Source organism: Spermophilus citellus (assembly GCF_964194105.1).
Source record: "Spermophilus citellus genome assembly, chromosome: 4".
NCBI lineage: Eukaryota > Metazoa > Chordata > Mammalia > Rodentia > Sciuridae > Spermophilus > Spermophilus citellus.
The window spans coordinates 53,326,724-53,398,812 of record NC_138185.1 but is presented as its reverse complement, the minus strand read 5'-3'; the positions used below and the strand labels follow the sequence as shown (position 1 = coordinate 53,398,812).

The following is a 72,089-nucleotide window of genomic DNA, read 5'->3' as shown; positions in this document are numbered from 1 at the left end:
TCTCTCTCTCTCCTCTCTCACTCTCTCTTTAAAAAAAAAAGGAAAAAAAAGAACAGAAAAAAATAATAACAACACTAGATAAAAGATAAGAAAATTAGAGAGGGGGCTGGAATTATAACTCAGTGGTAGATTGCATGCTTAGCATGCATGAGGCCCCCTGTGTTCAAACCCTAGCAACATCAGAAATTTTTTTAAATAGAAAAACATATGATTGTACTAGGAAATTTTATATCCAACTATAAAGAGTTAGTTCTAGAAAGAGTCAAGAGACATAAGAACACAGAAGAAAATATCAAAAAACTAATACAAGAAAATTCCCTAAAACTCAAGAGTTACCCTTTTTTTTCTCAATGAATGGGTTTACAGTAACTGAACAAAGTCCCACTCCATAAAATATTGTTATGAAATGTTAAAGGAGAGGGATTAAGAGAAGATCCAGAATTTTCCAAAGACTGGAAAAATCAAACAAGACAACAACGTACTCAAAACACAGAATGCAGTGTATTTCTCATCAGTAACACTGGAACCTAGAAAACATTGCATCAATGAGTCAAAATGTTAAGTAAAATTATTTACAGTCTGGAATTCTATATCCAGTCAAACAATGGATTAAGATGATGATAATGGCATGACTTTTCATATATGTGGTGTCTCAAAATACCTAACTCATGTACTTTTCATCAGGAAATTACTAGAAGAGGTTATCTATCCATCAAAACAAGGAAGTAAATCAAGAAAGAAGATATTAAATCCAGAATCCTGGGGACTCAACATAGAAATGAGATTAAAGAGCATTCCCAGGACAACAGCAGGGCATAAACCCAGAGGGCTAATCTGTACAGATTTGAACAATAAGATGGATGGCTTTAGAAGGAAGGCGTCCAGAAGAAATGAAACTGATAGACTATGTTCTAAGTTTATGGAAAATCGTATTGCATTTCACATGAGTGTCACTAATGTTAGAACACTTAGCCGTAGATTCCTTAGAAAAACTAAAGTTGAAAACAAGCCAATTACTAACTTCAGGAAAAAATAAAACATTGCATTAGGAGGAAAATCTAATCACGGTATAATACTAGGTTCAGTACTAAACAGTGTTTAAATAGTCACAATGAAGAAATATGTGGGCTTAACCCCAAATGTTGATGATTTGCAGGAAGGAATATATAAATCTCTTGCCTGAGGTTGCCAGCATTCTAGAGAAGGGAGCTCAGTATCTCATTGCTCAATGTACAAATTTCCTATAACTCTCTATTTCAATCTGGTAGCCTACTCTGTTATAACTGATGCCAGTCCCTACCTTTTCTTTTGATAACATAACCTCATTTTTGCTGGAGAGAGATGATACCAAGGAGACTAAAGGGTTCCTATTCCAGCTTTCAAAGTAACCCCATTTATTTATTTTGGGATTTGTTATAATATATTCATACATTCATCAAATATAATTTGATCAATCTCATTCCCCAGTACCTTCCCTTTTCCACCCCCCTCATTCTCTTCTTCTATTCTACTGGTCTCCCTTCTATTTTCTTTTCTTTTTTAAAAATTTGTCCTAATTAGTTATACATGTCAGTAGAAAGCATTTTAATACATTGCACACAAATGAAGCACAACTTCTCATTCCTCTGGCTGCACGTGGTGCAGAGTCACACCGATAGTGGAATCATATATGTATATGGGTAATAATGTCTGTCTCATTCTACTGTCATTCCCATCCCCACAGCCCCACCCCTCCCTTCACTCCCCTCTGTACAAACCAAAATTCCTTCATTCTTTCCTAACCTCCACTATGGATCAGCATCTGCTTATCAGAGAAAACATTCAGCCTTTAGTTTTTTGGGACTGGCTTATTTCACTTAGCATGATATTCTCTAGTTGCATTCATTTACCTGCAAATGTCATGATTTCATTTTTCTTTAAGGCTGAGTAATATTCCATTGTGTATATGTACCACATTTTCTTCATCCATTTATCTGTTGAGGGGCATCTAGGTTAGTTCCACAGTTTCAGTGTTTTTATGTCCCACCATATACATCTGTCTTTCATGGAACTTGGTGTTTATATTTTACAGTTCATTCCTTTGCATTTCTGTGGTTCCACAATGCTAATGAACTTGCTTCTCCCTAGCTTTACCCTAGAGAGCCACTTAGGTTGGTCCTCTCTCTTCTGTTAAGTCATTTACTGTATTACCCCTGTTTTCCAACTTCTGAAATGGAGTTTCAGATTTCTACATATTTCGATGATGATGGAATTTTATTTTTCCCTTCCTTGTTCTTTTGAGCTGATTTTTAAAGAAGGGAAATGTTTTTATTACTGTATCTTTAAACTGGAAGCCCATATTGTTGCCAATATTTAAAATTTGAGAGAAGGACCATGAAAATATGTATTTGCATGAATTTGAAGATTTAGAAATATTACCTAACATTTCCACATGATGAAACTTGACTGGAATTGAGTAATGTCACTCCTTTCTAAAAAGGACCTGCAGGACTAAGCAGGAAGGTCACAGCTTCTTCTCTACTAACACCTAATGTTTTGCTCATTAGCAGTAAGTTCTTTTCCCTACTGGCATTTGAGTTTGTGAGCCTGGGTCTAAGGTATCTCCCCTGCTACAGCCCACAGGAATAAGTGGCTGCAGTAGAGTAAGAAAAGGTCGTTGGAGGAGATGAAGACAAGGAACTGAGAGCAAGGCTGTTGGATGGTTCATTCATGTAGCTATTGAAGTCTTTAAGAATTATGCTAGAAATAGAAGTGGAGAGGAAGTCAGTAAATGATCATGGAGAAGAGGACAAGGAGGTATAGTCTGGCTTCCTTGAGGACTGTGGAGAGATTGTTGAGGTATGCAAGATATAAAATGTGAAGTCTCATTGAAGGATACAGAAGATAGCATTGAATCAGAGCACAGTTCAGCTTCAAGTGAGAACAGGACCCGAAGAAAAAGTTTAAATGAAACGCTAAAAATGTAGGGTGGCTTCATCTTTACAAAAATGGCAACCCAGAGGGCACAGAGATCAGTTTGGATCACCCTAATTGGAGATGAACAGAGTGATGAGTCTGGATGCTTCTTGCTGATGGAAGGGCTTAGAGCAAGAGAAGCCATTGAGGCATTAAACAAGGATGTGACAGATGATGGCATTAGTCACAGGCATCTCTTAGAGCCATGCTATATAAGCTATAGTTATGATCTGTTAAAAAGTAAAAATTAATTTGGTGGGTTGTGATTAACATGTAAAACATTGAATAAAAGAGAAAAGAAAAGTTCACCCGAGGTAGTTACAATATTGTCTGCAGGAGTGGGTGTATGTGTGCATGTTTGTACACACGCATGTGCCTCCGTGTGTCTGTATGTACTAGTATACTGGGCCACTATTTAAAACATCTTTGTGTAGTAGGCTGCTATTTTCAATGTGCTTCTTGGGGCTGGATTCCCATCCCATCACTGCAAAAACAAGACAAAATATGAAAATGAAATATTAAATGTAATTCTCTGGCTGGGGTTGTGGTTCAGAGGTAGAGCGCTCGCCTAGCATCAGTGAGGTTCCATCCTCAGCACTACATAAAAATAAATAAATAAAAATAAAGTCATTGTGTCAACCTACAACTAAAAATCTTTTTAAAAAATTAAATGTAATTCTTGCTGGGGGAGGTAATCAAAAGAATTTGGAGGAAAAAAAAAACCAAAAACCCTGTCTTGGAGAAAGGCAAAAAGTTCAGCTGCTCTGATCCTGGACACTTGCTTGTTGGGAGGCAGATTGAGAGGACTTCCCCTTGTGCTTCACTCCCTCATTTTCCTTTGAGGAACTGACTGTCCTGTGAGAACTAACAGCAAATTTTTATTTCTTGGATTTCAAAATTTGATATCAACTTTGTAGCTGTAATATTTATACCACCTGCAAAACTATATAGGTAGCATACCTTATTCTTTAGAAAAATGATATGTTTACGTAAAGTCCTGAAACCTTTCACTTTGCTTTCATGCTTTCACTCAAGTTCAACAAATTCTTACTGGCTGCTTACTGTATACCATGGTATCTTCTAAGCTCCAACTCTATTTTATTCTATTCTTTATTTCATTTATTTCCATTCTGATTTTTAATATTTCCTTCCCTTTCTTTGCTTTAGGTTTAGTATGCTCTTCTTTCTAGTTGCTTAAGGCAGAAAGTTAGGTTATAAATTTGAGATTGTTCATCTTTGTCAATATTATGTTAACAACAATACATTTTTCCATTAAGTACTTAAATTCAACAAATATTTATTGGGTGTCATAGCTACATCATGTTTTATATTATGCTTTCATTTTCATTCATCTTTTTTCACATTTTTCTTATCATTTCTTTTTGGTTCTATTGGCTATTTAGGGATGTTTTGTTTAATTTCTACATATTTATGAATTTCCCCAAATTTCCTTCTATTATTGATTTCTAGTTTCATTCCATTTCAATTAGAGAATATACTTTGTATGATTCCAATAATTTTAAATTTATTGGGAACATGTTTCATGACCTAATCTGCTCCATCTTTCTCCATTTGAGAACAATATGTATTCTGCTGTTATTGGGTAGCATGTTCTAGAGGCATGCTGGATCTAGTTGGTTTACAATGTTGTTCACACCTTTTGTTTCCCTGTTGGTGCTCTGCCTTGATCTATCCAAAGTGAAAAGTGGATTGTTGAAATTTCCAGTTATTATTATTGAAATATCTATTTTTCTCTTCAATTTTGTAAAGGTTTTTTTTTCCATGTGTTTTTGGGCTCAGTTGTCATGTGCATATCTTTTTCTAGTTGTTATATTTTTTTGATGGATTGACCTTCCTGTCATTATGAAAGGTTCCTTCTGTCTAGTAACATTTTTTTCTGAAAGTCTAGTTTGCCTATTAGTATATCTACTCCAGCTCTCCTTTATTACACTTTGCATAGAGAAAGTCTGTCCATCATTTTACTTTCAACCCATTTGAGGCTTTAGAGTGTTTTTAGGGGCAGTATATTATAGGGTACTGAGTTTTACCAGTCTCTGTTTTTTTCATTGGAATGTTCAATAAATTTACACTTAATTATATGTAATTATTGACAAATTAGAATTTATGTCTACCATTTTGCTATTTGTTTTTTTTATTTTTTATTTGTTCTTTTTAGATACACATGACAGTAGATGTATTTTGACAAATTACACATACATGGAGTATAACTTCCCATTCTTGTGGTATATATGATGTGGAGTTATACTGGTCATGTATTCATATATGAACATAGGAAAATTATGTCCAGTTCATTGTACTATCTTTTCTGTTCCCATCTCCCCTCCATTCCTTTCTTTCCCCTTTGCCTAATCCAATGAATTTTTATTCTTCTCTTTCCCCCTTTATTGTGTGTTAGCATCTGCAGACCAGAGAGAATGTTCAGCCTTTGGTTTTTTGGGATTATCACTTAGTATGATAGTCTCCAGTTTCATCCATTTACTGGTAAATGCCATAATTTAATTCTTCATTATGGCTGAGTAATATTCCATTGTGTGCGTGAAAAAAAATATATATATATATCACATTATCTTTATCCATTCATCTGTTGGAGGGCACCTAGGTTGGTTCCATAGTTTAGCTATTGTGAATTGAACTACTATAAACACTGATATTGATGTGTCGCTGTAGTTATGAAGATTTTTTAAGTCCTTTGAGTATAAAATGAGGAATGAGATAGCTGGGTCAAATGGTGGTACCATTCCATGTTTTCTGAGGAATCTCCAAACTGCTTTCCAGAGTGGTTGCACCAATTTGCAGTCCCACCAACAATGTATGCTGTACCTTTTTCCACACATCCTCACCAACATTTATTGTTACTTGTATTCTTGATAATTGCCATTCTGACTAGAGTGAGATGGAATCTTTCAGTGTAGTTTTAATTCGCATTCCTCTAATTGCTAGAGATGTTGAAACTTTTTTCATATATTTGTTGACTAATTGTATTTCTTCTTCTGTGACATGCCTATTCAGTTCCTTTGCCCATTTATTGATTGGGGTTTTTGTTGTTGTTGTTGTTGTTTTGTTTTGTTTTGTTTTGGTGTTGTTTTTGGCTGGCATCCATTTTCTTTCAGAGCTTGGTTTATATTATTCCAAGACCTCCTAGGTTTGAGTGTCTGGATTGAGAAATCAGCTGAGATCTGTATTAGTTTTCCTCTAAATGTAATCTGATCTTTTTCTCTGGCATTCTTTAAAATTCTATCCTTATTCTGTATGTTAAGCATTTTCATAATAATATGCCTTGATGTGGGTCTATTGTAATTTTGCATACTTGGGGTCCTATAAGCCTCCTATATTTGATTTTCATTTCATTCTTTAGGTTTGGGAAATTTTCTGATATTTCATTGAAAAGATTGTATATTCCTTTGGTTCATATCTCTGAGCCTTCATCTATCCTGATAAATCTTTTTATGTAATTATATAGTTATCTTTATCAGTGCTTTTAATTTCTACACATATATTCAAATTTCTGTCTAATGTCCTTTCATTTCATCCTGAAGAACCCCCTTTGGTATTTCTGGTAGTTTATGTCTGGTAGTGAGAAACTCTTTGTTTTTGTTTATCTGAGAAGCCTCACCTTTTTTCATATTTGAAGGGTATTTCTGCTAGCTATGTAATTCTTGGTTGACAATCTTTTTCTTTCAGGTCTTTAAATATGTCTTCCCATTGTCTTCTAACCTTCATGACTTCTGAAGAGAATTCAGCTATTAGTCTTATTGAGGACCTTTGCATGTGATGGGTTGTTTTTCTTTTGATAGTTTCTCTCATTGTCTTTGGCTTTCAACACTTAGACTATTGTGTATCTGTGAGGGCATCTTTCAGTTTCTCCTACTTAGAATTTTTGTTGGGTGCAGTTCATGATTCTTCATAGATCTTATGAGACTGTGTTCATTTTTCTTCATTCATTTTTCTCTCTCCATCAAACTGTATAACTTCAACTTACCTATTTTCAAGTTAACTGTCTTCACTCACTTCAAATGTGTTGTTATGGAGCCCACTAGTGAATTTTTAATTTAAATTTGTATACTTTTCAAATCTAGAGTTTTTTTTTTTTTTAAGTTTCTGTTTGTTAGAGGATCCAAGATGGCAGGCTAGAGGGAGGCTGCATTCTGTGTTGCTCTGTGACCTGGGATTCAAGTAGAGGGAACACTGTTTCTCTGTGAGTGGTTAGAAGACACCCAACAGCTGCTCCTGCACAGGAATGATGGCCACCATACCCAGGCAGGTCTCCAGGCCTCATTGTCAGTGCAGGACTCCCAGCCACTCATCCACACAGGACCTCTGGGTGCCCGAGCAGGAACACCAGCATCAGCACCTGCGCAGGACTCCTGGCTGCCCACCCACTCAGGAATCCTGGCTACTGCTCTCACGCAGGATACCTGACCACTGCCCATGCACAGGAACTCTGGCTGACACTCCTGTGTGGACCCCCATCTACCAGTGGGGCTCTCCCAGTTGCCTCCATCTTGGGACACTGCAACCATTGCCATAGTCCCCTACATGTGGTAGCCTGCACCTGGGGACACCACACAGGGTCTAGAGACAGCTGCCAGCCACAACACAGCATGCCACAGAGCTGCATCTCTGAACATGATGCCCACTGCCACTGCTTGGCCCCAACCAACCCAACAACTCATCACTGAAAGCAGCTACCTCCATCTTGGCACACCTTCCTCACCATCTTTAGTTGGGGCAACCCCCAGCTTGGAACTCTAGCTGGGTCTTAGAAGCAATATCAAGGTAGCTTTAGCCCCCAAACCCCCCCCTCCCTGGTAGCTGCTAACCCAGCACAGTGCTTGTGGCTACCCAGCCAGTCTATAGCTCACAAAACCTGGCCCTGAACTGCCCAATACAAAACAGCTTTCCGGGGCAGGTGCACAGCCCCCAGAGCCCAGCCCACAAGACCTCCAGAGAGAAAGGTTCCTGATTGGGAAGTAGAAAGGGAGGGAGGCAGTGAGATATAGTTTGGAGACTAAATTAGAGACCAGGAATTGTGGTGTTTACAAGCGATATAAGGAGATAAGACCAGGCGACCACATCACATGAATAGGCCCCAAAGAAGATCCTTGGGGTGCAGTCTCCTATAGAGGACCACCTCCAGGAGCCACACTCCCAAGACCAACCCTCCCACCCTAGTAACCTTCACCATGCTGAGGATGGAGATACTAGCAAACAACAGACCACCCCACCTATTGGATGAGAATCGAAGTAGGAAAGATACTGATCTACAAAAACAATCCTTGTATCTTCCTTTGAGATTCCCCCTCTTTCTCCCATTCTCACATCCCCAACATTTGTGAAACCAAGTACTTTTCATGAATTAGCAAACAACAGACCACCCCACCTATTGGATGAGAATCGAAGTAGGAAAGATACTGATCTACAAAAACAATCCTTGTATCTTCCTTTGAGATTCCCCCTCTTTCTCCCATTCTCACATCCCCAACATTTGTGAAACCAAGTACTTTTCATGAATTAGGCTACTGAGGATGGGGGTGTCTGCATAGTATATTACAGTTGTGTTGTATATTCTTTTATCTCCTATTTTTACATTTTTAATTTTTCTTAATATTTATGTTTGTTAGTTGTACACAATTGTCTTCCCACTTACTTGTCTCCCCAAAATAATTTCTCTCTCTTCTCCTGCTGCTAACCAATTTCTTTAGATTTTCTTTCATGCTTCCTAAGATTTAATAACTCTTTATCCTCACCCCTTACCCCCTCAGCATCTCATCTTACACCTCACCTCCAGTTCTTTGTCCACCATTAGAAACTGTAGACCATTTTTGCAAACTTACTGTTTATATTGTAGATAATAATTGAACTTACCATTTCTGTATATTGTGACAAAACTGTAAACATCTTAATAGCAGCTATTTGGTTTAAGGTTGTATATTGTTTGTATTGGGATCTGTTCACATTGTTTTCCCCCGTAAAGAACAGGTATTAGAACCCTGCAGAGGGCTGGGGATGTGGTTCAAGCGGTAGCGCACTCGCCTGGCATGCATGCGGCCTGGGTTCGATCCTCAGCACCACATACAAACAAAGATGTTGTGTCCACCGAAAACTAAAAAAAGAATAAATATTTTTTAAAAAAAGAACCCTGCAGAGACACCATAGGCCTATAAGGTAAAAACTGTAGTGCATTTTGTAGTGCTAGAAGGAAAGACACATGAACAACAAGAAAAAAAAAAGGAAGAAAGTGCCCCAGACAAACCAAGATACTACAATATTAGTATCCATGGCCAGCACAACAGAAGAAATGACAGAGGAATTCAGGATGTACATAATTAAAATGTTCTGTGAATTAAAGGATGATATAAGAGAGCAAATACGGGCATCAAAAGATCATTTCAGTAAAAGCTACATAAGCAAATACAGGAAGCAAAAGATTATTTCAATAATGAGATAGAAGTTCTGGAGAAAAACCAAACAGAAATCCTTGAAATGAAAGAAACAATAAAACAAATTAAAAACTCAATAGAAACCACCACCAACAGATTACTTGGAAGACAGAACCTCAGACAATGAAGACAAAATATATAATCTTGAAAATAATGTTGACCACACAGTGGAGATGGTAAGAAACCATGAGCAGAACATTCAAGAATTAATTATGTGATTACATAAAAAGACCAAATTTTAAAGTTATTGGGATACAGGAAGACATATATTTCCGAACCAAAGGAATGTGCGATTTATTCAATGAAATAATATCAGAAAATTTCCCAAACATAAAGAATGAATTGGAAAATCAAATACAAGAAACTTACAGGACACCAAATGAACTAAATCACAACAGATTACACCAAGGCACATTATAATTAAAATGCCTAGCATACAGAATACGGAGAGAATTTCAAAGGCAACAAGATCAGATTACATATAGGGAGAAGCCAATTAGAATATCTGCAGATTTTTCAACCTAGACCCTGAAAGCTAGAAGATTCTGGAAGAACATATACCAAGCTCTGAAAGAAGAGGGATGCCAATAAAGAATCTTATATCCAGCAAAATTAAGCTTTAGATTTAATGATGAAATAAAAATCTTCCATTATAAACAAAAGTTAAAAGAATTTACAACTAGAAAGCCTGAGCTACACAACATCCTCTGCAAAATATTCTATGAGGAGGAAACGAAAAACAACAGTGAAAATCAGCAAAGGGAGGTATTACACTAAAGGAAAAACCAATCAAAGGAGAAACTAAATAAAATTAAATACCAAAAATAAACAAAAATTACCAGGAAAACAAATCATGTCTCAATAATAACCCTTAATGTTAATGGCCTAAACTCACCAATCAAAAGACATAGACTAGCAGTTTGGATTTAATGAAAAGACCCTACAGGGGCTGGGATCATGCTCAGTGGTAGAGTGCTTGTCTCACATGTGTGAGGCACTGGGTTCAATTCTCAACACTGCAGAAAAATCAATGAATAAAACAAAGGTCCATCAAAAACTAAAAAAAAAAAATATATATATATATATATATATATATACACATACATATATATATATATATATATGAAAAAAAGACCCAACAATATGCTGCCTTCAAGAGACTCATCTCATAGGAAAAAACAGCCACAGACTGAAGGTGAAGGGTTGGGAAAAAACATTTCACTCACATGGACTGTAGAAACCAGCAGAGGTGTCATCCTCATATCAAATAAAGTAGACTTCAAGCCAAAGTTAATAAAAAGGGATAAAGAAAGACATTTAATACTGCTTAAGGGAACCATACATCAACAAAACATGACAATTATAAACATATATGCCTCAAACAACGGAGCATCTACATTCATCAAACAAATTCTTCTCAAATTCAAGAGTCAAACAGACCACAGACCACAATACAATAATTTTGGGTGACTTTAACACACCTCTTACACCACTGGATAGATCTTCCAAACAAAATCTAAACAAAGAAACTATAGAACTCAATAATACAATCAATAACTTAGACTTTATATATATATTAAGTCTAAGTTTTATATATATATATATATATATATATATATATATATATAGTCAAAGTTATTGATGGATGAATTATTTTATATATATATAAAATAAAAAATAAAAAATATATATATATATATATAAAATAATTCATCCATCAACAAGTGAATACACTTTTTTCTCAGCAGCACATGGGTTCTTCTCTAAAATAGACCATATATTATGCCACAAAGCAACTCTTAGCAAATACAAAAAAGTAGAGATAATACCCTGCATTCTATCAGATCATAAGGGAATGAAATTAGAAATCAATGCCAAATAAAAAATAGAAGCTACTCCAACACCTGGAGACTAAATAATATGCTATTGAAGAATTTTTTATCTCCTCTTTGATGTCTTTTGCAACCCATTCTTAGAGGTAAATGAGAACACTGATACTACATATCAAAATCTCTGGGACACTATGAAGGCAGTACTAAGAGGAAAGTTCATTGCATGGAGTTTATTCCTGAAAAAAAAGAAAAAGTCAACAAATAAGTGACCTAGTAATAAAAACAGCATGGTATTGGCACCGAAATAGAAATTACATCTCAAAGCCCTAGAAAAAGAAGAATAATCAACATCAAAAGCAGTAGAAAATAGGAAATAATTAAAATCAGAGATGAAATTGAAACAAAAGAAACAATTGAAAACATTGACAAAGCAAAAAGTTGGTTCTTTGAAAAATAAATAAAATTGATAAGCCCTTAGCCCTGCTAACAAAGAGGAGAGAGAAAACTTAAATTACTAACCTTTGTGATGAAAAAGGAAATATCATAACTGACACAGAAGATAACTAAAAATTATTTTGAAAATTTGTACTCCAATAAAATAGAAAATATCAAAGCCATTGACAAACTTCTAAAGTCATATGATTTGCCCAAACAGAATCAGGATAATATACACAAGTTAAACAGATCAATTTCAAGCAATGAAATAGAACACATCATCAGAAGCCTACAAAACAAGAAAAGCCCAGGAACAGATGGATACACAGATGAGTTCTACAAGACCTTCAAAGAAGAACTAATACCAATACTCCTCAAATTATTTCATGAAATAGCAAAACAGGGAATCCTTCCTAACTCATTCGATGAGGCATCAATAAAATTCTGGCAAATCAAATTAAAAAAATATCAAAAAGATCGTGCACCACAACCAAATGGGGTTCATCCCAGGGATGCAAGGTTGGTTCAATATACAGAAATCAATAAATGTAATTTGTCACATCAATAGACTTAATTAAGAATCATACGATCATCTCAATAGATGCAGAAAAAGCATTTGACAAAATACAGCACCCCTTCATGTACAAAGCACTAGAAAAACTAGGGATATCTCAACATTGTAAAAGCTATCTATGCTAAGCTCCAGGCCAAAATCATTCTAAATGGATAAAAATTGAAAGCATTCCCTCTAAAAACTGTAACAAGGGCTGGGGACGTGGCTCAAGCGGTAGCGCGCTCGCCTGGCATGCATGCGGCCCGGGTTCGATCCTCAGCACCACATACAAAGATGTTGTGTCCGCCGAAAACTAAAAAATAAATATTAAAAACTTCTCTCTCTCTCTCTCTCTCTCTCTCTCTCTCTCTCTCTCTCTCTCTCTTTCCCTTTAAAAAAATAAAAAATAAAAACTGTAACAAGACAGGGATGCTTTCTTTCACCACTTCTATTTAACGTAGCTCTTGAATCTCTAGCCAGAGCAATTAGACAGATGAAAGAAATTAAAGGGATACAGATAGGAAAAGAAGAACTCAAACTATCACTATTTTCCTACAAAATTATTCTATACCTAGAAAATCCAAAAAAATTCCACCAGAAAACTTCTAGAACTAATAAATAAATTCTTCAAAGTAGCAGGTTATAAAATCAACACCCATAAATCAAAGACATTTCTGTTCATCAGTGACAAATCCTCTGAAAGAGAAATTAGGAAAAGTACCCCATTTACAATAGCCTCAAAGAAAAAATAAACTACTTGGTAATCAACTTAACAAAAGAAATGAAAGACCTCTACAATGAAAACTACAGAATGCTAAAGAAAGAAATTAGAGGAGACCTTAGAAGATGGAAAGATCTCCCTTGTTCTTGGATAGGCAGAATTAATGCTGTCAAAATGATCATATTACCAAAAGCATTATACAGATTTAACACAATTCCAATCAAAATACCAATGACATTCCTCATAGAAATAGAAAAAGCAGTTATGAAATTCATCTGGAAAAATAAAAGATCCAGAATAGCTCAAGCAATCCTTAGCAAGAAGAGTGAAGCAGGTGGCATCACTATATCAGACCTTAAACTATACTACAGAGCAATAGTAACAAAAACAGCATGGTATTGGCACCAAAATAGACATGTAGACCAGTGGTACAGAATAGAGGATGCAGAGACAAACCAACATAAATAAAGTTATCTCATACTAAACAAAGGCACCAAAAACATACATTGGAGATAAGATAGCCTCTTCAACAAATGGTCCTTGGAAAACTGGAAAGCCATATGCAGCAAAATGAAGTTAAGCCCCTATCTCTCACCATGCACAAAACTCAACTGACAGTGGATCAAGGACCTAGGAATTAAACCAGATACCCTGCACCTAATAGAAGAAAAAATAGGCCCAAATTTTCATCATGTTGGATTAGGCCCCAATTTCCTTATATAGCACAGGAAATAAAACCAAGAATCAATAAATGGGATGGATTCAAACTAAAAAGTTTCTTCTCAGTGAGAGAAACAATCAGTGAGGTGAAGAGAGAGCCTACAGAATGGGAGCAAATTTTTTATCACACATAGAACACTAATCTCTAGGATATTTAAAGCACTCAAAATTCCTGGGGCTGGGGCTGTGGTTCAGCAGTAGAAGCTTGCCTAACATGTGCAAGGTCCTGGGGTCAATCCTCAGCACCACAAAAATAAATAAATAAAATAAAGGTATTGTGTCCAACTACAACTAAAAATAAATATTTTTTAAAAAACTCAAAAATCTTAACACCAAAAACCGAATAACCCAATCAATAAATAGGCCAAGGAAATGCACAGACACTTTTCAGAAGATGATATACAATCAATCATCAAATATATGAAAAAATATTCAACATCTCTAGCAATCAGAAAAATGCAAATCATAACTACTCTAAGATTTCATCTCACTCCAGTCAGAATGGCAGCTATTAAGAATACAAACAACAATAAGTGTTGGCAAGGATGTGGGGGAAAAGGCAAACTCATACATTGCTGGTGGGACTGCAAATTGGTGCAACCAATATGGAAAACAGTATGGAGATTCTTTGGAAAACTTGGAAAGGACCCATCATTTATCCCACTCCTTGGTTTACACCCAAAGGACTTAAAAACAGCATAATACAGTGACACAGCCACATCAATGTTTATAGTAACACAATTCACAAAAGCTGTTGTGGAACCAACCTAGATGTCCTTTAGTAGATGAATGAATAAAGAAAATGTGGTATATATACACAATGGAATAATATTCAGCATTAAGAGAGAGTAAAATTATGGTATTTTCAGGTAAATAGATGGAGTTGGAGAATATTATCCTAGGTCAAGAAAGCCAATCCCAGGAAAACCAAATGCCGAATGTTTTCTCTGATATGTGGACACTGGTCCATAACGGGTAGGGAGGGGAGAGCATGGGAAGAACTTTAGATAACGCAAAGGGGAGGGAGGGAGAGGGAAGGGGCATGGGTGTAAGAAAGATGGTGGAATAAAATGGACATCATTATCCTAAGTACACTCATGAAGACGCTAATGATGTGACTTTACTTTGTGTACAACCAGAGACATGAAAAATTGAGTTCTATATGTGTACTATGAATTGAAATGCATTCTGCTGTCATGTATAACTAATTAGAATAAATAAATAATTTTTTAAAAAGCTTCTGTTTGTTGATCTTATCTATTGGTGAGTCATTATTTTTAACTTTCCTTTAGTTCTTTGGATATGCTTTTTTTCATCCTCTATGAACATATTTATAATACTTGATTTAAATCAAGTCTTTGTTCAGTTAAGCCCAATGTTCACACTTTTGTAGGGACAGTGTATGTAAACTACTTTTTCCCTTATTTATAAATCATATTTTTCTGTTTCTTTGCATTTTGTGTGACTTTTTGTTTAAGTCTTGACACTTTGAATAACATAATATGGCAACTCTAGAAATCATATTCCCCTCTCCACCATGATTTGTTGTTCATTTAGTTCCTTTATAGGACCACTTCTGTAAAGTCTGTATTCTTAGTTGTGGGTAATCAGTAAAGTTTCTCCTTGCGTAATTTGTGTTTAGCTAATAATTAGAGATTTTCTTAAATGCTTTGAACCGATAAGTCTCCAAGCCTTTGCTGAGAGGCTGGGTGTATTAGCCTTCAATATCCCAAATATCCCAGTTGGTGGTTTGCTACTCTTGTTTAACCTGTACTTTCTGCTTGAATTGAACCTCAAGGTCAACTGGAAGTGGGAGATTAGGCCTTTTCAGATGTTTCCTGAATATGTACAGTCCTGCATGTATGCATAGCATTCTGGAGTCCTAGGAATAGGTCAGAAATTTTTGAGAAAACTTATGTACTTACATTTCCCATTATCCTATTTATTTACTTACTTGGTGAGCTTCTTTTTTTAGGGGGAGAAGGGGTTTACCAAGATTAAACTCAGAGATGCTTGACCACTGAGCCACATCCCCAATCCTATTTTATATATTATTTAGAGACAGGGTCTCACTGACTTGCTTAGTGCCTTGCTTTTGCTGAGGCTGGCTTTGAACTCACAATCCTCCTTCCTCAGCCTCCTGAACTGTTGGAATTACAGGCAAGCCCCACTGTGCCCAGTTTGGTTAGCTTCTTGATAGTCCCCACTGATTTCACCACTTCAGGAAGCTGTGATGCTAAGCAATTGCAATGGATTGTTTTCAACAAATGCCCTGGCAATAGGGCTACTTCACAGCAAGATCTGAGCCAGGTCAAATAAAGGCAAGCACTGAGAATGGAACTTTTCAAGGTGCTGTTAGGTCAAATGATGACTGTTTTCTGAGGATGGGGCTTTTGAGGGGACCTACATCCATTCTTTTTTCTCCAGTAGCTGCTAGTCTGCTGGTTTTCAAAGAAAACTGCCATAGTTTTAAGGCCACAGTGAGCCTACAGTTTTCAACAAGATGCAGTACTTTTTCTTGAATAAAAACTTCTTGTATTGTTGCAAGCCTTTGGTTTATTCAGTTTAGGCACTGACAGCAAAGTGTACAGTTGTGTTGCTTCCTTTTCTCCCAGTGGTAACCAGCACAGCACTGTATAAAAATTAGTAATTGAAAGAGAGAATCTGTCAACAAAGATGAAAGTGCAGCAAAAACAAAAACAAAAACAAACAAACAAAAAGGTTAAGGATAGAATTGAAGTGAAATTCGAATGGAATATAAAGGAAATATAAAAGAAATGGACAACTCAGAGATTGTGACTTTCTGGATATGAAGCCAGCAGAATATACTAAATAAGAAACTGAAATGAAGAGGACAAAAAGGATGAGGATGTCCCTGAGGACATCAACAAAAACAAAGCAAAATAAATAACATTAAAGGAACTCTTTGAGATATTGCATGACATTAGTAGCACAAAGAATAACGTGCTGAGAGTAATCCAAATATGATGCTTTGCCAAGGCACAGAAATTTGGGGTATATGAGTTACACTGGAAGACAAGCACTGTTTAACTTAACTCTTGATTTTTTATTTTTTATTTTTATTTTTTAGGTATAGATGAACACAACACAATACCTTTATTTATTTATTTATTTTTATGTGGTGGTGAGGATCGAACCAGAGTCCCGCCTGTGCTAGGCAAGCGCTCTACCACTGAGCTACAATCCCAGCCCCAACTCTTGATATGCTTTAACAACAAAAAAATACTTTAATTCTCAATGTTTGTATTGTTTTAAATTGCATTAACTCAATAAATTGTATTAACTCAATAGTTTTCCATTTTTTAAATTTCCGTATACATTTCTAACTACCATTTACAAAGATTCAAGTTTTTTTTTAACGTATTTGCGAAATTTAAAAGGTCATGTAACAATCTTTTAACTTTTTCCCATTGATTCTTGAGGAAGTCTGGAATGGTTTAGTATTTCCACCATCCAGAACTACCATGCAAATGAGGACTGCATATCTTTGGATGTATAATATATAAGTAATATGCATGCAATATATATTAAATGTAAATGCAAAATCGTCAGTTTAGGGTAGACAACATATGATGACAACAAACCATTTAGTAGTAATTCTAAAATAAAATTTTTTTTCACTCTGAGATTCTTTTTGGGTATAAACGACTGGAAATGAGCTCCTGGGGGCCGATGAAGAAACTGAGGCACGCGGAGATCAGGCCTCGCCCGCAGCTCCAGGAGCGCGCACCATGCACGCCCCGCTGTCTGCAAAACCCGCAGGGTGCGCACCGGAGCCCGGCTTCCCGAGTGGAGGAGGCGGTGCGGGCGGCGGCTGGAGCGGCGGGCCACGCACGGCGGCGGCGGGAGCGGCCGGGCACGCACGGCGACGGCGGCGGCGGGAGCCCTGGCCACGCACGGCGGTGGGATCGGGATCCCGGCCACGCAGGGCCACGGCGGCGGGAGCAGGAGCCGGGCGCACACTGCGGCGGCGGCGGCGGCGGGAGCGGCGGGAGCTGTGGCGACGGCGGATGGCCCAGAGCTGATCTATGCGGCGCTTGGAAGGGCTGTGTCTGCGGCGGCGGCGGCGGCGGCGGGGCCCTGCCCGCGAGCGGAGCGGGGACAAGATGAAGTACCAGAAATACCTGACGGTGCTGCAGATGGCCATCGGTGTCACCCCCTCCAACCGCGGCAGCCTCCTGCCGCTCAAGAGGAAGCTGTGGTGAGGGAGGGCGCGGCGCGCGCGGGCGCAGAGCCCCAGCGGGACCGGGCGCGGGGCGCGGGGCGCGGGGCGTGGGGCGGGAGCCGGGCCGGGGCAGGGGCGGGCCAGTGGCCAGGCCGCGGTGACCCGGCCGACGGTGCTCGGAGAGCGCGGGGTGCAGCAGCGGTTTCAATCTCCCAGGGCCGAGCGCCGCCACGACCCTCACGGTGCCCAACGACACGTAGAGCTGCGCGCTGCAGCGAGCTAGCTGCAGGGACCTGCCGGTTGCTGGCACTGGACCGGGCCTCCCTCCCTGTCTGTCCTTTTAGCTCCATACCGGCGAGTTGTGACTCCAAATTTCAAGCCAGGCTTTCTTGGCATACAGACACCAATTTATTATCTTTGTGTATACGTTCTCTGTTTTTTTCCCCAAATCCATCTGCTCTTGAGTACATAGTAAAAATGAATTGTTCCCACGGTAGGGGAAATAAATTGTGAGATTAGAATTGCATTGTCAGAGACTATTATTTTATTTGCATGTTTTCTGGTTCCTTCGACCTGGAAATTGTTATTGAGGTAACAGAAAAAGAACGCCCTTAATGAAAATATCTGGAAGTTAACCAGACCTGGTTTATATAGTTGATTATCTCTGATTGCATGTCGCATTTTGTTAGTTTTTAAATTGCCATATCGCAGCCCCAGTGGCCACCTAGGCATTCTAGTGGCTTGAGATGTAGATTTAAGGTTTTATCACAGAAGAAATAAGTAAAGGGAAGGTGATTACAAAAAAAAAAAAAAGAGGCCAATAATTGTGATAGTTATTGATGGTTACTAATTAAAATTACTGGTCAGTGCTATTCATAAAGGTTTTGTTTTATTCCATTGAACATAGTTAATTCGATCCTAAGGTTGTAGAGAAAGGAAGGGAGGCTGCTTTTTAGGTATTTGGGAAAATTAATTTCTGCTGTATCAAAAATTAATGATCCAAGATCTTTAAAGGTTGATCAGTGAGAAAAAGATGGGTTAAAAAAAAAAAAGAAGCCTAATAGTAGTCACTTTTGGAGGGAAGGCAACAAATGTGAGCACCAAAGTTCAAATTTCATCTCTGTCACGTGCTGTGTGACACTAAGCAAGTTACCAGAGTATCTGTTTCTTCCCCTGTAAAATGAGAATCTTGTTATCTCCCTCAGGTATAATACACAGATCAATTCTGATAATGAATATAACATGTCTACTCCTGTGCCTGGCTGAATAATAGATGCTTAGTAAACATTAGTATCTTCCTCCTTGCCCTACCACCATTTTTTTTATTCTAAAGAAGATATTTTAATTTGATGAATAGAAAGGAATAACACATAGAAGACTAGCGTAGTAAAAACTGAATAAAATGTCTATGAGGGTTGGTTATATAGCTCAGTGGTAGAGTGCTCACCTAGCCTGTACAAGGCCTTGGGTTTAATCCCAGCACCACAATAAACAAATGAACAAACAAACAAGTATAGGTCACTCCTGTGAAGGAACGCAAAGTAATATTTAAAGATGATTTATCAGATTGATGGTGAACACCAGCAGTCTTACCCATACCCTGCATTTCTCCTGATACCTAACACACTATTTATTTATTTATTTATTTATTTTTATTGGTTGTTCAAAACATTACAAAGCTCATGACATATCATCTTTCATACATTTGATTCAAGTGGGTCACACTATTTATTTTTTACTTATTTTTCATGTATGTTGTTTCTTTCTCTCCATCAAAATGTAACTTGCATGAGGGAGGACTTTTGTCTATTTGGTCCATGACGAAATCCCCTACAATTGATATTTGGCACAAAATAGCATCTCAATAAATATTTGTTGAGTAAATGGAGAAGTGAATTCTTACTTAAAAATGAATTCTTAATAATGTGTGGCTGAGAATGACCATTAAAGAAATCAGTTTTCTTTATGCTCACTTTAAAGAGATACAAGAATAATATTTAAGAAGCTCCTAGCCATGAATATTAGCAACATTAAATCACAAAGTTAAGAAACTAAATTTACTCTTTCTCATCATTTGGAGCACTGTTTCTTTTAATACATTTCCCAAACACAGAATTTGTGAAGAGAGGCTCTAAGGAAATAAAATTCAGGTAATATTTGTACTGTAATGATTTCACATGGAAGCAGACAATAAATTTGGACCAGGGATAAAAACCATCCTATTAAGAGATGGTCTGCAAAAATCTGGTGGATTTTGTGTAACCTTTTTCATAATCTTAGATGAGTGTTTCAGAGTTTCCACTGAATGCTAATTTGCAAAGCTTAATCTAGTTTTTGCAGAGGAAAAAATGAAGAGCATACTCTACAAAAACTCTGTTATGGGTAGTACTTCTCAACACAATTGGAGAGTACTTTTCTTTTAAATTGGTCCACTTATCTCTTATTTCCTCTGGAATTTTTTTCTAGATAGCATTTTAATTTTGTCAATATCATCATAATTGCACATGGAGAATTTGAGATATAAAGCACTGTTACATGGTTAGAAGATAAGAAGATGTAGGTTCCAACTCCAGAGTGGTGGGGACCTGTAGCAGACACCAGCAACTTGTGTCAAACCTTGGAATGCACCAGCATCTGCCCATTTATAAAATATGAGGTCATACTATGAAAATTGTGATATATATGAAGATTTGTATGGATATGTTTATGAAAATTTGAATTCTCTCTCTGTTTCTCTCTTTAAATTATTGTAGTCTGCACTAAAAGACGTGGGCTTGCAAAGCTTATACCAGTATAAAAGATGGGACGGGATGATCTAGTGCTTTGTTCCCACACTTCATCTAGTTTGGGCATTGGTGACCATCAACTTTCTTTTGTGCAGTGTTCCCTGTTTTTCTACTGGACTCCTGAAATCCCTTAAGAAGTATCATATTTTACAGACCAATTTATGTGGAAACTGAAATAAACAGACCCATGTGCGTTGGTGGAGCCTATAAGAACCCTCTTCTGCTTGTCCTCTCTTTTCCTTGTCTCCTAGAGACAGAAGTAGGAGTGCATGCAGTGTTTGGTTCTGAATCATCACTGTTTAGGAACCCAGAGGAAGGCCTGCTACCTCTACCCCAGATGGGTAGAAGTTGCTTCAGCCTACTGTCTTCCTTTGGGGGTTTCCTGTGATTACCAATTATGAAAAGCAGTAGGATATTGTATTTGCTAGGGTTGCTGGAACAGATGACCACAGATTTGGTGGCCTTAAACAACAGAAATTTTTCATTTCACAGTTCTGGAGGCCAGAGGCCCAAAGTCAAGGTGTCAGTAGGGCCACACTCCCTTGAGGGCTCTAGGGGAGATCCTTCCTTGCCTCTTCCTGCTCCTGGTAGCTCTTTGTGGCCACATTCCTCCAGTCTCTGCCTCCATCTTTACATGTCCTTTTCTTCTGCATCTGTCTTCTCTTCTGTCTCTTATAAGGATATTTGTCATTGGATTCAGGACCACCTGAATAATCTAGGATGATCTCATCTCAAGATCTTTAACTTAATTACATCTGCAAAGTCTCTTTTTCTAAATAAGGTGACATTCTAAATAAGGTGACAGTCACCCTGCTCTTCAGCAGGTTTGGTAAGAGTCATATAATAATCCTATCTATTCTGAAACATGAAAAAAAATTTAATAATAATGGTATGGTTGTCAACTGTCTTTTAATTTTTGCACCAAGTGTTTTTAGGAGTGTTTACACTGACCTGAGGTAGAAGAGAAGGGGTTGTCATTTGATTTTTTTCATCTTATAAAAAGATTTTTTGTGGTTATTTGAGTCAGTGATTACTGAAAGCCATGCAGCATCAATGTACTGATTCAAGTAGCCATCCAATAATCAGATTTTGAAAGTGTTCAAAGCTACTGTTCATTAAGCTATTATTAGCAACCTATAGAAGTGCTTTGCAAGCATCCTGTCATTTAACTTATAGCATCCCTGTGAGGTAGGTGCTGTATTTTCCCAGTCTACAAATAAGGTTATTGACTTGCCCAGAGTCAGCAGGTTTTATGCTGGTTATTGGATTAAAAGACAATGGAGGAGGAGGATGATAGTGTAGGAGGAGAGAATAGCTGAAAATAGGTGTAAGGACCCAGTAGTATTAGTTTCTTCATGGGTGTTATATGGACCACTCATGTGTCACACAGGTCTGCCTGCTGGGATGTGAAGGGCTCTAATATCCAAGTCCTTTTGTAGTTTCATAATGAGCAAATTATAGATGATTACACACATTATTATTTACAAGTGCAACTAAAGACTATTTGCTATTAATCTAATAAGTGAATCATTAAGGTTTCTAAAGTCTGATACTTAAAAACAGAAGTTAGCATTTTGCTATCTTCTATGAAAGTGTCCTTAGAAGGAGTCAGTGTCTTTTTAAAGTCAGCTGCACTTCTGTTCTTAGCAGTATGCCAATGCTCTTGTTCTTACACTGTTGTTTGGGATTCCCCTCTTTGGGGAAGGATGCTTTGCTGTCACTCATTAGCATTGTCTTGACTCTTGGTGGTGTCTGTCAACTGCTGATAATTTAAACTTCATATCTTATAGAAGCATTGCCACTTTATGAATAGTTTGGTTCTTGCATAACTGCTTCATTTTTACCATCTTGCTGATTTATTTTTGCCCCATTCTTTGTTGTTATTGAATTATTTTCTACTGGAAATTTGAAATGGAATAGAAGGAATACACAAATACAAGGATATCTAATACTCCCCTTGGGCATCAGCTTTGCAAGGATGGGGAGCAGGAGGGCATTCCAGCAGAGGGAGAGTCTGGGAGGGATGGTTGCAGAATGTAAGGAGTTGTGTGCTGTGTATTTTGGATGAGTGAATTTTTTAGATTTCTGTTGGGTTTCAAGGACTTTGCAATGCTGTATTGAAGGTTTAGCAGTCTGTACCTGGATGGCAGCCAGCAACAGGCCAGACGTTTGCAAGTGTAGGTGTGACATGATTGATAGGGTTGGATTGGTGTTTACCTTTCCCCTTGTGTCCTCGAAATGGGGAATGTACACACAAGGAACAAGAACTAAGTGGTAAACAATTTACTGGGTTGTTAATATCTGGGCAGGTGCCAGTTATCACCCACATGAGGACCTTCCAGGAAGCCATGCTGAAGCAGATTGGCCTTCAAGCCCAAGAGGGGATGGTCCTCTCTTTTCTCAGAAGCTAAGAGGGTGGACCCTGGCCTAATAATGTCAGGCAAAGAGAATGGAAATGAACAAAAGGAGACCTGACTCCTGGGGTGAGCCTTACCAGGACATGTTTATTCTGTGGAAGCAGGAAGTGAGATGAGAGGCTGGACCCTGGATTTTTACCTTATGGGCACATTGGCCTGGCCCACCAGTAAAACATGGTCCCCTGAGAAACATAGGAAGAGATTGGAGAGAGAGAGAGAGAGAGAGAGAGAGAGAGAGAGAGAGAGATTGATTTTCTCCCCAACGTCCCTTTATGGATGATAAAATGAAATGAAGAATTTAGAAAACTTCACTGTAAGCTAAATATTGATTTCCCCTTAATTCAAGAGAAAACACAAGGTGCTTATAACTCAGTTCCTAAACATATTTCCCTGACATTAAAGGTCATTCCCTGAAATATTTGGGGAACTATTCCCAAAGTCTGTTATTCAGTTCAGATTCATACCATCAGGGGTGGGGGAGGGTGATCCCTTGGGATTAGAAAACTCCTACTGTACATCTGGGGGAACTGTCCTTGGTGGCTTTCTGTAACCAAGTACAGTTCTTCTTACCTGAGTTGTAGATATGCCCCTGTATTCCGTGAGTGTCCAACAGAAACCTGTTGTATAATGTCAAATCGAAGTAAACATGTTGATCTCCCCAGAACCCCTCTTTTCTTTTTTTTTTTTTTAAAGAGAGAGTGAGAGAGGAGAGAGAGAGAGAGAGAAAATTTTTTTTAATATTTATTTTTTAGTTCTCGGCGGACACAACATCTTTGTTGGTGTGTGGTGCTGAGGATCGAACCCAGGCCGCACGCATGCGAGGCGAGCGCGCTACCACTTGAGCCACAGCCCCAGCCCCCAGGACCCCTCTTTTCAAAGACAATAATCAACAAAGGAGAAGCAAAACCTTAAATTCTACCTATAAGACCATTTCTTAAACTGGAGTTAACATTCTCCACAGTTATCTGGATCAATGTTTATTCTTTTCTTTATTCCCCACCAAGGAAAGGGAGCTGGTCATTATTGAACCATGCTTTTTAACAATTGGCCTCTCACCTTCAAAGAGACTTGGTTAAAGCTTATAAATGAATGACACTACCGTGGAGGAGCCTTAACCAATTCCATCCTCTTTGGGGGACCATAAGCAGGTGGGTCCAGAGGATCTTCACCTGGTATTTATCTATTCTGCTCATCTGGTTATTAAATACTTTTATTATGATCCTGGTGGGAAAGGGTTTGGTCCATTCTTCTAGTTATATTTATGATTTTTTAGCCTTGTCATTGGATTTAGTATTATATTGAGTTTATTCTGATAAATGTCTTGGCTGCCTGCCATTTGTAAAATTTGGTGTAAGCTCTAGGTTTTAAGCTTATAGGTTTGAAGAAAAGGGAAAATAGTGATGCCTATTAAAGTCAGATGAGAGAAAATCTTATGAAAAATATTAGCCAGATGATTTCATCAAAAGAGTGAACATTATGTTTACATTCACTTCCTAAAATATGACCATATGATTTAACCAGTGCCATCAAAATAAAGTGAGAGAGAAGAAATAAAAGAAAAAAATTGACATGTGTATTGTTTTATAATTCTTTCCAATATGTCCTCTTTTGAATAAGTTCATTTAAAAACTTAAGTTTATTTTAATTTATCTATAAAAACTTAAAATTGTACATATTTATGAAGTATCATATGATGTTCTGTTACATGTATATGTTGTATAATGTCAAATCAAATTAAACATGTTGATCTCCTCATTTATTATTTATTTATGGTGAAAACATTCAAAATCCTTTCTTCTAGCTTTTTTTTGAAATATTCAGTACATGGTTGTTACCTGTAGTCACTCTGCTGTGCACATTAGGACTTGTGAACCTTAGTGCCTGTTGATCAACCTTTCCCCATTGCTCCTTGTTCAACTCTCCTCACCCTCTGGTAACGACCATTCTGTTCTCAATTTCTATGAGATCAACATTTTATATTGCAGTGTGAGATCATGTGGAACTTATCTTTCTGTGTCTGGCTTACTTTACTTAATGATCTCTGCTTGTATCTATGTTGTTTTCGATAACAAGCTTTTATTCTTTTTTATGGCTGAATGGTATTCCATTATGTGCCTTACACATTTCCTTTGTCCATGGGTTGGTGAACATTAGATAGTTTCCCTTCCCTGACTATTGTGAATAGTGCTGCCATGAGCATGGGAGGGCAGCTGTCTCTTCAACATACTGATTTCATTTCTTTTGGATATATACCCAGGAGTGGGATTGCTGGATCATATGGTAGTTGTATTTAAAAATTTTTTAAAGAAGCTCCATAGTGTTTTCCATAATGGCTGTATTAATTTGCATTCCCACCAAGAACGTGCAGGGGCTCCCTGTTCTCCACATCATTGCCAGCGCTTGTTATCTTCAGTCATTTTGGTCACAGCCTTTCTTACTGGGATGAGGTCATGATTGCATTTCTCTGACAAACAAAATGTTGAACATTTTTTTCATGTATCTGTTGGCCATTTGGTATGTTTTTTTTTCCAGAAAATTTTCTATTTAGGTCTATTGTCCATTCTATTTTGTTTGTGTTTTTTGAGGAGGGGTCTCATTGCACTGCCCAAGCTGATCTTGAACTTGTTGGCTTAAGCAATCTCCTGCCTCAGCCTCCCCAGTAGTTGGCATTACAGGTGTACAATACCACACCCATCTTTTTAATTGGGCCATTTATTTGTTTGTTTTTTTGCTCTTGAGTTTTGGGAATTCTCTATATATTCTAGATATTAACTCCTTGTCAGATGTATGCTGTATAGATATTTTCTCCCATCTGTGGGTAGTCTCTTTACTCCTTGATCGTTTCTTTTCCTGTACAGAAAGTTTTTAGTTTGATGTATCCCATTTGTTTATTTTTTCATTTTGTTTCCTGTACTTTTGGAGTCTTGTCCAAAAATTCTTTGCCCATTCCAACGTGCTGAAACATTTCCCTTTGAATAAAGTTCTTTATTGTTTTTGTGGAAGCTTTTAACTCTGCAGAAAGGAAAATAGGGTTGTAAAGTGTGCTTCTTTTTATATTGAGAATCATGAAAAAGGTAGCATTAAATTTATACTTTGGGATCTGAATCAAAGTGAGAAAATTCAATTAAATAAAAAAAAGTTAATTAAAAAGCTTCAGTAAAATTAATGATGTCTAAATGAAGGTAAAGAATGCTTCTGTGGGCCTGCATTTTTTTGGGGGGGGGGACGGGGGTTACTGGGGATTGAACTCAGGGGCACTCGACCACTGAGCCACATCCCCAGCCCTATTTTATATTCTATTTAGAGACAGGGTCTCACTGAGTTGCTTAGCACCTTACTTTTGCTGAGGCTGGCTTTGAACTCACAATCCTGTCTCAGCCCCCCAGGCTGCTGGGATTAGGGTGTGCGCCACTATTCCGGGTGGACCTGCATTTTTGAGAATTCTGAAATGTAGCTAGTAGATAGAGGTAGGTGGACTGAGAGAAAACCTTACAGAATCACTGTCCAGAGCATGCGCAGGAGACCCTTGCAAAGGTGGGGTGGATAGATTGAAAAAGCATCAACAGACAGCAGATGGGGACACTTGGGAAATGAATTACATGTGATATGCTGGGTTGGCTCAGCCCCTGATCCTCACTGTTTGTGCCAAGTAGAGCATAGTGGTGCTGCTTTCTCACCTCCTTAAATATTGACTGTGGGCACCAGGCCAGAGCCAGGGCTGTTCCCAAGGAGCTACTGAATCCTGCTAACCCAAAGAAGTTTCCTCACAGACCCCCAGTACCCCATGCTATCTCTCTGCCAGAGTCACTGAAGGCAGGTACAGTAGATGCCACAGGAGGAAAATAGATGTTCTCCAGGACAAATATAAGTGGACAGTATAAGTCACCAAACAGTGGGAGAAACCAGCACCTTGAGAATTACCAAACTGAAAGAACAGAGGAACTAATCCCTGAGAAAATAGAAGAGCATCAGATTAACAGTTATTTTCAGAAAGTTGCAAAAGAACATTCAATCATGAAGTCTAGGCACTTTGAAACTTTAATTTTCTCACTGATGGAAAGGAGACTAGTTGAATTGTCAAAACTGATAATCCAGTCAGCAATTTGGAGGAGTAAGCTAAAGAATCCAAGAAGAGCAAAGGTAAATTGGTAGAGTAAATGAGAAGTTAGGAACGTGGAAACTTTCCAAGGGGAAGGCTGGCTTTAGTAGGAGTGTGGTGGTGCTGTGAGAGAAGGGCCATGAAGATGCATTAATGCCGTTTATTATTTAGAAGAGGTGACAATATTGATGAACCTAGGTGTTGACAGGAAAATATGCTCTCCATGTCCTTACACATCACCTCAGTACTGAAAACACACACACTTTTCTCCTTGTCATTGTTCCCTAAACAATTTAGTGTTACAAGTATTTACATATCATTTATGTTGGGTATTATAAAGCACGAAGAGATAATTTAAAGTATGAGACGGTCTACATAGGTCATATGCAAATACTTCACCTTTTATCTACTTTTTCCTGATACTGAGGATAGAACCCAGGGATTCTACACCCCCAACCCTTTCTGTTTTTAATTTTGTGACAGGGTCTCGCTAAGCTGTCCAGGCTGACCTCAAATTTACAATCCTCAGCTTCCTGAGTAGCTGGGATTATAGCCCCGAACCACTGCGTCTGGCATAGCCATGTTATATAAAGGAGTTGCATATCCACAGATTTGATATCCAAAGGGGATTCTGGAGCCAATCCCCCATGGATACCAAGTGACAACTCTGTGTGTGTGTGTGTGTGTGTGTGTATTAGCTAGTGTGTGTGCCCTAATAATATGTGTAACTTTCAAACTACTAACTGGAGAGGGAAATCAGTCATAGAGCAGTTGGGGACAAGAAAACTCCATCATATTAATAAGGCAGAAAAATAAGAAAGCATTTATAATGGGAATAAAACATAGAAAAAGATGATAGTAATAAATCTAAACATATAAATAAGCATAATTTGAATGGATTAAGTGCATCTCCAAAGATATTTACTCTCAGATTGGGTGAAGAAAAAAAACCACTCTAGCTACATGCCAAGACGTAAAGGTACAACTTAAGGAAAAAAAAAAAAAAAGACAGACTTGGAAAGGTTGAAAACATAGGCACACAAAAAGATAAACTAGATAAACCTAGAAATGTAAATGGGGGCCATGCACTGTAGTGCAGACTTGCAATCCCAGCAAGGGGGCTGGGATTGAGAGGCTGAGGCAGATTGAGAGGCTGAGGCAGGAGGATCATGAGTTCAAAGCCAGCCTCAGCAATTTAGCAAGGTCCTGAGCAACTTAGTGAAACCTGTCTCAAAACATAAAAAGGGCTGGGAATGTGATTCAGTGGGTAAGGACCCCTGGGTTCAATCTCTGGTACCAAAAAAAAAATGTAGATGGGGGAAATTATCAATAGATAAAATAGCATAAAATTATCACCACATAAAATAGCTCTAAAATAGCATAAAATGAAGGTAAAATTGATCATTGGCACAAGAACTTTCTATATGATAAAACATTAAATCCCTACGAAAATTTGAATAATAAACATTAAGGCATCTAATCAGAAAGATTTGAAATGTAGAAAGCAAACACCTAACAGACTGACAAAGATTAATTGACAAATCCCTCTTTTTCATGGGAAACTCCACAATAGTCCTTTTTATACAAATCATCAGTTCAGCAAGACAAAAGTATAATGAAGAACACAGAAAAGTTGAGTTATAAAATAATTAAAAGATAGAGTTGCCCTTGTATTTAATGATTAACCCAGTGCACATTCTCATACACTGTTGGTAGAAGTATAAATTGGCAAATTTTGGAAGTCAGTGCCTGTTAACATTTAGAAATCTTCTACCCCTACCCCTGCATTTCCACTTAGGATTCTTTCCTAAGTAAGTATTGAATTTGTCTACAAATATTGTCATGGGTATTTGTTGCTTTAAGACTTAATAGCAGGGGCTGGGGTTATAGCTCAGCAGTAGAGTGCTTGCCTCGCACATGTAAGGCACTGGGTTCGATCCTCAGCACCACATAAAAATAAATAAAGTAAATATATTTAAAAAAAAGATTTAATAGCAAACATTTGAAAGCAAAATAAATGCTCCTCAGCAGGGAAGTGATTGATAAATGATGTTACATCTGTATCATAAAATACTGTTTAGTCATTAAAAAGAAATTGTTCTACATGGGTTATTGTGGTTATTATGGTTATTGTGGTTATTATGCAAGTCATATTAGGTGAAAAAAATATGGTGTGGGAAAATATGAATAATTTGGTCATCTTACTTAAAAATTCCAAAAGGAAATAAGCACATACATAAATAACATAAGCATTTGTCTGGGAGGTAGTAAAAGGAACTGGTAATGGTAGTTGTCTGGAAAATGGACTGAGGTTTAGGATGAGGGGGAAGGAGGCCCATTTTACTTTCCATTTTCATATCTTTCTGTACTCTTTAAATATTCTAAATATATATATATATATATATATATATATATATATATATATATTCATTCTAAATTACAGGCATACATAAACTTGTTATTTTATAATAGTCCCTCTTTTTTTTTTTTGTACTGGGGTTTGAACCTAGGGGTAATTAACTACTGAGCCACATCTTAGCCCTTTTTATTTTTCTTTTTGACACAGGGTCTCACAAAGTTGCTTAAAGCCTCGTTAAAGTTACTGAGACAGGTCTTGAACTTTCCATCCTCCTGCCTCAGCCTCTGAACTGCTAGGATTATAGGTGCTCACTACCATACCTCGCAAATATTTACTCTTATTCATATATGAATCAAGTTTATTTTGCTAGTAGTCCATTCTGTGCATCTTTTAAAAAGCAATTAGAGGCCAGTGTGGTGGCTTACACCTGTAATCCTAGCAGCTCCAGAGACTGAGACAGGAGGATTGCAAGTTCAAAGCCAGCCTCAGCAACTTAGCGGGACCCTAAACAACTTAGAGAGAACCTGTCTTAAAATTTGAAAATAAATAAACAAATAAATAAAAAGGAATGAGGATGTGACTCAGTGGTCGAGTGCCCCTGAGTTCAATCCCGGGTACCCCCTACCCCCCAAAAAAAAAGGGAAAAAGAAAAAGGAGTTAGAGCTTACAGGCTATGTCTTATGTTATCCCATCTGGTCAACACTTGAAGTATAAAAAAATTAAGAAGTAACAAGGGTTGAAAATTATATGAACATGGACTGCATTATGAATAGGAAATTCCATTACTATATGAAGAAATTGACTTTCATAAACCGTATTTAGAAATCATTCCCATTGCTTTATACATTTTGTCATCTCTAAGAAAATAATTGACAGAACAGTTTCCTTGCAGGTGCCCAGAGCATCTTCTCTCTGACTAGTTTGTTCTAACGCTGCCACCCAGTAGTGACGCAGCAATAAGAGAGCATGTGTCAGTTCTGTGTTTTTATGTATGAACATGTATCCCAGTGTACACTCCATAGATAGATAGCTTAGATTATTTGCTATTTCTTCTTATCTGTGGTTTTTTATTCCAAAATCATGGTGAATTATTGACTGTCATGTTTAAATTTGGAGGAGTTATTTTCATGCTTAACAAAAGCATGCTGAACAGTATCTGTCGATCTCTCCAGTGACAGCTGACTTCTACTGGGTGTACCACGCTGAGTGCTGCTGGTTAGACCACTGTCCCAAGGGAAGCCAATGCCTGTGAGTTACCTAGGAAACCTCAGTCTAGTTGTAATTGCTTCTTTGATGGTGGCAGAGTTGACTTTTAGTGAATTTTAATGTTGGAATATTTGAACTCTTTCAGGAAGATTCCTACACTACCAGCTGCTAAGAAATATTTAGAAAGAGTATCCGATAGAATGTTTGGTGGCTCTTGGTTTTTTGGTTGAAAAAAGGAGTGTGTGTGACATTTCCAAAGCTACCCTCAAGTAAATAATGCTTACCACTAATTTTAGAAATAGGCTCACGTGTAAATCTGCCTTTCTAAGCAATTTTCCCCCTTCTTCCAGGGTTACTCCATCCTCTGAAAATCCCAATGGTGCTACTTCTAGTGTCAGCCAAGGAAAACCTTCTTTAAGACGAATTAAAGGGAGACTGCACAGAAGCAAAAGTCTTGATAGCTTCGATTTCTGTGAACTCACTGTAAGTGGACTGGTTGATACTTTTCTCATTTTTTAAGGAATGCAAAACTTTTGATTTTTTTTCCTAAAAATATAATAGTCTCATTTGGTGGTCAGCATTTTTTTTTAACTAAAAAATGGTTTAACTAACAGGTTACCAACCAGAATATTTTCTTAACTGGCATGCACAGGATATATTTATAATAAATGGTTCATAACAAAGATTCTGTTGGAAAGATGAAGATAAAGAAATTTTTCCTGAATTCTATGAGAACATGTTGAATTGAGTAGACTATCCATGTAAATTTCTTTGAATATCACAAATTCATGTTAATATGAACAGAGACTTAAGTATCTGATTAACTCCAAACACTCAGCTTTCTGGTAGTACTTGAAAGTAGTTACGCCAAAAATTATTAGGATGGATCCCAATTCAGTTAATGATTGCACTTTCTCTCTGTTCTAAGTGATTAACTCTAACAGTCATGTTTTTTTGTTCCAGGCCATGTGACATGTTTTTCCTATGGGTGTATGGTAATAAATCAATTCATGTTTCTGAAAGAACACTAACACTGTCAGGCTCCTCTCTACTAAAAGATACACTGTAATGCCGTGAAGTACATACTAGAATGCTGTCTGCTTTGAAAAAAGTTTTATTCAGATTTATGTATCATTGTTCCTTGGCAGATTAATGGATGTTTAGGATCTTTAGGAGAATGTGTGCATTTCTGCCTTTTGAGTTCTGAAAAATTCTGAATTATAAAAGTACCACTGACAAGTGTTGTTTCAAAAAATGATACCAAATTGCTATCTTTAGTATATGAAACTAAATCCTATCTGCTTTTGAGAATATGACATTTGCATCTCTTACCTATAATTGATAAAAACAAAAGCTCAGTAAATGTGAATGCTCGTTTTTCATTTGTTAAGATTTATTCTTTTTAGCAATTATTTTTACTAAAATAATTGTATTCAATTATTTTGCTTTAAAGTGTTCTTGAACACTTTTATGATACAAGACATAAGAAAGTGAAATGTGATCTATAGGAAAACACTTAACCAATAACTGAGTAAAGGAGTCAGTTTTTGCTAAGTCAACCTAACAGTGAAAGTGACTATTAGAAAACATACAATCAAGTGAATTGTTTTCAAAAGTAAAGCAATAAATTCACTGAGAAACAAATTTGAATTATGTTTTAAAAATATAAAAATGGAGGCCAGGCGAGGTGGTACACACCTATAATCCTCGTGATTCAGACGTCTGAGGCAGGAGGAACAGGAGTTCAAAGCCAGCCTCAGCAACTTAGTGAGGCCCTAAGCAACTCAGTGAGACCCTGTCTCTAATAAAATATAAAAAAGGGCCGGGGATGTGGCTCCATGGTTAAGTGCCCTGGGTTCAATCTCTGGTACCAAAAAAAACCTCAAAAGAATATAAAATTGGAAATTGAAATTTTATCAGGTTCTTTTCTCTGATGTTTGATATTATCATTACTGATACATAATCAGGTAATTAATATGACATGTTGTAAAATACATTTATTTGCTTAACCAGAATCATTCTGGTTGGAGAAAAAGTTAAAATTTGTCTAGAACATGACGAAGAAATGTCTGGGATCAGGCATGTTTTGGATTTTGAATTTTGTCATTTTTACATCTCCATAATGAGATATGTTAGGTCTTAGGTCATTTGTATTTCATTTACACTTTATATACATAGATTGAAGATAAATGTGTACAGTATTTTTAGGGTACCTGTGCTTTGACTACAACCTGTTATGTGAGGGCAAGTGTGGAATTTGCCATGTGTGGCAACGTGTTGGTGCTCTAAAAGGGATATTCAACGGTACTTTGTGTAAGGTTGCCTCCAGTTTCCCACAAATAGAAATGAATATTTAAATGATCAGAAGTTATCTTTTTATTATAATCAATATGCTTAAAAGTGATTGATAATTTATTCTTTGCCTTGTTCCATAAGACACTTTATCTGGCTAAAGTCTAAGCAAGAAAAAAAAATAGCACTATCCAGTGGATTTACCATCTACAGAATTCATTTTTTTTCTTTTTGATATTCTTTATTTTGGGGTGTTATCTCAAAAGTAAAGTCTTAGCATGAAGGAAAGGCATTTGTCATTGAGGTTAAAAAAGAGGAAAAGGGGCTGGGGATGTGGCTCAAGCGGTAGCGCGCTCCCTTGGCATGCGTGAGGCCCGGGTTCGATCCTCAGCACCACATACCAACAAAGATGTTGTGTCCGCCGAAAACTAAAAAATAAATATTAAAAATTCTAAAAAAAAAAAAAAAGAGGAAAAGTTCACAGAAGGTGGATTGCAGGCATGGTCTGTGGTTCTTGTGTGGTGGTATGTGCAGTTGTCTTCATGGACTATGTTGTTGCTTTCTATTTTGGTTTTCTACTTCTGAAGGGTGGATCAAAAGGCTGGGGACTTTGGCATGTGGTACTCCATTTCTCTTTCATTAAGGGGAATGTACTAATGAAATCTAATTATTGCAAAACTCAAGTTTTTCACTATTTGAATTCATTTTCTTAGGTTTTCACAGTAATGGTGAGGCAGCAATTTATTTTACCCTTTCAACACTTGTAGACCGTTAGACATTTTTACAATGAGTATATTCCATTTCTAGAAAAGCTATAAAATTATTTTCCAAACAATAAAAAATATTAATAAAAGAGGAGCTTAAAAGCTTGACTACTCTCACTTCCTACCAAAGTTTGTGACAGCACTAAAATATCTAAGATACTTAGGGGAATATAACATCTTGGTGTGGGACTAAAAAGATGATTTTTCCCTATATTTTAAAATTCTATCTTTTTTTTTTAAAGAAGGAAGTGCTGTGCTTTTGTATTTTTGAGAAGAAACATGGATTACACAAGGGTTTTATGGGAGGTGAAAGGTGTTTGGGAATAGAGCTCAGTGACAGAGCATTAACCTAGCAAGTACTAGGCCATTGGTTTTTATCCCAGCATCACACAAAAATCAAAAAGAATTGGCTCTCTAATGTAATTAACTTTGTAAATATAATTATGGAAAACCAAGTTTTAAAACCTAAGTCACAACAGTCTTAAGAGAAGGTACTTGGTAAAGGATCTGAAATGGCTTTCAATTATATAGGAGTAATCTTTGTTCCCTTTAGGAAATAGCTTAGGCACTATAGATCTCTTTGTAAATGTTCATCTCATTGAAAAAAGACTGAAAATTTTGTCATTTTTATACACTATTCTTACAATTAAAAAATACTAATTTAATGCATGTCTTCCTATGACTGTTGAAGTAAATAGAGATCCTTAAAATGGACAGACAGTTCATAATCTCCTCTCACGGTACATATCAAATCTGTGTCACCAACAGGATAACACATTCTTATTTTACTTTTAACTTTCCTAAATTTTCCAATATTAAAAACAACTTTTCTTGCCTTTGGAAAGGCATAGCAAGTGGGAGCAAGAGATCTACTTGCTATAGTTTCAAGGTCCCAGTTTCTGGCCGAGAACCCTCAGGTTCCAGCTGAGACTGTTGGCTTTGGTCCCAGGCATCAGATTGATGCCATTTCGCTCCTGGGTAGAAGCAATTGTTTCAGCTTTCTCTGTGGGGATTAAATGGGATGGGCATTCTAGTTCATTTTGTAAACCCTACCGCATAATTGATTGGTATCCTAGTTCACTGAGGGAGACTGGCATCTCTCCAATCTCCCTAGTTCCTTGAGACAGTGTCCGGAGATACTTGGCAAAATTTTCTTAGGCAAGTTCTGAACTGGACCAGTCTATTTCTGTAGATGTGTTTTGCCTAAAAGACCCAAGCTTTTCTTTTTGGTGGGCAAAATGCTATAGAAGTCAAGTGATAGGTTCTTTTTTCTCTGAGGTGGAAAAGTGATATACAATTCTCTATTTGTGAGGGTTTTTTTTTTTTTTTTTTTTGTACTGGGGATTGAACTCAGAGGCTCTCAACCACTGAGCCACACCCCCCAGCCCTATTTTGTACTTTATTTGGAGACAAGATCTCACTGCATTGCCTAGTGCCTCGCTTATGCTGAGTCTGGCTTTGAACTCAGGATCCTCCTACCTCGGCCTCCTGAGCTTCTGGGATTACAGGCATGTGCCATTGCGCCCAGCTCCTGTCTGCCCTGAACTTGTATATGACTTTTTTTCTTGTTATTAGTCCTTAAACAATGGAGCACAATAATCATTTACATTGCCTTAGGTATTATAAGGCTTCTAGAGATGATTTAAAATATTGAGGAGGATGTGGGAGGATATACATAGGTTATAGGCAAATAGTGTGTCATTTTATATAAGGGGTGTGAACATCACAGACATTCGTGTCCATAGAGTCCTAGAATCAAAAATCATCGGATATGATTTGGAGATGACTATATTGACAATCAATCTGAAGAAGAAATGGGATCCTTTGTCTTTAGATGTAGTTAGTGATGTTTACATTTTCAGCTACTTCCTCTGACTCTGGTGTCATTGCCTGTTGATAGAGTGATCAGGTTACATTTTTACATCTGTCCCCTCCCTTCCTTGGATTCTAAGTGTGTAGTTAAAGAATTTTAAGGGATAATTTAAAAATTTAATAGATTGCTTGAAATTTTACAGCTTTTCCTAATCAAATTTCCTCCCTAAACTAGGGGAATGAAGTCAGCTGAGTTAAGTTCATTCTATTTGAACTCTAGAATATAAACGTAAGCAATTTATTTCTTTATGTGTATAAGCCTCCATTACTGCTTGTCTTTGAAGACAGATACTACATAAAGTTTTATGCACAATAAGTAAAAATGATGATCCAGTAACAGTTTATGGGGATATTCCTTAACCTTTTGTGAAAGAAGGATTCAGTCATGATTAAGAAGCTTTTTTTTTGGGGGGGGGGGAGCAGGGCCGGGGTTGTGGTTCAGCAGTAAAGTGCTTACCCAGCACGTGCAAAGCACTGGGTTTGATCCTCAGCACCACATAAAAATAACTAAATAAAATAAAGGTATTGGGTCCAACTACAACTAAAAAAATATATTTTAAATATATTTGGCAAAAAGGATACATACTTCAAAACTTTAGAGCACTATTTGTCATAAGAGGGGAGGATGGATGATAAGGAATTACTTGGAGTGTTACTTTGAGTATACTTTTTGGCCTAATAAGTCGTAATTTGCTGCTGCCTGAATAATAGCTCTCTGGTTTTTTTGGTGATCAGTGGATTTTCATATTTGAAAAGATACTTCTTTCTCCTGACAAAGAGGAATCTCCATGAAGACTAATAGAAAACGTATGTAAGTCTATGAAGTTATCAACGATGAAAAATTTCTCCATCTCCCTCTACCTCCAAGGCCTCCAGTTGTAAGATCTGTGGGATCTAGAGGGCTGTTTTAAAACTCAGTTGCCTCTTCACTTCAACACACACTTCTTCACCTGACTTGGGTTCCTGGTTGGTGAATAAGGAGCTGGGCATTAAAAGCAAGAAAATGATGTAGGAAAGCCTGTGAAGGGATGCTGAAGGCCTGTGTGCCCAGCCTCCCAGTTCTGTGGGAGGGGCTGGCCTCTTCTGTCTGTCTCACTCTCACTGAAGTCACTCGCTCCCTCCCACCTCACCAGTAGGAGAGCTAGGAAGGAAAAGCACGAGCACTGTGGGCCCCTTCTCCTCTGGGCATACAGCTGCTTCTCGCATCCTGAGCTCCAGTGACGTGGGCAACTTTCCACTCTCTTTATATCCTCTGTCAGGGTAGGTGTTACCCCAAGGACACCAGCAGATCCCCACACTGTGCCCTCAGTTCTTAGTGCCTGTGTTCTTCCCTGATGTGTCATATATTTCAGTTACTCAGGTAAGGGAGTAGTTCTTTTATATTCACACAGATACCACGCATGACAAATTTTATGCTCATGAGATATATGTTAGTTGACATTTTCTTGACTGATCACTTTATTAACTGTGACAGCTAAGCAGAAAGAAATTTAGAGACCATTAAATATTAATATAGTTGGGCTTGAGAAGTAAGAGGATATGTAAGATAATATGACTCATTGGACATATGTTGGAGATATGTAAAATGTAACCAGCTTACTTTATCTATTGACTTTTTATAGGGAACATACATATACACTAAGAAATAAGGGGGAGATGGTGAAGGTGTTGGTGGTGAAGGTGGAGGCGTTGGTGGTCATGGAGGTGGCATAAGTGGTGGTAGAAATAGAAGAGGTGGGGGTGTTGATTGAGGAGGTGGTAATGGTGCAGGTGGCGATGTTGATGGAGGTGGTAATGCAGGTGATAAAGGTGGTAGAGTCCTAGTGGTGGCAGTGGTGAAGGTAAAGGTGGAGGTGGAGGTGATTAGTGGAGATTAAAAGGTGGCAGAGGTGGAGTGATGGTGGTAGAGGATAGTAGATGGTGGTGGTGGAATAGTAGTGGTGGTGATGGGTGGTGGAGGTAGAGATGGTGGGAAACAGTGCATGTGGTAGAAGTGGGGGATGGAGAAGTGGGGGAGGTGTTGGAGGTGGAGGTGGAGGTGGTGGAAGTGGTGAAGGTGGAGATGGAGGTTGTGGATGTAGAGTTAGAGTGAGGGGGTGAAGGTGGAGGTGGTAGAGGTAGAAGTAGAGATGCTACACGTGGAGGTAGAGGTAGGGGAGGTGAAGGTGGAGGCGCTATGGGTGGTAGACATGGAGATGGAAGAGATGGAGATGGTAGGAAAGGTGGTGACTGAGGAGGCAGAGGTGTCAATATTAGAGGTGGAAGTGGAGGTGGTAAAGTGATGGTAGGGATGGAGGTGGTGAATGTGGAGTTGGAGGTGGAGGTGATGGATGTGGGTTTGGGGATGGAGGTGGTGGATGCATCTACACTCCTCTCTGCATGGATTTCATTGGAAGGTTTGTAACAGTGGGTACAGCAGTTCCAGGCCTCACATAAACACAGATAAGTAGAGAAGAACCAGTGTCTCTTTCTGTGGCTGTCTCTCACAGCATGGGAAGCCTCCTCAAACTCTTTCTTACTTACCATTTCTTATGATTGGGCCAGTCTCTGGCCTGGTGAATGCAAAGACTACATTGATTTGCTTAACTGGGTCCTTTGACCAAAGTCTGAGGATCCATAAATTATAGCTCTAAGAATATCAAAAGTACAGTCAAAGAAGACTTTGGTGGGAGCAAATAAATACTTTTCAGGTATCATTACTTCTGGCTGATGGAATGAGAGTCATTTAAAGTATAGGAATGGGAGTTTTTCTTATCTAGCAAGGAGGATGAGGTAGTAGTCCAGCTCTGGTGCAGCTGCTGTGGCATTTCTTAGAGACCCAGCTTTCTCTACCCTTCCTTCTCATGCTGTCAGCCTCAGTCCTCATTTCTTTTATCTCAAGATAGCATCTTGTATTTTTAGCAAGATGAAGGGGGTAAAGGGGCACAAGACACTTTCTCCTAGTTCACTAGCTCTGTCCTTTTAGTTTAGAGAAGATGCCCTCCCCAGGGATATCTTTCTATATCTCCTTGGCAAGAACATGACATGTTGTCATGTCAAGCAAGTATTAAAAAATTGGGAGTTTTGGTAGCACAGGCTCCTAAGGATAAAAATCAGATTCTGTTAGTAAGGAAAGAAGAAATGTATACTTTGTAGGTAACTTGTGGGATATACTTACTCTACTTATGTACCCCAGTGGTCAGGAATTCATACCTGTACTGGCCAGGAAGTGCTACAGTAAAAGCCATATCATAAGTAGGTTAAAATATAGTTGTTTATGAAACAGATGTATTTCTGAGGCCCCTGCACTTTGAAATTTATACAATTGTGAGATGGATTTTCCCCTGAGGCTTACAAAGTTTGGGGGCTTATTTTGTTCTCCAGATGAACTGTCTTTCCATGGTTAGTAGTACAGACTCAAGTTGTAGTATACTCTGCCTGCCAGTTTGAAATTATGTAATTCTTGGACTGGGGATTTGTGTGTGTGTGTGTGTGTGTGTGTGTGGTGCTGGGGACTTGAACCCAGGGCCTTATGCATGCTAGGTAAGCCCTCTACCAACCGAGCTATAGCCCCAGCCCTGGACTGGGGCTATAGCTCAGTTGATAGAGTGCCTGCCTCACATTCAGTAGTCCATAGGTTCAATCACCAGTACCAAAAAGAAAGAAAGAGAAAGAAAAGAAATTATGAAATTCTTGATGTATATTCATATTTTGGGGGGAGGTGAGGTGCAGGTATCACTGATTGAACCCAGGGGTAGTTAACTACTGAGCTATGTCCCCAGCCCTTTTTATTTTTTATTTAGAGATAGGGTCTCACTAAGTTGCTTAGGGCCTCACTAAGTTGCTAAGGCTGGCTTTGAACTTGCAATCCTCCTGCCTCAGCCTCTGGAGCTGCTGGGATTACAGATAGGTGCCACAATGCCTGGTTTGATGCTTGCTCTTAATCTGGGGCATTTGCATAGTTTCAGGTTTATTTGTAAAGCGAAGCTTTGTTACTATCCTTTAAAAAAAATTTTTACTTTTTGGTGTAGATGGACACAACCCTAACCCTTTATTTTTATGTGGTGCTGAGGATCGAACCCAGGTCCCGCCTGTGCTAGGCAAGCGCTCTGCCGCTCTACCGCTGAGCCACAATCCCAGCCTGTTACTATTCTTTATTGTATTATTTAGATGTACACAACTAAAATTTGCATAAACTGAATTGTGTTCAGATGAAGAAGGCAGCAATGTGTAATACATTTTAGGGGGGAAATGCAGCCAGATTTAAAATGCAAAAAGGGTTTTCATACCTGAAATTGTGTTTTCAGTTAACTCTATGAAAACTTGTGTTCCCTAATTTTTCCCTCGTTCCAGGAAATCTATTTTACCGTACCACCTTGCAAGATCTCTTACGGTATAATTTATATGTATATATTTCCTCCCCAATTTCAAGCACAGATTATGTCACAAAACTACGTGGGTTTTTTTTTTTTTTTTTGGTATAATACATGGCATAATGTTAAGGGCTTTGTAGAGCTCACTCAGTATTTTTTGAATGAGTGAAGAGATGTGATTAAGTGAATAAATGGCCTTGCTAGTGGCTAGACTGTGCAGGATGCTGAAAATGGAAAAGGCAATGAGTTTCTCCCTGTCCTTCGTGTCCTTGACAGTTTTAAAGAATCTTCAACTTAGTTCCATCCAAGTGTTTCTTCATGACCGGATTCAGGTCATACATTATTGGCAGAAATACCACTGAAAACTGAAATGATGCTGTGCTCTGAGTGCCTCACCGCGAGCACAGAGGGAAGCCATCTCGCCATTGTGACGTTCGCCTTGCTAGCTTAGTCATGTTGTGTCTGCCAGACTTTGACATGTTTAATTCACCATTTTTCCACTTGATAATTGATGAATTTTTGTGGGGAGATATTCCAAGATCACACCAGTATTTCTCATTAAGTTTTTAGCCACTTAGCCCGAGACTCCAATGAGGACTCCTAAGTCAAAATTGTGATATTAAAAGGTCCACTATCTGTTTTCTAATAATTTCTGATTCTTTTTCTTTTTTTCTTTTTTTGCTTACACAATATTTCCTTTAACTTCCTAGCTTACATGGTAGCAACTTTGATTTTGTTTAGTTTTTTTATTTTTAATGTATAGGGAAAAAATTAAAAAATAAAAACAGCCCAAACTCTGACTTGCAAAGTAGTCACAGGATTTTCCATAATTGTAGAATAACTCGAGAAGGGTTAACTAAATTCACGAATTGGATTGTAAATTCATATCAGAAAGCCATATCACTTATCTGTTATGTCAAGGGAGAATGCCTGTGTAATCTTGCTCACTTGCGCATGCTGTCTGTCTCTCTGTCATGTAAAATCCCCAACTGCTGTCTTCTGCAGTTTAGACAACAGCCTGGTGGGCTACTGGTCTGGATTTCACTAGTGTCTTAGCACAGCTCACAGTGATCTTACTTGTTAGGACTTATTCTGCTGCCTGTCTTCTCCATGAGAAAGTTAGCTCTATCAGGACAGGGACCAGGACAGTCTTTTTTTTTTTTTTTTTTTTTTTTTTTACATCCTTAGTGTATAGCAAAGCATTATATCCATATGGCTATTAAGAATTGTTGATTAGGGCTGAGGATGTGGCTCAAGCGGTAGCGCGCTTGCCTGGCATGCGTGCGGCCCAGGTTCGATCCTCAGCACATACATACAAACAAAGATGTTGTGTCTGCCAATAACTAAAAAATAAATATTAAAAAAATTCTCTCTCACTCTCTCTTTAAAAAAAAAAAGAATTGTTGATTGGCCAACAGAGTATTCTTTTTTGTACACACAAAGTACAAAAGTGTGTGTGTGGTGCTAGAAATTGAACCCAGGGCCTTGTGCATGCAAGGCAAGCACTCTACCCCAGCCCCATAGTATTCACTTTTTTAAAAAGAAAAGAAAAGCAACTTGTAAGGAGAGTCTCACAAGTGATCATAAATAGGTCCTCTCCCTAGAGGTCCCTGGTCCCATGGGCTTGCCCTCCATAGTCCCAATTCACCAAGTGAGAGTCCAGTGTACCTTGCTGGTCCTGCATCTGCAAACTGGATGTGACACCAGAGCCTGCTTTGGTCTGCTCTTAACCCTCTGGAGGGCAGGGGGTGTGCATTGCTGGAGAGGAGAGGAATCTACTGGGATTATCGCCCTCATTAATTTTCCAAAGTGAGAGGAGTCAGAGAGATTTAAAGCTTTTCTGCAGAACAAGAAATACAGCTATTTATATAACTAGGAATTCCAGAGGCCGGCCTGAATGCAGTCTGCCAGTTGACAACCAATTAGTAGGAGATTTTTGCCTTAATGGTTACCTTCTTCATTAAACTGTGAATGTCCAGATATTTCTAAGGAACTCTTACAGACAGGCAGCCTTGCAAGGACTCTTGGTTTTTTGAAATGGTCCTAAGTACAATGGCTACAAGTTCTCCATTCTTATGAATAGGGCCAACCTCCATATTTGTCTAATAGCCTTCCTGGATTGATTTTGCATCTCAGAATTTTGTTTCATGAACCTGTGCCAGCATTTCTTATATCTTTAAAGTTTCTTTTTACTAGTAACTGCTAGTTTGGGAGCTTGTTGGCTCTGATTTTAGGCAGGATTTTATTCATTTTTAGGCAGGATTTTCTGAATAGAAAATACAAGCCTTTTTAGAAATTTAGGACTTAATGAAATGAATAGAGAAATTATTATTTCAAAGAAGAGAATGAGGCCTTTAGCATTCTGCCTTAACTTGTGTTTCATAAAGTCTCTCATGAAAGCAATTCCTGAATGCTATAGTTTGAATCTTGAATGTCCCCAAAGGCCCACATGTGGCAAGTGAGAAGTGGTGAAAGGATTAGGAGGTGGGAGTAAGGTTGGTCACTGGGGGGTGTGTCCTTGAAGGGCATCTTGAGGCCCCAGCCCCTTCCTCTCTCCCTTTTTACTTCCCAGCTCTGTGAGGTGAGCAGGCCTCCTTCACTACATGTTCTGGCCATAATGCATTGGGCCACCATAGGCCAAACAACTGTGCAATGAAATCTTTGAAACTGTGAGCCCAAACTACCCCTGTCCCCGACCCCCCATACTGGGGTTTGAACCCAGGAGCACATTACCAAATTCCTAGCCCTTTTCAATTTTTAATTTTGAGACAAGGTCTTCTAAACTGTTGACACTGACCTTGAACTTGCAGTCCTCCTGCTTCAGCTGGTCACTGGGATTACAGGCATGTGCCACTGTGCCTGGCTAAACCTTTATCTTTTTAAGTTGATTATCTCAGGTATTTTGTCACAGTGACAGAAATCTGATTAATACTGGATTTTGCCAGAATTTCTCCCTTTCTAAGGCTTAGATTTGGTTCTTGTTGACTGGGCTGGAGACCAACAGCCACCTTTCTTCTCCCATTTCCCTATTTGACTGCCTGCCTCACAGACTCTACATGCAGATCAAGACATCTCCCTCATAACCAGAACATGTCCAAGCTTCATTTTAGGTTCACCTAGGACTCCCCTCCCATTGTCTCTCTGTCTGTCTGTCTTTTTCTCTCTCTCACACACACACACACATACACGACTACCACCACCACCATCATGAACCTGTCAACCTTTAACATGGTCGAAATCAAGTAGAGCAGGCAGAGGTATAAATGAACAGTGCTCATGTGGAGGCAGCACAGGATACCTCCAAGGATAACAGAGTGCTCAAAGCTGCTCAGAACAGGAAGCACCACAGAGGAGATAGCCCTTAAACTGGATCCAGAAGAGCACATACAACTTTGTTGTGACAGAAATGGGGAGTTGGTCCTGGGGTTGGAGGGAGCAGAGGAGGGGAAATGGAGCTGGAGCCGAGAACTCCCTGCCCTTGGTTATGAACCACAGAGCTCTGCAGAGATGCCCCAGGTGACAGTGGGTGATGTAGAGGGATGGGCGGGGCCTCGCGCCTCATCCTCCTCTCCAGCCAGAGTAGCTCTGCTTTTTCTGTTTTTACAGAAGAGCGAGGTGGGGAGAAGGATTCTATTGCCAGTTTTGTTTTGTGAACATGGATTGCTAATGCAGAGCCAGGAAACATCACCAGAGCAGGGGCAGTCAGGCGTAGAGAAATCAGGAGGGAAATTCATGCATAGATGTTGAAGAAGCTGAGGAGGGGAGTTTCCAGAAGGGAGCAAGTGATCAGAGACTGTAGCCTCAAACATTTGGGGGAGGGCAAAGGCAACGTGGACCTGCCAGTGGTCAGAGGAGGTCATTCCTCATTTTTTTTTCCTCGACAGGAGGGATAACGTCATTTTTCTCCTAGCCACAGAATTGAAAGAGCCATTGCTGCTTCAAACTCTGCAGAGATGATGTCATATAATTCTTAGTTTTCTTACATTTCTCATGTTGCAGCTGTCCTCCCCTCAGTCTATGAAAGGAGTGCCCCTCTGTGTGCCATGCTTAGGGTTGTTGGCAGTGCATGTGGTGCAGGTTGGGGACATTTGGAGGTGATTGGTGACACTGACTGAGGGCAGTGGGGCATCGGGCAGACTGAAGAAGGTTGGAAAATTTAGAAAGAAAAGGATGTGTGTGTGTGTGTGTGTGTGTGTGTGTGTGTGTGTGTTTTGAACGAGTTAACTCACGAGTTAATTTATGGAAATAATTTGTTTTTATGTAATATGGATCTGTTTCACCTTTCCAGAGATGATCTTAGATTATTTCATTATTCTTTGATTAGTGAACAAAATCATTTAATCTCCACATTTGTTATTGGACAGAATAAATCGTGCCTGAGGAACAAAGGAAATAATGTATTATGTTTGTCTAATTTTCACACACATACAATTTCAAGTACATGTAGAAAAAAGGTTGTAGTTGTTTTTGAAACATATCATTCTGTTCCCACTAATGCAAATGAAAACAGTTTAGCTCACCTGATTATTATGTGACTTTTGAGCATTAGAATGAAAAATGGAAGTTTCAAAATACGTTGTTTTCTATCTGGTGGGGAGGAGCAAAGCCCGCATTCATGGACAACCCTGGTTCTTTGTGTTGGCTCAAAATGGGCCTGAGAAGACACACTGGGAAGGAAGGAGTCATTTTTTTTCCTGTGGCCAGAGGGAAAATGAAATGTTAGAGTTAAGTTTTCTTCAGTAATGACTCCATAGGTGCTAGGAAGGCTCATTCCCCAGAGACTGACTTGCAAGCAGCCATAAGACCCACCCAGTCTTCCCCGGAATATCTTTGGGGCCTCGTGTTTGTTCTGGAAGTCCCTCTCTGAAAGTTACTAATGGACTTGGGCCAAACTCAGTTTCCAAATGTTGTTATTCAAATGCTTGGTGTCTTCATCCTTTCAGGCTGCTAAAACAAAATACCATAAATTGAGTGGTTATAACCAAGATGTTTATTTCTCACAGTTTTGGAAGCCAAAATCAAGGTACTGGCAGAGTTGGTGTCTGGTTGGGGACTCATTTCTCACAGATATCTCACTGTGTCCTCAGTGGATGGGGCAGATAAGCCCCCGTGAACCTCTTCTGTAAAAGCACCAATCTCATTTGTGAGATCTCTACTTTTGCGACCAATTGCCTCATGAAGGCCGCACCTCCTAATATCATCACCTTGGGGATTAGGTTGCCACACATGAATGTGAGGAGAACACAGACTAAAGCTCGTGTATATCCGGGATGGCATTTTTCCTGTTTTCTCTTGTGATTCACCAGAGTTGCAGGCAGCCATCATCCACAGAGAACTGAGAGCCTACCCTGAGGGGTGGGGGACAGAGTATAGGCTTGGGACTTGGTGTTGATGAATAGGATTCAGTGCCTATAGACTCTGGATTGGAAACTACTTGGGATGTGAACCAGAGAGGATTGAAACATTCCAAGAGAGACCCTGGGCAGCTGCAGGAGGGAGAGGAGGGTCCAGGACCTCAGAGTAGGAAGCTGACAGAGAGTACCAAAAGCCCAGAGTGCCCAGATGCCTCTTATGCCCTCAAGTACCACAGAAAGTCAGCCGTGACCTTTAATATGAAATACAAGGTCACAAAATAGTTGTGAATAGGAAAGATGTCACTTAAATGGGGCCTCAGAGTCATCTCAGACCTTGAATGCCCCTGCTTCCTGCAGCCATGTGAGACTGGTGCAGACACCAGCTGCTTAACTATACCCTCCAGTTGTGTGTCCCTTTAGTCCCAGCCACGAAGTCTGGGATAGGTGTGTTTCCGCGGAGGAGACTTTATTCTAATCTCTCAGCAGCCAGAGGTGAGCGCTGCACATGATAATTTTGGTCCCAGGGCAGGCTGATCGGCTGCACTAGCAGCGCAGCCGGCCACAGGGGGGCAGGGCTTTCTAGCGGGTGCTGCTTGGCTGCCTTCTCCAGACCATTCAGTTACTTCCCACTCGTCAAAACTCTACTGAAGTTCATGATGGATGAACTTTAATGTGAAAATGAAAGCGGAAAAAACTTTTCCAATTTGAAGTTATTTTGGTTGTTTGAATTGCTGGAAGCAGCTGTTATTTAGCTGCGTAGGGCTGAGTGGGAATTTGACGTACCCTGTGCTTGTTTGAAGGTGATTTACATGCACAGGACTTCCATAATTGGAGGACTGTAGTGGAAGGGCTGAAGTGGCTCTGTTATATTTTGGGGAGTGGAAATGAAAGTGCAGCCACCCTTCTTTGAAGTCTTTAGTGCTTTCAGAAAGAAGTCAAGCTTTTTTCTTGTTGATTTTTTTCAGTTGGTCAAAGTTCATTATTTAAAACTAGTAATGTACTTGTACTGCAAACATGATTTTCGATCTTTTTAAAATCACATTTGATATTCATTTTCATGTTTTGATATAACATGAGCCATCATATTTATTAACTTTGTTTCTCCATTTTCTATTGCGTATTAAATTTTGATTTATTGCAATTAGAGAATGAAAATCACAAACTAGCTTTTAAAATATTTCACTATTTTTCCTTTACCTCCAACTGTAGACTTTGAGTTATTTCCTTTTATCTTGGTGACTTGCAATCACTGGCTTTCCACACCATTTTGGCATGAAAATTCATTTTCCGGCATTTTGAAAATTACATAATTCAATATATTCTTGTTGCTGCTGTTTACTTTTTAAGAGCCTCTTTTAACCTATTCGAGGACTGGAAATGTTGGGAATTTGTAGTCATTTGAATGACAATGTGTAGCTCAGCAGGCCTTAGAGTTTTTAGAAATTCCTCATTGGTCATGATTAGTTTAGTGCTATGCACAGACCCTTCTAACTCCACCACTACCTCAGGGAGATGCAAGAGTTTTTTTTTTTTTTTTTTTTTTTTTTTAACGCCTGACAATAATTACAGAAAGATAGAGGCTTAGAGAATCTTTATGGATCACTGGACCAGAAGAGGGAGAAGGAAAATGGATGGAAGGATCTGGTGCTGCTGGCTGAACTTGAAAAAATGTTGAAAAGGTAAATGTAAAGAATTTTAAGTTTGGAGTTTAAGAAGAAATTTGAGAATAAGGAAATTTTGAGGCACAAAAAAGAGATGATTTGTGGTGGCAGTTTGAACTAATTAGAGGTAAATTCAAAATGTTAAATGACCTAGGAGATCTACAGTGTTACTGGAGGATGTGAAAACAGAGAGAAGGGTTCATTAGAGCAAGGAGCAGAAACATCTGTGGAATGTGGAATACTGTGAGTGTAGGCATTTCTTTGTGACTTCACTCCTGACAGTCATTCTCCAAATAGTTCCAAGAGAGTACAAAAAAACCAAACCAAAACAAAACAAAAAAACCTCAGTTTCCCTCTGATAGCATTGCTTTGCTATTACCTCAGAGACTTCCACACTTACTAATTTACTTAATATTACAGGAAATTAACAGCTGTTTTGGAAACTAAAGTTGTTTTAACATTTTGAAATCTATTCAGTAAAAATCTTCGCAAGCTTTACTTTCTCAAGTCACATCAACTCTTCATACACGGCTTTATAACAAAGTTCATAGTTAGCTTTTGCCTCTAATGTATGTTTGTATTTGAAGTCAAAAGCCACTTTAGAAGTTCCACATATTGCAATTGTAAGCTTTAGTTGTGCATATGCTTAGAAGGTAATTGTTTTTATTACTTATAAATTTTAGGTCCCCTTTTAAGCAATAGTTATGGAGATCAGTAAGCATTCTTGTTTCTCCAGTTTGTTGGGTTCATGACACAAGGATGTCTGTGTCTGTTTGACTTGGCGTCACTCAAGGTGGGGCTGAGTTTTGATAGGCCCAAAGAGAAGTGTGAGGTTTGGATGTGGAAAGGTTGGGAAGATCACAGGGACAGGTCAGCCCAACTTCTCTGTTCCAGGGAAGCAACCTCAATATAACTTACATAAAGTGCTATGAGTCATTGTATTCCTGATTTAGTCACAGACATGTAGGAAGATCTGGGTTGGGTTCTTTCACCTTGAATTGGTTTTGCTTTTAATTCTGTATCTTAAACTGCAATTATGCTGTTGACTATGTAGCACAGAAACATTCATTGCATATAACGCTTAGCAGTATTTATTGACTGTCTACTGTGGATGCACACTGACATCCAAAATTCAAAATTAAAATAAATTAATATTTTGCTGCTTTTAAGGAAACAGGAACTTGTCAGTGGTTAACCAATTAAAATTCTTTCCTTTACCATCAATTCTTATAAAATCGTTGATGTATTAGTCTTGGTTCTCATGCCATGGGTAACTGAAGCAAAGACATAGATTTTTTTTTTCTGTTCTAGTAAGGTTAATGTGGATACTTCTTGGTTTAAGTTGCTTTTTGACATATCTGGGTACTGAATTCTGAGTTTACTTACCCTGAGGGTCCTCCTGACCTCATTAACTTGAAGTATCTCTTTTGTGGGCTTAGGATGTGGATCAGTGATATAATGCTTACCTAGCCTGTGCAAGACCCTGGGTTCCATCTCCAATGCCATAAGAAAGAAAAAAGTCAAAGAAAGAAAAGAATCTCTTTTGTCATACTGGCTCTTTTCTCTTGACAAGTCTTATTCTCCTTTCACAAGTCCCTCCTCCCTTTCTGCTGGCAGGGCTTTGAGTCTTTATTTTATTTTCTCTAGTATCTTCAGTCTTTCAATATTTGGGACTTCTCTCCTGAATCTCTCTTATCTTGATGAAAACTTCCTATTGATTTGTCACTTTTTTTTCTTGCCGGATTTGTTGACTGCATGATCTATACCCAGGCATCTCTACCTCCCTTATCTGTTTTCTTTGCATTCCTGTAATCTAACATTTTCAGCACAGCCCTCTTGACTGCTAAATGTGCTGGCCTTTTCTTAGCACTCATTCTGTGCAGGATGTGGCAGTTGATTAATACCCTCTTCTTGAAATTTTTTCACAGTAGCCCAGTTCTCCTCCCACCTTCTCTTTTTTTCAAGAGTTCTTTCCTCCAACATCTTAACATGACCCTTATCCCAACTTTTAATTCTCACTCTTAATGTTCCTTCCACAGTCTCTTCCTGCAATAGCAATTCCCAAGTCAACAAATGTGACATCCACAGACACTCCCAGACTGAACCTCTTTCCTAAGTGTTAGTTTGCATCTTCTACTGATTGATGGATACTGCTGGTGGATTGAGCCACCTTTGCCTCAGACTCAATGTGTCATGCATAGAAGTGAATGTGTTCATTAATGGAAAGAAGGTGTTGAAAAAAATTCTGCAATATTAATAAGGATTATGTGGGCGTATGAGGCATTATTAATGATTCTTCTTTTTATGTTTATTTTTCATCTTAATGTTTTAATTTTTGAATATTCAAATATATATTTTACTATCTTTACAACATTTGTATAATTATCATATTTTCATAATTATAAAAGTTATCAATTATTAATTTTAAATTGTTTTTGATAGTTCTTATTCCAATCAGTTGTAGCCTTCTGCATTGGAATGACAATAAGGTAGAGAATACTCTCAGAGAGGCTAGATGTTCATTTTTCAAAATGGAAGCAAAATTGAAGACCTTCACACTTTTAAAAATAGTGAAGTTATTGAAAGACAAGATTGATCATTGATTTATGGGAGTACTTTGTACTAGTTATTAATCATTTGATGGCAATATGCATGCAAATGTGTTCTTGTTTGTGGCTTATCTTTCACTTTCTGCTTGTTGCTCTTAACTTTAATATAGTCATATTATCAGTCTTGTCTGATTTTTGCTCTCTCTCTCTCTCTCTTTTTTTTTTTTTTGCAGTGCAGAGATTTAAACCCAGGGCCTCTTGCATGATAAGCAAGTACTGTACCCCTGAGCTATGAGTTTTGCTCTTTTAATATCTTTTTTAAAATGCTTTTTTTCTCTGGGTAATAAAGATGTTCATAATAAAGATGTTCATGTTCACACACACACACGTATTTTTAGATTTGAAGTGTTGGTTTTCCCATGTAGATCTTTAATTTTAAAATCGAGTTTCTGAGTGTGGTGAGAAAGAGATTGGTTATTTTCAGCATGGATTATCAGCTATTTTGGCTCTATATTTGAATGTTTAATCTTTTCCATACTAATATATATAATACCTTACCTATTGAATATCAGGTTTCCTTATGCATGTGGGTCTGTTTCTCTTTCCCACTGGTCTGTTTGGTAGAAACCACACTGTCTTAGTTACTATAGTTTAATAGCAAATCCTGAAAACTGGTAGGGCAAGTGCCTTCCCACATTACCTTGGGTGTTCTTTAATGTTGTGTCAGTTGCTTGGCCCATTGATTTTCCTGGCAGATTTTACACACATCCACAACCTTAACATGGAACCTTGGAATTACAATGAATACATATAATTAGAAGGGGGATAATTAGTATCTTATAATTTGAACTCTTGTTTATATGCAAACAGAGCACATTACCATTCTTCTAAAATTACTTTCAATAATGTTTTATCTTACATGACTAATTAGATTTGTTGGGTAGTTTTTGGTTATTGTCAATGGCTTATATTTGTATTTTCATTTTCTAACTGTGCTAGATGGATAGATGTGTCATTGACTATTCTATTTTTATGTTATAACCAGCAGCCTTTCATTTTAATACCAATAATTTATAGATTTCTATGGTTGTTCCAAGCACTTTCCTGTTCTTTGCATGTCTCCTGTTCCAGTTCTTATGTCCATCCTCTGTCTCATTTCCATGTTGATGCTCTGTACAGTGATGGGTACAGGCAGTGAGTGGGCACCCTTATCAGATCAGATTATAAAAGGATAGCTTTCATGTCATCATTAAGTATGATAGTTGCTTTATGTTTTTGTAGATAGCCTTTATTAAGCTTCTGATATAAGTTGCTAAGAGTTTGTATCATGAGTAAGTGTTGAATTTTAAATTGTGTTATTTCTACCTATTGAGATGATAATGCATTCTCTCTCTCCTTTAATCTGTCAAGTTTCCTGAATGACAATCATCTTGATAGATTTTCTAGCATGATAACTGTTTTTATGTTATTTGGATAAGTTGAACTTGACCGTATTGCTGTTTAAGACTTTGCAAAATTGAGTTCTCTAATGTTTTATTTGAAATTTGTACAACTGCGTTAGGAAGATGTTCATATTGTACTTGTTTGATTTGATTTCTTTTGTTTTTCCTAGTTTCATTCTATCAGTTGAGAATACTTTCTTCGTTTTTTGTTCTCTGGAAGGTTGTGTAAATAGAGATATGCATCTTGAATGTTTGATCTAACTTACCACTAATATTATCCAGGGCTAGTGTCCAGCGTTTTGTTTGTTTTTAGTTTGTCTTGAGGGAATAAATTATAAATTACTGATTCAATTTCTTCAAGTTTTGTTTCTTCTTGACTTAATTTGAGGTTACATTTTTCATTTAAAACTGTCCATTTTTCATTTTTCCTTTAAAACTGTCCATTTTTACCCTAAATTTCAATTGCATTGCATAGACTTACTGCTTCTTTCCTTTCTTTCTTCTTTCTTTCCTTCCTTCCTTCCTTCCTTCCTTCCTTCCTTCCTTCCTTCCTTCCTTCCTTCCTTCCTTCTTTCTTTCTTTCTTTCTTTCTTTCTTTCTTTCTTTCTTTCTTTCTTTCTTTCTTTTCTTCTTTTCTTTGGTACCAGGGATTGAACTTGGGAGCACTCAACCACTGAGCCACATCCCCAACCCTATTTTGTATTTTATTTAGAGACAGGGTCTCACTGAATTGCTTAGCCCCTTACTGTTGTTGAGGCTGGCTTTGAACTCACAATCCTTCTGCCTCAGCCTCCCAAGCTACTGGGATTACAGGTATGGGCCACTGTGCCTGACTACTTACTCTTTCTTTATTTCTTCTTTTTTTCTTTTTTGGTGCTAGAGATAGAACGTAAGGCCTCACAAATGCTAAGCTCACATTCTACCACTGACCCACAACCACATCCCCAACCCCTTCTTAAAAAAAAATAAATAAATTTGGGTGCATCTTTAGGTGAAACTCTTTCTTCATTCCTGATATTGCCCTATTTTAAAAAATCTTTTTTAAAACCAGCTTTTAGTTTTGTTGATTTTTTTAAAAAAGAGTTTAATTTTAATAATTTCTGCTCCTATCTGATTATACTCTATACTGTTTTTTTCTCATTTTGAGTCACATATTGAGATTACTCATTTTCAGATTTTTTGCTTTTCTTATGTATTCGTGAAACTCAAATTTTCTCTCTAGTGATTTAACAGAGTCCCATGTATTTAAGAATATAGTGCTTTGGTTCTCACTGGAGTTTTAAATATTTCCTAATATCCTTTATGGTTTCTTCTCAGACTTGTGATTTTTCAGCACTGTGCCTATACATTTCCAAGAAGAGAGATACAATTTTTGCCCTTGATTTCTTATTTCATTGCTGTAAGATATGTAGTCTGCAGAACAAATGATTATTTTATCTTTGTTAAAATATATATCACTTCACAATAAATTCAGTTTTTTTCCCTTTTTATTAAATGTTGTCAATGGAGTTGAAAATAATGGTTCATTAATTGGGTCTGCATATTTTCTTTAGATTGGGCTTGTCAGTTGTTTTTCTGCTTGTCTCTACTTGATCAATTTACTGAAACAAGTGTGTTAAAATCTATTACTGGATTATCCAGTTTTCCTTCCAGTACTCAAATTTTGCTGTTGGAAGTTTTCTTGTGTATGTTTCTTGGTGTTCAGGTGCACGAGTCGTGTTGGATGTATAACCTAGCTGTAAAATTGCCATGGCACTGGTTGCGCATATGTTCAGTTTTATTAGGTAACACTAAGTTTTGTAAAGTGGTTTAAACAATTTAAATTAGCAGTGCCAAGAGTTCCTGTTACTCAATATCTTTAGCAATGCTGTGTGTGTGTGTGTGTGTATGTGTTTTAATTTGAGCCAGCATGGTTGGAGTATACTAGTAGCTCATTGTAGTTTTAGCAGGCATTTTCTAATCACTAATGAGATTAACCTCTTTTCATGTTCATTGGTTCTTCTTTATAGTTTCCAGTTCTCTGCCAAATAGATCAATCTTTTCATTTATCTTGTTGGATATAGTACACACAGTTATTTTGCACTTTTGGTCTCATATACTAGTACTAGTACACTTCTGGGTATGTTGCTATTGCTTGTGGTTTCTCAGCTTTTTCCCATAAAGTTTTATCTTTTCATATGTCTGATTGTTTTTAATTAAGTAGCAGAAAAATACAAACATTTGAAAATCAGTGAAGATCTAGGATGATGTAGTTTTCTTTTTCCAGAATGGGTTGTGTGTATGCCAAGCAGTTGGCAGCAGTAGCAATCTGGGATCACATCACTTCAATCTCAAGGACTAAGATGATTGGAAATCTGTGACAGCCTTGAGGGCTTCCCAATTTCTGGTTCTTTGCTTCTTTGGGATTCCAAAGGAGGATTCACTAGGCTTCCCAACTTTGGTGGGCCTCAGACTCCAGTGATCAGTCCCTTTAGCCTGGATGGAGTCACAGTGTTACAACCTCATTCTCCAGAATTAGAGGACACCGCTAAGGGGGAAAACTGCCCCATGTTTGGCTCAATCTCTCAGATGCCTGTTTTTCTAGAACCTGGTATGGCTAATTTTTGCTATCTTGTTGGTTCTTTTTTGCCTTTAAGAAAAACGCCCTTTATATTTTTTTCCAGTTCTGTTCATAGGAAGGGCTAGACTAAATTACCTGGTCCACCAGTCCCAGAATCTAAAATCTTCTAGTATACATCACTTTCCCTCTTAACCTTTCTGTGTCTACATGTGTCTCTGTGTATTTTGTGAGGTTTATTTTTTCCCTTTTTAAATTTTTATCCAGTTCAATAGACACATATAATTACTTATATTTATTCGTGACATATTTGAATATATTCCCATCAACTTTTCCTAGTCTTTTTATTTACCCTGTTTTTGTCAGGATTTTTATTTCTCTGGGTCTTTAATCATTTTAAATATATGTCTTTTACAATGTCTATTTGATTGTTATATTACCTCAAATACTTTTGAATTTCTGTATTTTACTCAAGTAACTCGAATATGAGGGTGATTTGGGGGGGCATGAGGGTTTTTTTAAAAAACATTTATTCTAAAATATGCTTTTTCTTTTCACTACTAAGATCCAGAGAAGACACATTGGAAAATAAAACCAATGGAAAATAAACTAGGAACACAAAATGTGTCTTAGTATTCCTTAAGATGTTAGGACCCAATAGAAACTAGAAATCAAGATGAAAAAAAAATGTAGTTAGGTTAGATAGTAAGTTGTTTACCGTCACTTGTATGAATTTGTTTTTTTGTCCCCAATTAATTATTTATTGTTTAGATAGTTCCATGAGGTTATTTGTGGGATTTTGACTATTTGTAGGATTAGGACAAAGGTTATACAGCAAAGCTTAAAAATAAAATTTAAGCTTTTGCTTATAAACTCTGAACTTGCCATCTATCCCTTAAAAGTCTACAAAAATCTTTTCATTTATTTGACTTCATTTTTATCCTAGTCCCTTTGGTTTTCAGTTAGACATGTGGTCTCAGCCTGTCGCCTCGCCAGTTGCTTCTTCTGGTAGGTGCAGTGGGGTGGGGGGGTCATGCCATAGCAAGTGACCCCTGCTGCACTGGCTGCTCCATCCCCTCCTCCCTCCTTTTCTTCTCTTCCTTTTTGGTCACCAGGAGGTGTCGCCCAGGAATCCAAGAGTAGCCTTGCGTTCAGTGGGCACCCAGGGAAACAGAATCATGGTGGAAAGATGAGGACGAGGGAGGTGGTAGGGAACAGAGGATGTGATCGAAAGAGAAGGGAGCGAATTTATTTATTGATTTTTTGCCTTCCTCTCTGTGATGGCCTGTCAATAATAAAAACCACTGAACTTTACCCTTTAAGTGGGTAGATTTTATGACCTGTGTAATATACCTCAATAAAACTGTAAAAAAGAAACATCTCCCTGTCAGAAGAGTTGAAGGAGAAGGCGTTAGAGACTGCTGATTGGTTCACAGGTCCCAGGAGCCTGCGGATTGTGTGGGACTGTGTGGGACACAGTTGAGTCTGGAAATCTCCTAAAGGGCTGCCTGTTGAAGGCTTTGTGCCTGTTGGAAGGTGGTGGAGCCTTTCAGAGGTGGAGCCTTGTGGGAGGTTTTGTCACTAAGGCTATATTTTTATACCCTGGAAGGGTTTGGGAGATACTGTTTTATTTTATTTTTTCCTTTTCTTTTTCACTTCCTGGCTGTGGTGGTGTGAGCAGCTTGCTCCCCGCCAGGATGTTCAGCCTCACCACAGCCCCAAAGCAATGAGGCTAAGTGACCATGGACTGAAACTTTTGAAACCATGGGCCAAAATAAACCCTCCTTCTTTAAAGTTATCTCAAGTATTTTGTTATGGTAATGGAATGCTGATGAATACAGTCTGACAGATACTTCCCAGTGTAGTACATATAAGGAAAAGAGAGAGAGAGAGAGAGAGAGTGTGTGTGTGTGTGTGTGTGTGTGTGTGTGTGTATAAGAATAAAGTCCTGGGCTTTGGGGTGGATGCTGTGTCTTAGAACTTATAATTATTATGCCCACAGCAGAAATTTGACTTTTTTTTTTTAATAGAGGCAGCACAATTAGTAATACATTGATGGATGCCTGCTGTGAGGTAGATGTGGTCACCTCCTTTCTGTAGATGAGGAAACTCAGTGTAGATGCTGAAGAACTTGTTAGGTAACTAGGTTAGAAGAGAAGTAGAACCAGGGCCTAAGGGACCTGGACACGTGCTTTCATTACTTCACTGTAGTGCTGGTGGCCCAGGTGTCAGAATTCTAAGTACATGAGGATGCCCCTCTATCCTTAGAGATTTAGGTGCTGTCAAGAAAGGATGCCCGGCTCAAAGAGGGTAGAGATCCAGCTTAATCTTGAAAACTTAGTGCACTTCTGAACACTTTTGCATTGGTGCCATCTCTGAGCTAGGATAGAAGGAAGCTGAACAGAGACTGGAGCACAGCCCTGAAATGTCAAGGCTCAGTGTCAGACCCTGTGCCAGAGTGCTTGATCCCTCACACTGTGTGACCATCTGCAATACAGTGAGAGGAGAGTAAGAATTCCATGTGAAATTGTATAATATATTCTGGAAAAGGGGTAAATTTTGTATACCTATCCCTGCAGAAAACACAACAAGTGGTATCCTAATCCATTTTCTGTTGCTATAGCAAAATATCTGAGACTGAGTAATTTATAGAGTAGAGGTTACTAGTAGCTCATGGTTCTGGAAGGTGGGAAATCCAAGAGCATGGCACCAGTATCTGGAAAAGGGGGACTTTCTGTGTCATATCATCATAGAAGGCATTTCATGGTAAGACAGAACAAACTAGCCAAAGAGGGCTTGCTTTTATAACAAAGCAACTCCCATAATAATCCATTAATAGACTGATCCATTCCAGAGGGCAGATATCTTATGACGCAGTCACTTCTTCAAGGCCCAATCTCCCAACACCACCACAATGTCAGTTAATTTCAACATGAGTCTGGGAGGGAACAAACCATATTCAAACCAAAACAGTTGGTGGCCATATCAATTGCTATACCTATATATTGTTCTAGACAAGTAACAGGAAATTTCAGGCAGCCATAAATCCTAGTTGTTTCCATAGCAGAATCAGCACTTTGCTTATTTAGTGTGACTAGTGCATACTAAATAAAAAGATGTACAGAGAGCTGCTGGCACAGGTAGACACAACCAGCATTCCCATGGGATTAGCCTTGTTTACAACCAGTGTGTGCTGGGAGATTTCAGCCCCTGAGCCAGTGAAAGCTAAGAAAATTGGAATTTTAGTGAAGTGACTATGGGGTAGGATTCAGAGCCGTCCTGGTGGGCCAAGACCCTACCAGCATTCCTTAGATAACAGTAAACTGTAGCAGACTGGCAAACTGGGTCTGGGGTAGATCTCAGTTCAAGAGAGCAACCAAGTTGAATCTCATGTTGTCAATTTCAAATTTCTGGGGAAGGACCTGTGATTGGCCAGCTGATCCTTAGATCAGTCTCTGTCTCTGAGGCTGTGGTCATATTACATCAACACATGACTCTCAAGGGAGAGGTTGGTAGTCAGAGAAAGCAATTGATATCCCCCACATCCATGTTGTTGTAAAATACATATAACAGGGATGATATTACACACACACACACACACACACACACACACACACACACACACATGCACACACACACACACAATTACTTTGTGTTTTTTATTTCCTTCCGATAGATTTCAAAAGATAATCTCTGAATCAAAGGATAAGAATTTTTATTTTAGCTGTTGATATTTACTGTCAGATTCTTTCTAGAAAAGTGAAGTATGAGTATAGAGATAATATGGCTTTTTGCATATAGATGATAAAACTTGCACACACAGAATAAGTATTTAAAATGCATTTAGCTGCAAGAATAAGGACACTGAGGTGCCAAAAGATAGCATATGGGAGAGCCCTTAGTTTTTTAACAACTTTATTAACATAAAAAAATTCACATACCATACAATGTACCCATTTAAATTAAGTGTATGTTTCAGTGGTTTTTAGTATATTCATAGAGTCACAAAACTTTAACCATTATCTAACTCTCCAACATTTTTAGGACCCCATAAAGAACCTCATACCAGTTAGTGGTCATCTAACCTGCAGCGCTGGCACTCCTTAGTCCTGGCAACCACTAAATGATCTGCTGTCTATAAATTTTCCCATTCTGAACATCTCATATAAACGTCCTCATACAATATATGTTCCTTTGTATCTAGGTTCTTTTACTCAGCATGTTTTCAAGGTTTGTCCATGTAGCATGTGTCAGTACTTCATTCCTTTTTATTGTTGTTGGGAGAATATATTAGTCCGTTTTCTGTTACTGTAACAAAATAACTGAGATGATCACCATAAAATAGCAAAGGTGTATTTTTGCTGACAGTTTTGGAGATTTCAATTTATGGTCAGTTGGCCCTGTTGCTTTGTGCATGTGGTGACATAGTATGTAATAGTGGGAGTGTGTGGTGGCTGAAGCTGATTCACCTCATGGCCGGTAATTGAAAAAAGAGCAAAAAGAAGAGTCCTCCATCCCCTTCAGTGGCACAGCCTCATTGACTTCCTAGTAGATCCCACCTCTCAGTGGTTCTACTGTTTCCCCAAAATACCATGCTAGGGACCAAGCCTTAACACATGCCTCTTTGTGAGATATTCCAGATCCAACTGTGGCAGAGTTTATGTTGCATTAGCAGCAGGACCTCTGAGCCTATGGTTAGAGAAAGGGAGTTGAAGGCCCATTTGGGAGCAGTGATCCTGAAATATGGTGGCATCAATTTCTTAGGTTCCTTCTCCTTATATATTTTTAAGGATCATAGCAGTGGTCTTTTTTGTTGCTAATCCACAGTTTATTTACCCTATTCATTATTAGTGAATATTTGAGTTTTCCCCAGTTTTCTCTTTTGAACACTGCTTCAGTGGATGTATCTTTGATTATTGTTTTCTATGGGTAAATCTGTAGAAGTAGATTTGGTGGGTAAGGAGAATGATTGACATCTGTGTGTACATTTATTTATTTGATGATGATGATGATGATGTATGTGGTGCTGGATATCAAACCCAGGCCCTCACAGTGATATGCAACTGCTCTAGCACTGAGCTGCATCTCCAGCCCTCAGTTTCTATTGTGATGCAGAGTGCCACCCTGTCTTCTTGAAAAAGAGTCCCCAGGTCTTTGTTACCCTAATGAACAGCTAACAGGGGATGTTGCTCAGTGATAGAACATTGCCTAGCATGCTTGAGGCCCTGGGTTTGATCCCCAGTGCTGCCATCCTCCCCCCCCCCCCAAAAAAAAAGTGAATCTTAATGTGTGGTTATTGATGTGTGAAAAATTGCTTATCAGTGTTCTTGGTTGCTTTAGAGGGCACTTTTCTGGTTGAACAGTTTTTTCATAACTGTTTTCCATTTTTTTTTCTTTTAAAATTTATGAGACATTTTTAAGTAGAAGTTCAAATTTTTTACAAAATTGGGTAGTTCAGTTTTCCAGATGGACTTCCCCTGCCTTAAATGTAATTAAAATTTTAATGATATCTTATTGCTCTTAATTAGCTTTCTTCCACAGTTAACCTGTTTATTATCCCTTTATCATTTTCTTTGGTTGTTGTATTACCATTTCCTTTCTACTTTTTTTTCATGTGGCTTCTAGAAACCATTTAATTTCTTTTAAAAATGCCACCTTCAGTGTTACTCTTCAAAATATTTATTCTTCTCAAGAAACGAGAAACTTACAACCCCCAATTAGACATTTTCCCACACAGCTAACCCTTGCATTTTCACACCAATTATTTCTTTTTACTTTAACTAATTTTAGAAGATTGTAAACTGCTAACTGAAGATTTTTCTTAGAAACTTAAAAAAACATAGCCCTTTACAAATGTTTGTGTGTAGCCTAAGAGTTAATTTACAAATGAAAACTATTAAATATGAAATTAGTAGACTACAACTTTTGCATCAATTTCCATATTTAGATCTGATTTCTTTTTCAATTTCTAAAACTCTTTTCTTTGTTTTTTTTATTTTCTCTCTTTCCCATCTATGGAAAGAGGGAAATGTTACATTCTTTTTATTCTCCTTAGAAAATCTTTGTTTTTATCCCATGCATTATTTTATTGAGTAGTCTAATTTTTTTTAGCTACTAAAAATATATAGAGCCTGTCTTTGGAGCCAGAGGGAACTCCAACTCTACATAATAAGTTTGGAATTTCCCAGTTGGGAAGCCAGCAAATTATATCTGAACAAAGAAATGACCAAGAACATGATACAGAACCACTGGTATTAAGCTGCTATTATAGCAAACGTACAACACCATTCAACTACTGAAAGAAATACTAAGAAAATACGAAAAATAAATACTAAAGAAGAACAAAGAAAACAGACCTTACTATACATTAAGTATTACACACTTCATTTATATTAAAAAATGTAGAAAGACTCATTACTATTAAAACTAAAGATTCTTGCAGCTGGGGATGTAGCTCAATGGCAGAATGTGCTTAACATGTACAAGGAAGGCCCTGGGTTCAGTCTTCAGCACCCAACAACAAGAAACAATCTGAATATTCTTGGAGACAAGAAATTAAAACTGAACTTTCTGCAGTCCACACATAGTGTGTGTTGAGTGTGTTAGAAACACAAGAGGATGTGCTGGGAAGTTACCTTTAAAAGAAAATCTTGAAAATGTAGATTTAGGCCAAAAAAAAAAAAGGCATCACATAAGGCAGAAACACCATATAATGGTAAAGTCTGTAATTCATGATGAAGCAATGACAGGCTTAACTATTGGTGCTCTAAATACCCGAGAGGCAGCTTTCCTAAAGCAGAAACTATAGGAGATGAAAGGAGAAATAGAAAGTCAGGAATAATAGGGGAATCTTACATGCTTCACTCTGATTTACACAGATCAAGTGCAAAAATTAAGAATGTAGATGGCCTAAATAAATAACGAATAAGGAGATCTATCAATGCATATAATACTCTATACCTCAATAGTAGAGCATATTCTGTGATTTCAGGTGCACATGGATATTTTATACCAGTTGACCTTATAAAAAACTTCAAACAATTTTGAAAAGTAGAAATCAAGCAGCATTTTCTGAGTAAAAGTACAAATTAATGATTAGAGTAACAGGCTGGCCAGATATGGTGGCACATGTCTATAATCCCAGCTACTCAGAAGGCTGAGGAAAGAGGATTACAAGTTCAAGGCCAGCCTGGGCAACTTGGCAAGACCCTGTCTTAAAATAAAAAGGGCTAGAGATGTAGCTCAGCAGTAGAGCACTTGGCTAGCATGAGCAAGGCCCTGGGTTCTGTCTCCAGTACCACAATTAATAGTAATGATGATGATGATGGTGTTGACATACTTAACACTGCTGAACTGCACACTTAAACATGGTTAAGGTGATAGGTTTTATGGTATATACATTTTACTGCAAGTTTTTTAGGAAGCCTAAAAATAAAAAGAACATCGACAACAAAAGAATTCCCTGATAGAACCAAAAAGAATGCATGATTGACCCTGTTTCTGAAGTGATGGATAGAGTGAAATTGGACAGACTTTGCCACCACACAGACCTGAGTTCAAGTCACAGATCCTCCAATACCTTGAGATCCAAGAAAAGTGGTCACCTTTAAAATTCACTTTCTTAACTTTCAAATCGATAACATCACCTCTCTTTAGAGGGAAGGTTTGTTGAGAACTTACATAAAAGGCATGGTGAATTCAGGTTTATTGCTAAGAAGTCTGTTTCTGCCTTCAATTATGTTGTCATTAAATTAATTCCATGAAGAATTATTGAGCAATCTTGATATACACTCATAATTTTCATTAAGATCCAAAGCAGGTACTAACATGGAGATCAAGAGGGAATTGCAAATAGTAGTCACAAGACTCTTAAAATTCCACTGCATTAAAGCTCAAGAACAGGTGAGGAGTAGCTTTTTACTTCAGTGCCAATTTATTCTAAATAGAAAACAGAGGTAATTATCACTTGCAGTGCAGCTATAGAATGGAATTTAGACCTAAAGCGAATCTTAGCATCAATGCCCTACTTAAGCAGAGGAAGATAGTGAACCTCAGTGGAGTTGGAGGACTTCCTGAAAGTCTTGCAGCTGGTTAGTGATAGAGGTAGGGTTTGAGTGGTGACTACCAGAAGTATAACATCTATGGAGTAACACCAATAGCATTGGAAGAGGGATAAATATAGGCAAAGAAAAAGATAAAGTACATATAAAAATAAATTTCCTTAGAATGTGAAAAATTTTAGAGGGAAGTAAGAACACCCTTTTGCTTCAAAGGTCAAAGTCTTCAATAAGGGTTTAATTATTCATTAAAAAAAGCCCTTTGTTAGTGCAGTTGGATGGCTATAACAAAAACATCATAAACTGGATGGTTTGTGAACAGCAGAAATGTATTCATTTATTTATTTTATGGTTGTAACAGTTCTAGGAAGTCCAAGATGAAGGTACCAGATTGGTTGTCTGGTGAGGGCTTGCTCTATGCATTGTAGATGGCACATTCTCCCTGTGTTCTCACATGGTAGAAGGGGCAAGGCTGCTCTCTGGGGCCTCTTTTAATCCCATTCATGAGTGGATGAAACCCAGGACCTCACACATGGTAGGCAAGCACTCTACCACTGACCTGCACCCCCAGCCTGGCCCACTTCTTAATAGGATCATCTTAGGGGTTAGGTTTCAACATGTGGATTTTGAGGAGACACAGACAGACTATAGCACCCTTCAATCTGGAAAATTTGAACCTTGTTAAGCAATTCTTGGATCAAAAGGAGAATATGAACAAAACTACAGAATTCTGAGAAAACAATAATAATAAAGAAGCATGACATATCAGAGTCTATGGGATATAGGTGAAACAAGGCTTAGGAAGATTCATAGCATAAATACCTGTAGAAATAAAAATTTCAATAGATTAAAAAGAAGTGAACTGAGCATCATCAAACTCAAAACCTGGGGGAAGGCTGGAGATATAGCTCAGTTGGTAAAGTGCTTGCCTCACACGCACAGGGTCATGGGTTCAATCCCCAGCACCACACACACACACACACACACACACACACACACACCAAAAAAAATACCCTGAGGGAAAAGCACAAAATAACTAGAAAGAAGGGATTTATAAATATAAAAACTGATATTAACTGGTTGGAAAAAGAAAACCAAAAGAGTTAATAAATAAGCAAAGAATCGAGTTCTTGAATCAAGAAGAGGAAAAACAACTAGGTCACCTAATTAAGAAAGAGGTGGATGAAGAAGGCAGTATATATTCAAATAAGATATAATGACAAGCTGGGTGGGTGCAATGGCAAACGCCTGTAATCCCAGTGGCTAGGGAGGCAGAGGCAGGAGGATCGTGAGTTCAAAGCTAGCCTCAGCAACTTAGCGAGGCCCTAAGCAACTCAGCGAGATCCTGTCTCTAAATAAAATATTAAAAAAGGCTGGGTGTGTGGCTCAGTGGTTAAGCGCCCCTGGGTTCAATCCCCAGTACCCCCCACACAAAAAATATATATATGTGGCTCAGTGATAGAGCACTTGCCTAGAATGTGTGAGGCGGCATTGGTTTCGATTCTCAGCACTTCATATAAATAAATTAAATAAAGGTCTGTCAACAACTAAAAAAATGTATATTAAATTAAATACACACACACACATAAAATGAGGCAGAAATAACTATCAAAGCAGAACATTTAAAACAAAGTAAGTGACTACTTTGCACAACTCTGTGAAAATATATTTGAAAATTTAGATGCAATAGATAACTTTCTATGAAGTTGTAACGTACAAAAAATTGATGCCAGTAGAGACAGAAAATCTAAACACCCCAACTGCACATGAAATTTGCAAAAGAGCTTGATTAAAAGCTCCATGCCCAGATGTTCTCACAGGGGCATTCTTCCAAATCTTTAAAGCTCAGATAATCCCAGTGCTACTTAAACTGCTCCATAGCACAGAAAAAGAAGGGAGAATTCCAAATATTTCAATGAAGTAAATATAGCATTAATACTTAAGCCTGATAAGTACTTTATTAAAAGAGAACTGCAGAACAATATTACTTATCAATATTAATGCATAATTTTAAATGAACTATTAACATAGAATCTAATGTTACATTAAAAATGGATCACGAACAAGCAGGGTTTATTCTAAAAATTCAAATGTGATTTATTAATCCATTCATGTAACTTATCGTATTAGATCAAGTAAATCTAAAGAGAACATTTAATTATAGGAACATCTTTTTTTAATATTTATTTTTTAATTGTAGTCAGACACAATACCTTTATTTATTTATTTATTTTTATGTGGTGCTGAGGATTGAACCCAGGGCCCCGCACATGCTAGGCAAGCACTCTACCGCTGAGCCTCAGCCCCAGCCCTAGGATCATCTTTAATAGATGCCAAAAAGGTATTTCACAACATTTTAACACTCATTCCTTAAAAAAAAATGCTTAATTTATGTTTGCTTACCATGGTTAAACATTCTCATATATATACATAAATATGCACATACATGTATGCCTACATAAAGAAACCTCAAAGCCAGCATCCTACTTAATAGTGTAAAAACTGAAGGCTTTCCCTACTAAAATCAAGAATGTCAGAGACATACAGTTTGGAAATAAAGGCTTAAAAGTCTTCGTTATATATATGTATATATACATATACATTATATATATATATATATTTGTTGTCAATGAACTTTTATTTTATTTATTTATATGCAATGCTGAGAATTGAACCCAGTGCCTTGCACATTCTAGGCAGGCGCTCTACCACTGAGCCACCACCCCTGCCCCTAAAGTCTTCTTTTAAGAAGACTTGTGTTAAGAAGACTAATGCAGATTGTGTTATTCAACTTTCTATCACTGTGACAAATACCTGAGAAAAATCCACTTGAATTTTGGCTCACAGTTCTAGAGGTTTCTGTCCATGGCTATGTGGTCTTACTGCTTTGGACCTGTGATGGCACAGTACATTATGGTGGGAATGTGTAGCAATGGAGCTGTTATCTCATGGTGCCCAGGGAGCATAGAGAGACAGAAAGGAATGGGAGTCCCAACATACCCTCTAAAGACATGCCCAATAACCTAACTTTGTCTCACTAGACCCTACCTACTAAAGGTTCCACCACCCCCCAGTCATACCATTGGCTGGAGACCAAGACATTAGCACAGGGCTCGTGGGACATTTCAGATCCAAACTGTAATACAGAGAAGTTAAACTAAAATGCTATAATGCTAAATCTAAATTGGAAATATTAGTATGAATATGAATTTCCTAGCCCCATCCATGGAACAGTCCTAGAAGCTGTGATAATCCCAGCAATGAAACATGTCTAAAACCCACATTGAGGTATGTGTGTCACCAGGGTTCTGGCTAGTTTCAAGTATAGGACAGGAAATATTCCAGATGCGTCAGAACATTTTATTGTGCCAGAAAGCAAAGAAATTACCAGTGACTAATGGGTCCATGTCAGGAGATAGAGAAGCCAATGTAAAGGGACTCTCATTAGCCAAAGATGGACAATGTCACACAATCACACACACACACACACACACACACACACACCACACACACTGCAATTAATTGAAACAAAGAATATATAAAAATCTATGATTCTATAAGGATAGTTTAAAAGAAATAAAAAGCCAAATAACTTGTTAGACCATATTGAGTAGAATTATGAATTAGGATACTAGTCTTGTTCTGAAAGTTAATGTTTAAAAAGAAAAATGATGCACTTATCCTGTCTTTTGTGTGTCAGTTGTAATCCAGGTAAACAAATAGCTGTCTCATGAATGAAACTTGCTCTGTATAAAAGAACACCAGCTAATAGCTGTTGGGAGAATAAGAATTATAGATTCAGAAAATCGTCCTATTGTAATGCTTGGTGAAACAAAAGATTGAAGCAATGATCATCAATGGGTGAAACTTCTAAAGAAAGGTTGAGAGGAACTTTACCTTAATCCACTGGTGGGTTACTAACGGAGGACCCAGCAAGTACTATGGACCTCTTGATGAGATGTAGTCGGAAGCACTCAGCACTATCTATGGATTTTTCCACTCTTTTTTAAACTTTATTTATTTATTTATTTATTTTTAATGTGGTGCTGAGAATTGAACCCAGTGCTTCACACATACTAGGAAAGTGCTCTACCACTGAGACACAACCCCAGCCAACCTATGAATTATTTTTGCTAAAAAACTGGAACCTTGTATTTAATCACACCTCTAGAGGTAACTTCCATTTATGAAGATAAGAGGAGAATAAATATTAAACAATGGTGCTACAAGGAAACAAGCAGGTGAATCCAGCATATGGTTCAGAGACAAATGCTCTGAATTAATGGCATTAAATAAGTAAAGGTGGGGGAGAGCTGGCTTCTAGATTAAAGAAGATGTGAAAGAATGCAACCAAAGCTAATATATATGGTGCATCCAGTTTGGATCCTGATTAAGATTTATTTGGGGAAAGTAACATTTTCATGAACTGAGTTAGGTGATACCAAGGAGTCAGTGTTGATTTTATTTATGTGATCATTACATTGTGGTTATGCTTTTTAAAATTCTACATAATTTAGAGAGGCATACTGAAGAAGTTAGCATTCCTTTACAATACTTCAGCAAAACAATGAATAGAAAAAGAATAAAATGGTATAAAGAGGCCAATATGTCAAAATCTTGACACTGTTGATTCTGAGGGATGAATCTATAGGGGTTCATTATATCCTTCTTTCTTCTTTTAAGTATATTTAAAATATTTCATAATAAAAAAGTTTTAAGTGTTGAAAGATATATGAATGAGAGTAAGCTAAGCCATTTTGGAACATTCAGGCCATAGAAAAGTGGAGAGCCAGCCCAGGAAAGAGGCATGGGGTGTTGGAGGGAGGGCCCAGGAGAGAGGTGTCCACGCATCTCATCTGTCACTACATGGCTTACTGGGAGCTGACCTATGGCTCGGCGTAAGCTCCATTTAGGCAGAGCTGTTTTCTGCCACTAATGTGTTCTCATCCTTAAAAGTGCCCGTTCCCGTGTGTTGGCAAGGAAGTGCCCCAGGGTTTGACAGCAGAAGTCATGGAGAGAAAGGAGGTTCGGGCACTAGGCATCTTTCTGCAGTGATAGCACCATTAAGGCAGCAAGATGAAATGAAGAGAATTTGGTCTGGGGAAAGACTTCCTTTTAACTTCAAGATATCACTGTTGTGAATGAGGAATGGCCAGGAGCTGAGGGGAGCATCCTAGCTATCCAGAGAGTCAGGAAGCTTGAGGCTGGATTGTTGAATGAATCATTCATGTGGGTTTTGAAATGATCCAGGATGATGGGAGAGTCCCTCTCCACTGACCCCAACATTTTTAAATGAACACTTCAAAACTACAACACAGCTGAAAGAAATTGCAATGAATACTCTTATCTCTAACACCTGGATTCCACCGGTACTATTTTACTTTATTTGTTTCATCACATAGCATCCCATCCATTGTCCATTTTTACATTTTTGGTCTCATTTCAAGTGGATTGTAGACACAAGTATGATTCTCTCATGCAGAGAATTTTTAAGGATTAAATGTCAGAGTATCTTTAAAAACTCTTGGATACTGTAAATCTGGCTAAGAAGTGGTAGCCTGACTTCAGGTTGCAAACAGTGACTCAAGTTTTTAATCAGCTTCGGGAACCTGGCCAGAACCAGGAGGAGATGGGGCCACCCTGGGTCTCCTTGCTCAGCAGGAGCAGCAGGGTCATGGCTGCTGACTCCTTGTGTTGGCATGCGGTGGCTGCTCCTCCCATCCTGCACCTCCACACACTCCTTCCCGGCACATGCAAGCATTCCTGTGCTCCCAGAAGAAAGATGCAATTTGAAGACCAGAAGGAAAAAAAAATTGCAATTGCAGTGTTTGGAAGGGACAGCTAATGTGCGTTGTGGAAGGGAGCTAGCAGCAGTGCACTTAATATAACCATTGAACCATCTTCTGCTAAGGAGACCTGATTCCATCCTTTAGTTTGCACTTCACTTCTTCTGTGGAACTACAGTTCTTCTAATCTAAAGTGGAGCAAGGCTCACCCAGTTTTGGTACCTGTCTTCAGTGTGAGTGACTAGAAAATGACAACTCAAGGTAAAGTTCCAAGAGAAGTCCTTTTGCGGTTTATTAAGTAAAAAGAGCCTTTGTTCACTTGAACTGCTGACAGCTTGTGATTTATTTCTACCTCTGTGGAGAAAATGAAAGATAATAGGGCAAAAGACTTTTACATTTGGTTTTGATCTAGTACTGGCTCCTGAAGTAGGCTCAAGTTAGAGTTTGCACTATAACTAATGTGATCTGTGACCCTGATCATGTCCTTTACCCAGAAGTGCCTCAGTTTCTCCATTTGCAAATGAAGATGGTGAGGCCTTCTCTTCCTGCTCCCTCTCCCCCAACCCCATTTGTGAAAAACCACATAAAAAGCTTTGCAAGTGTAAGGTGCTATTCTTGGGCTCTTGCACTTGTAAAGACTTGTGTTGTCTCCCCCCTGGAGAGGAGGGAAAGGAGATTGGCCAGATAGGACTCTGGCCATATAGTAATTGGGGCCACTTAGTCCTGCTGCTGAGTTCCAGGCAGAATCCATTCCCAGAGGGGTCTGGAAGAAGTGAGAAGGCTGGGAACAAATGGAAAACATCGTCCTAAGAGACTGCTTGTCCAAGGGGCAGGCTGAGTGAGGCAGCCTGGGCCTGAAGTCTCTGTGGCTGACTGTTTTCAGCACCCTTCACTCCTGAAGAACCCCCTCCCCAGCCCACCCATGCAGGCTCTCCACCTCCCTGCTCTGGGTCTCCGAGGTCACCTCTGTTCTAAGCTAGCACTCTACCTGATCATCTGTCCCCTTCTTTCTCTGCTTATTTTCCTGAGAGCACTTCACCTAGCAAGATATTTTTGTTTATTGTCCCTCTCAACTTAGATTGAAAACTCCATGAGGGCAGGAACTTTGTGTTATTCACGGCTGCATTCCCAGCACTCAGAACAGAGCAGAGCCTGGCACACAGTAGACATTCAGTGAACTCCGTTGATGAATGAATGAATCAGAAACAAGGCCATAGGCCTGTAATGCAAGGTCAGAAGCCTCCATCCCCTGCTTCCACCTGACTGCTTCCTCTGCTCCTCTCCTCTGATGGAGAAGGCTTGCCTCCTTCTTGATTGGTGATTTGCTTAAGTATAGAATTCTAACTTAAGAAATTATTTTTCTCTGAATTTGGATAGCATTGTTCTACTATAACACAAGTATTACTGTTGCGATCTCTGGTACTCCTCCATTTCCTGAACTTTTACATGACCTGCTTTTTGTTCTGGAAGCTCTCTGCATCTTATTTTTATTCCTGATAGGACAGAATTTCACTATGGGGTCTCCTATGGTCTATTTTCACTTTTTCTAGGTGTTTAAATGATTTCTGAATGTGGATACCTTCCAGTTTTGAAGAAACTTCGGTTGTTTCTTTGATTAAATACCTTCTTTCTTTTCTCTTGGGAAATTCTGTTATTTGAATATTGGAACATATACATTAAGTCTTATCTTTTTTGTGTTTGATCTCCATTTATGCTATTTGCTGAAAGAGTTCTGTGATTTCATTTTTCAACCCTTCTAACACTCTTTATGCTATTTTATATTTAATTTTCAAGATCCCTTCCTCTCTTCCTATCCTTAATTATTTATTCATAAATAATTGAGTCACTAGAGAGCAGGAACATGAAAAGATACTTGCACACCCATGTTTATAGCACCATATTCACAATAGCCAACAGTTAGAAGCAACCCAGTGTTCATTGACGGGTGAATGCATAAACACAATGAGGTTCATTCATGCAATGGAATATTATTCAGCCTTTAAAAGGAAGGAAACTCTGACTTATGTTACAATGTATCTTAGCCTTGAGGAAATTATGCCAAGTAAATAAGTCAGCCACAAAGGATAAATACTGTATGACTCCACTTAGGTGAGGTACTGAGAGTAGTCACATTCATAGAGACAGAAAGTAGAATGGTGGTTGTCAGGGGCTGGGAGGAGGAGGGACTGGAGAATTGATGTTTATTGGGTACAGAGTTTCAGTTTTTATTATGTGTATTTTACCACAATAAAAAAGAAAAAAGAATGTGTCACTAGCAAGCACATTGGAGGCTTTGCAGCCTGCCAGCTCTTTCCTTGGAAGAAGGCATTTGAGCAGGGTTAGGGAGAACCTGGGGTCCCAGGTGTTCTATCTGTAGATATTCATAGACACCCCCACCATGTTCAGTCCTGTACTCCCCGCTGTCCTTTGTGGCCAGGTCCTGCTCCCCCAAGCCTGCAACCTAGGTCTGAGAGCAATCTGGCTTCTCTGCCAGTGTCCCCGTGGCAGCCTCTCCTTTGTCCCATCCTGTCACCACTCCCCTGCTCGTTTTCCATTTTCTGAAAGGCATTGCGATCTTCCATTCTCATGGATCTTTGTTTCTCCTTGTGGTTTTAGATCTTTTCTTTGGGGTGGGGGAACAGGGATCATGAAGGAGAAGAAATAGCATGCATACTCTATGACCTTCTTAATTAGAAGCTGGCACAGGGATTTTGTTTGTAATGTTTCGAGGTACTAGGGATTGAATCCAGGACTTTGCACATGCTGGGCAGGTGCTCTACCCCGAGCAACATCCTGCCTGTTTCTCCTTCCTTCCTTCCTTCCTTCCTTCCTTCCTTCCTTCCTTCCTTCCTTCCTTGTCTTTCTGAAACAGAGTCTCACTAATTTTCTCATGCTGGCCTTGAACTTGTTAAACTTGCAATCTTCCTGCCTCAGCTTCCTAACTGGCTGGGATTACAGGCATTCACCGCCCCACCCCCAACAACTGGCATAGGTATTTGTGAATAGTGTCGATGTCAAAATTATGGATCTACCACTTCAATCTTTTTAATCCACTCACATACAAATGAAAATTCTAAGTGCATGTTTCATCCAGATGTTCAGTTCACCTTGCTGTCCACATCAGTACCACCGTCAGTGAGAACCTGTAATCAAGAAGTGGAGTCAGTGTCTAAAACCAGTGAGCTGCAGATGACCCCTTCAAGCTATAGTTTACAGCTGAGGCAGCATTCCTTAAAGAAGGTATTCCTTAAAGAAAACATAGGACAATAACAGCAATAATGAAATGTCACAGGAGTAGATTCTAAGCATCTTTCCTTTTGTTAGTTCTTCAGAGGAGATTGGAAAGTACTTCCAAAATTGTCAAAAAAAAATAAAAATGAATTTGACTAAAAAGTAATCACAAATATATGCCATGAAGTAGTGGTGGGTATGCAAATGTGTGTGTGTGTGTGTGTGTGTGTGTGTGTGTGTGTGTGTGAGAGAGAGAGAGAGAGAGAGAGAGAGAGAGGGAGGGAAGAGATGGTGGTTGGAGGTATGGATTAAGGGGCAGACTTGAAAGGAACTGCCTGCATGAAGTCACAATTCATTGTTTTGTGATAGTTTATCCCAGTTTTTCAATGTAATATAGTATTATTATGCATTGAAAATAAGTATGAGTTAAGCTTTAATTTATGATGACCATATGTTAACAGGTGCAGCTGCTCTGTTAAATGTTAGGTCTGTAAGAAAAATCTCATCTTCCAGTTGACACCAGATATCAAAGCACTGCTGGTTCAGGTGGATAAGGACTGAGTAGTAAGGTTTGAGCCAAATTGCCAAAACTAGAGGAAATTGAGTTTGTGTAACAGCATCTGTGTAGGGCTTTTAAAATCATGTAACTCTTAAAATTTCCCTTCTGGTTGCCTATCATGGGAAGAAAATGCGATTTTAATTGTACTGTTTTTTTCCTTTTTTTAATTAGAGGTGAAAGCGAGGCAGCCTCTAGCGGATTAGATGTAAGGGAGCTCAGTACCCATTCAGGAAATCCAGTCACATCTTCTTCAGTTGCTTTTAGTGTTAAGTCCTGTGTGTAAGGACTAACTGTCAGCCTGGAGCATTCCACAGTGCATCTGAGATCTCACAAAATTGCTAGAGATATATTAAAGAACAATATATTGATATTTTAAGACATTATGAGGAAAGCATTACTGAATAGCTGGCATTCACTAGTTAGTAATCCTCTTATAACAGATTTCAAAGCATCAGGTTTTAAAGGAGGACAGCTCCTCCAACTGAATCAATGTTTAAAAGAAAACATGAACAGGGCAATTTTTCAACAAAGTAATAGTTTTCTTGCTAAATATAATTTTGATAGTTACATATTGAATGTTTAATGCCAAAAAAAGAAAGTAACTACATACTTTGCATTCAAAAATTAATTTTGTAAGTTTTTTAGAAAGAATCATTAATACTTAAAATTCTGCAACTAAATTGCAAATGCTCACAGACACTAAGAAAGTGCTTTGCTAGAGCACTTTATGTGTTTATTATTATTTATTTATTATTTAGTCAGTCTCTAAATTTTTTTCTAGACTGTATGAAATCTTGTTGGGTGAATTGAAGGAAGATTGGGCAGTGGGTAAGAGTTACATTTTAGTATAAAACTCCTTTTCAAAGAAAGTTGAAATCGCTAA

At 38.2% G+C, this 72,089-nt stretch overlaps 1 protein-coding gene across 1 annotated transcript; it reads left to right on the top strand.

The window, feature by feature from the left end:
- The first annotated feature begins 17,553 nt into the window (after positions 1-17,553).
- Positions 17,554-36,469, top strand: LOC308647185 (uncharacterized protein). Its single transcript, XM_081291149.1, has 3 exons — positions 17,554-17,899; positions 31,081-31,213; positions 36,394-36,469. Exons 1-3 carry the CDS (start codon positions 17,727-17,729, stop codon positions 36,448-36,450), a joined length of 363 nt encoding a protein of 120 aa, XP_081147275.1. The 5' UTR covers positions 17,554-17,726; the 3' UTR covers positions 36,451-36,469.
- The last annotated feature ends 35,620 nt before the right edge of the window (positions 36,470-72,089 follow it).

Bases quoted from the DNA above. Each gene is read 5' to 3' on its own strand.
- LOC308647185 (XM_081291149.1), top strand. From the start codon at position 17,727: ATGCGGCGCTTGGAAGGGCTGTGTCTGCGGCGGCGGCGGCGGCGGCGG. The intron at 17,900-31,080 runs GTGAGGGAGGGC...CCCTTCTTCCAG, and splicing joins CCGCTCAAGAGGAAGCTGTG to GGTTACTCCATCCTCTGAAA. The intron at 31,214-36,393 runs GTAAGTGGACTG...TTTGGTGATCAG, and splicing joins TCGATTTCTGTGAACTCACT to TGGATTTTCATATTTGAAAA.